Source organism: Cebidichthys violaceus, unplaced genomic scaffold, assembly GCF_023349555.1.
Source record: "Cebidichthys violaceus isolate CVI_PGR_0920_01 unplaced genomic scaffold, fCebVio1.0.p SCAF_20, whole genome shotgun sequence".
NCBI lineage: Eukaryota > Metazoa > Chordata > Actinopteri > Perciformes > Stichaeidae > Cebidichthys > Cebidichthys violaceus.
In genome coordinates this window covers 9,200,514-9,272,602 of record NW_027176373.1, presented here as the reverse complement: position 1 = coordinate 9,272,602, position 72,089 = coordinate 9,200,514, and the positions used below count along the sequence as shown (strand labels likewise).

Genomic DNA, 72,089 nt, shown 5'->3' with positions numbered 1-72,089 from the left:
GTTAACCTCATGAATTAAAACTAAAAAAACTATTTAGTTTAGGCAGCAAAACCACTCAGGAAAACATCTTGTTAAAATAAGTACTTGAACTAAGTAAAACGTAAAAAATGTAACATAACTTACACGTAACACGTAACTTGCAAATAACACAAAACTTCGAACACCAGGCTTCTGGTAGAATGTGGGGTTGTTTTGGTCTTTATACTATGTCATCACATTTTCCCTGGGCATCTAATAATGATGCGGAAGGGTTTATGTTGCGCTAAAGAGTGTCTGATGCCTGATCGGTATCAGATACATAACAACGCATAACAAAGAGTCAGATTTGTAGCCCTGAAAATGACAATGGGCTGGTAAAAACGGTGCAATACTGCTGTGTTCTGTCGCGTTAAGGCAACAGTTGGTCAACACTTCAACAAACAGGCTTTTGTTAAGTCACTTGGACAGCTCACATTTAGACTGTTTGTCTCAGACAGACAGTAAGCCTGCACACTCTGCAGTCCAAGACCTAAGCAGCACTTTGTTTCACCACAAACAGGCTCAATTTTGTAAACTATCAACTTTGGTATGCAAGTGAGCTGAGAGCAAAAGGATGAAAGCACCACAAGCTACTGAGGGAGTTAAATGATATAAAGAGAGAAAAAAAAGACAGACACATTATAGAGATAAAAGGTTTGAATGTGGCATAAAGGTAGCAGTGAGGGAGTTACAGATCAAGGTGTGAGGATCACAAGGGAGAGGCAGGGATGGTTTGACAGTTAAGGCTGGAGGCAGGGTGTGAGTCAAAACTACTAATCAGAGGAGAAACAGGAATTAATTATATTCAGGGCACTGATGTGAAAACACCACAGGCCTGATGTTTTCATGATGGAGACATGAACATGCACATCACACAAACCCAAGAGGGTTACCTGGTGCTGGAGAACTGTGATGGTGTGACAGCTCAGTCCCAAAGTTTGTGTTTGAAGAAAAGAGTTGAAAAATGCATGAGGTTTACTCTGTGCATAGAAGTCGAGGAAACTGTATTTTGTTTTTAATCTTTGTTGGCAACAGTGTGGGCAGGGTTTCCAACTGTCTCTGTCAATTCGTGAATGTAGCAATACTGCAGTACAAAATATAGCATCACAGTAGTATTCTAATTAAAAGTGCATATTAGCAGGAAAATACAGTTTCAAAAGTGAAAGTACACAGGACCAATGGCACCATTCAGAGTGTTATTTGTATGATATATAAATTAATGATGTATCATAACTGAAGCCCTAACTTGTGAACTGCATTTTGACATTGTTAATGAGCTAATTTATTTGAATAATATGTAATCTATAACAGTGAATTATATTTTTACGTGTTTACCTAAATGAATCTGCAAAGTAACCAGTAATTATAGCTGTAAATTAATGCAGTGGAGTAAAGTAGTTCCCTCTCAGTTATAGCGGAGTATAAAGTAAAGTGAAAACACTCAAGGAAAGTATAATTACCTCAAAACTACACGTAAGTACAGTACCAGTACTAACTTACATTCTGCCACTGCACTGTAGTTCCTACATGTGATTCGTCGCTTGCAGCAACATTTAGACAGAAAATGAATTCCTGATACAGTTATATTCACAGCTGCTACAGGTCAAACAGAGGAATATGTGTTGCTATATTTAGGGCATGCAAGCCAAAGGAAATGTAACAACTGGGGAACATTTTTTATTTTGTTTCTTTTACTGAAAAATATGAATAGTTGATTTTATAGTTGACATGTTGTGTTCATGGGTTCTCCCTGTGAATTCAAAAACCTATTCAGTACTCTTAACAATCCCAAAAATACCATTGCATTGCCCTGCTAATCAGGGTTAACTGGGTTCCATGCGCACTTTGCTAACAAGTTGCAATCGTGCAGGCAGTATCAAGACAAATTGCAGCTTAAAATGTATCTACGGAAGTAAAACATTTCTGCAAGACATCTGAATTTTAAAGAACTGTAAAAGGGTAAAAAAAAACATATAACATATCTACTTGTGCAACTGCAATGAAAATGTGCCACAACCAGTGCAACAATATAAACTGCAACCCTGTTTTTGAGAAATTACTTTCATATACTACTAATTTGTAGGGGGAAATCACCAGAGGCCCCACGATACAATATTATTACAATACTTATGTCACAATATTAATGCGATTTGAAACATTCTGTGATATCTAGTATATATAGATATATAGAATTGCGATATCAAACATTGTGATATGTTGCGATTTATTACCTTTCTTCTACTGCAAATTCTGCAGTGTGTCAACATCTGTTTATCTAAAAAGACAATATTTTTCACTCGTTTCATCTCACTTCATTTTTATTGTAGCAAAATGGTTTTGTCAGTCAAGCTGACAGACTGACCAACAAGTCAGAAAAACTTGTTGTAATTGTTGTATCATGCACTTGACAAACTTAGCTGTTTGTGTTACAGTCCACAGACTCCAATGCTGCTGACTTTATCCGAGACTGTACCAGGAAAAACTTTACATCCTCTAGTGGACTGAAAAAGCAATTTTTATCAAAAGGTTTACTTTGTATTTGCAATTAAAACCTTTTATAAACGAGGCCTATTTGCAGGCCTCAGCTCGAATAAAGATAAGAAATACCTAATTAAGTGTATAATTAAATTTAAAAAAAAAAAAAAAAAAAATGTATATATTTTTGAGATGTGAAAAATCATGGAACTATCAGTATACATGTTACAGGTTAACATAAGATAAGGATGGAACACAGCACAACTTGGAAAATTCAAAAGCTCGCTCTGGAAAAACAGCAATTTCAGGATATTGGTTTTTTGGAAAGTATGGAAATCGAAGATTTTAAATATTCCCAGCTCTTATAACAACTGATAAAGGCTCTCTATACACAGTTATACATAGATACAGTGAAACATTTATAAAATATAGAGCATATAAAATTAAAAAACTGATTAAATATTCCAATATTTGAATAAAAAAATATTTTTTAAATTCAAAAACACTCTATATCACTTCTATGTATCACTCCTGATGTTCAATGAATCAAAAGACAGAAGATTGGACCTTTTTTGAGTGTTTTAAGCTCTTTCTAAGCCCTTTTTAGTTGTTTAGTTTATGGTCACATACTGCCTCAGATTCAGCCCACCCTCTCTGCTTAGGGCTGTATCTCAGCCCCCCTTTCTCCGATTTTCACCATTGAGAGCTCCTTCGAACCGTAGGAGCCAATAGAATTGCCTAGAATTAAAAGCTAGATGATTGACAGCACTATTAGCCAATGGGAATGATAAACGTCCCATCTGATGGCAGATCTGAAATCTAATTTGCTGAGCTTCCAACCCTCCCAAGAAGCCGAGGAGTGTCGGAGAGACACGAATCGAACGGATTCACACGGAGCATATGCTGCTGGACATACCAAGCAGTGAAAGTACGGAGATATTTCATTTTTTCGCTGAGATTCGACCAAAAGTGAATACAATATTCGATGAAAGCTGTGACTTTTTGTGTTCGAAGCTGAATATCTCTGCGATGGTTTACCAGAGAGAGAAATGGAAGATATGTCCGTAATCTCCGTCAGGCGGACATGCTTTTTCATGCTGCATGTTCGTAGGTAGCCGTTGCTAACGGAGTGTAGCAGCTGTTTTCTCCGGTCTTTTCCAGTCATATCGAGTATGATTTATGATATTTTGTTATTTGTTTGCTTGGCTGATGGGAGATGTGTTTGTCTCATGTAGAAGTGACCGAGTTCATGTTGTTCCCAGGACGCTGAGGTTTCTGCAGAACTATAACATCATTATATTCGTTCTTCGTGGGTTCTCTGCCAGTTACTTTTAACACAAAACTTTTTTTTTTTTTCAAAAGTTTTTATGTACTCTGCGTCCAAATGGGGGACCCTCGGGTTTATAAGGTTGTTATAATATTTATAAAAATACATTTTTACATCACAATTATTTTCAGAGGAAATATCAATACAACTATTTTCTTATACTTTGTTTAAGTCATCTCTAGTGGTGATTTGCATAAAAACACACAATTCAAATGATTAGGAAATTAAATATTCTTTTATTATTGATAAAAAATATTTGTATTAGTAGCTTTAAATATGTATTATAAGCTATTTAGAGCTATTGTTAAGAAGTTAAACAGGTCATGATTCCTGATATCTATTTATGTTGCTGTAAAAATATCTCCTTCAAACAACTGTATATATTCAAGATTCTCACCAAATCTACATTTTACACATCATGATAACGTTATAATTTACTTTCGTACAATACTCATTTTTACTGAATGGAGCTTGAGCGCACCACAATGTAAGTAAATGGAACCTCCATACATCCGTACGGATCTGCTTCATACTTCATAACAACATCTGTTGCTGTCAACGTTACTAGCTCTCCTCCTGATGATTTCAACACAGATTTGTGATACACAGCGTATCAGACTAGTGACTAGAAAGCATCAAATGCTCTTCAGATTGCATATTTTTTACTGAATATATCACGATCAACGTGTAATCAATCACATCACATGACTCCCTGGTCACATTATATCCAAAATGCTCCCTCACTGCTCATTTAATGCAGGTTAAAGACTGGAGTTTTAGTTCCCTCTGAATTGTTTACAGCAACGCTTCAGGTGAGTGGCAGGACACTCTCAAACACATCAAACAACCCGGCGCACACACACGTGTTACGTGACTCGTACGAGAGGAGATTTCCCTGCACACAAAAACATGTCTCAATGCAGGAATCAGGACACCATAGATGCCATAGCTTCTTTAATTCTTAAGGTCATGGAAACGGGATTTATTTAACTGCAGTTATGGTCAAAACGGTTAGTCCTGACATCAATGTTAATAGTTTATATGATAAAAGATCAATACTTTTGTGTATCGTTACAACATTCCCAGGCAAAATATTGCGATACTATGCTCTATCGAATTTTTTACAACAGCAAATACATAATGTAGGAAAGGAAGTGCCGGCCAGATTATGTTTTTTTTCACAAGAGGAAGTGTTTTGAATCAGTGTTTCCCAAACTTTTTCTGGAGACCTACTTTTTAATAATGGCAAACCATCGTGACCCAATTCACAAAAGGCATTGTCTATAAATTGTGAGAAGAGCAATTTTGTGCGTATAAGGACATCCCTAACTTTTTTTAGTGCCATTTCCGCATTGCCTTATATTATCTTAAATAAGTAAACCAGCCATTTCAAAGAGATGTATGATTGATAAATCACAACTTTTATGCAATGTTATTTTGAAATCACATATGTTAAATACTTCAGAAATGAGACCAAATAAATAGATTTATGCAGAGGTAACAGGCTCTCATTTTTCTCCTCTCATCAGTTAAACAAACACAATATACACTAGCCTTCATATTAAATTCAATGTTATAAGGAGCTTCAGTTTATCCGAACAGTGCAAACATTCAGGCTGCTTCATGTGGCTCAAAGGTGTACCGCTGATGTGATTGTTAAATAAAAGACATGGTGGAAATTCAGCAAAATATGTTTGGCAACCCTAAAAAAATCTCCAGCAACCCACCAGTGGGTCCGTACCCAGTGTTTGGGAAATTTTAAACAGATATATATGGCAAATCGCAAAATGTTTAAACTGAACATATCTGCATATTCATTATTTGTTTTCATATAATATCTCATAGCGAATAAAGCATGATTGAACTTTTTTCTGGTTATATTTAAGCACTCACAGCACTCGGTTAAGGTTAGAGAAAGATTGTGGTCTTCCTAAAAAAATTGGAAGTCAAAAGTGTCTTGAAGCTCGAGACAGGATGTTTTATCATGGTAGTACATAAATGTAGCTCCCACAATGAAAAAACATTACCAATCAACATAATCCAGGCAGCAATTCTGTTTTACTGCAAAATGTTAGTAGTATAGAAATGTTAACACTTTAAACATCTACAGTTTAACAATGAAAATAGTAGTTTCTTAGTCACACCAGAGTGCAGAGATAAAATATGAAGGTTGAATATAACTCATGTTGTGAAGAAAGCTGATGTTGCAGTGTTTTGCGATAAGTGTTGGAAACTATGTGTGGAGCCCACTAATGATAGATATTGACTCTATTGTGACTGGTACATTGTTTATCCCACTTATTTATTTATGCACAATTGATGTGTGGGTTCAGCTGTGTTCCGACAAACACACACAGTGAACGAGTGAGGCAGAGAGATCAATATGCAACATTAACACTGGCTAGTCTTTAATGTTATTTTCATTTGCAAAACACAAACACAATGTTTATGTCCATTTCCACAAACCTCATTCTCTCATGATTGATACTTCTCGGTGTAGCTGTCTCACCCCCAACCCATTAACCCCCATCCAAACACACACACACACACACATCACACCCCCACCCGGCCCTCTCTTTTCTCCCTCTCTCCTGGCTGTGTCAGCAGCAGCACCAGCACTACTTGGGTCTTTGTGTCTCCTTCATATCATCTTGTTAAAAATTAAAGTGATTCTACTTCCCTCCATCTTTCTCTGTCTCTAATGCTAATCTGTTCCCTGTTGGACCAGTATGCAGATGAGACGCAAATACTGCGGAGCCTGATGAATAGTAATGAGGCTACACACACACACACACACACACACACACACACACGCACACACACACCTGAGCAGCCTTGGAATGCCCTGTGGTTTACCTGTCTGTCTGTCAATCAAAGCAGTGACCAAGTGAAGGAAGGTTTATGTGTCTGTGTGTGTCTGTCCCTAAAATCACTCCTCAAACCATGAAATTGGAGTTTATCTAAAAAGTCTGTAATTTTTTAAATATAATTTTATTAGAACAAGCAATGGTCTTTTGTCTGATAGTGTGTTTTATTTACAGATGTCTGTAACTGTGTCTGTGACCAACAGATGTAGATGTGAATACCTCAATTTTCTTTTAAAAGATGAAGTTCACATGGTGCCTGTGTTGCAGACAAATTAATTTGCTTTCTTTTTTGTTTTCTAACAGTTGACAGTACAGACAAACAAGTACAACTCTGACATGACTTGAGTGATGATTGGAGCACAAACATACAAGCTAGATGTTTAGATGCTTATTAGTCAGTTTAAATGAAGATATGTCAACTATGAACAATGCTGTGTTTTCCGTATAAACATTGCTTCTCTCTTTGAATATTTAACTGGGGAGGGGGAGGGGTTCCTTTATATCCCGCTGGTAGATGTATGGTTTCCTGCATGAGTGACCCGGATGTGAATCGGGTCTTTTCCAGACATAGACAGACAGGAAACAGAAGTAAGAGAAACCCCTCCAGGGTCAACATGTGGCACAATTTGAATCCATGTTGTGACATTTGATATTCTGAGAAAAAAAATAAAAAATTACAAACATACATGGGTGCATGATGGGTGTGTGATGTGGTGAACTGGTACTGACCTTGTACAAAGTACCGGCAGGATATACATTATGACAGTAAACTAAACATAAACATATTAAATGTATGCAATGAGAGACAAAATTATGTTCAAGTGCAGCAGCAAGAGGAGCTGGTGACAATATAAGGACATAGTGAATGACCTTATGTGCTCTGGGATGGATGAGGCTATGAGTTGTTGAAAATAGTCATGTCTGAAGGTGCTGGGAATAAAGTGACATGGATGCAACTTGTATGACCCTATAAGATGCACAGAAAGCAAATATGCAAAACAGAACAATGTTGAATGATAGCCGGAAGAGCTCTGGCAAAAACAAGTTAAATTAGACTAGAAGAACTTTTGCTTCAACACAACATGACGTCATCAGGCAAGGCGTTGCATTGGCTTATTAAATAAAAGCAAGAGTACATTCCTGGTAGATTACCTTGTGAGGTGAACTGCATATTTTTATTGCAACATTGCAATTATCTTGACAAAAGATAAAATAGTTGCAAGCAGTTTGGAATCATTAGAACGCGCCAAACTTCATAATGCGCCAAACGTCTCAACAGTCGTTGAGACGTTTCACCAAAAAACAAAAAGTCAACCTCATGGTGGCACTAAAGGAAAACCAGGAGGATCACCAAAGTCATTAGGAGCTATTGGGATTCATCGTTTGTGAACAATAAATGTCTGAGAAAATGTTGTGCTAATCCATTTAGTAGATGCTGAGATATTTCACAAGTACAAACTTTGAACTGCTAATGACGCTTCAGGAAAAGTCTACAAAACATTTCAAAGTAATCCATCCAATAGTTTTATTGTTGTATTTCAGTCTGGAGAAGCATAGTGGCATGACAAACTAACATTGCCATCCCTAAAGCCACATCTAGCATGTCTAAAAAAAGGGATTACCCACCTGATCATTCTGTCAAGCAGGGACATTTTGCTTGTGACTCTTTAATCCAAAAAACTCAATTAAACACCCGATTAAAAGGTAGGTCTTGATTTTGCTTTTGAAAATACTGTAATACTTAGTTTTCTGTAGTCAGTGATGAGAGACTCGGCTAGACTGTCAGATCACAGCACACAACTCTCCTCGAGTCTGACATAAATAAATCAGGTGAGGAAAGTGTGAAAGTGTCCCTTTTCACAGGCCCTTTCCCCCAACATTAACAGTGTTTATCTGCTTAATTATTTATTTCAGTCCAACGTTTCTGTTTACATTATAAATTATTAATCGAGCTATAGAAATAACTTGTTTAATTTGGTGGTTTCATGGTTGTTTCATAGGATTATGATCCATTAAAAGGGATTCACCCTGTTGTGTGTGTGATGATGTTGGGTTGTTAGGGTAGATCAGCTGCTCAATCAGGGATAATGCAAACAGGTTTGCCTCAATATGTCCTCAGCATGGAGGGGATGGGCACTGTTAAGATGTAGGAAGATAGGTAAAGTAGTTCTGCAGTAAATTACATTTGTTTACATTTGGTGTGCTCATTGCTGTGCATGGGTGTCCATAGATAAATTATGATGTCAGCAGCAACAAACAAACCTTACATTAAAGTTTTATGAATTATTTTTTTTATTATTTTGATGCTTGCTTTCTGTTTAGTTCACCCTGTACTGACCTATGCAGTGGTAGGTTTCCGTTAATTATGGCTGAGAATGTAAAATGCCATTCACTGGAGAAGAGGGAAGGAAGGAGGTGAAGCTTGCTGTGAGGCTGCAGCTTTCATTAGATTTGTATTGTTTTTACTTGAGTTTGTCTTAGTTTTGTACATTTCCATTTTTGCCTTTGTTTCAGTAAACTTTTTGTTACTAAATGCCACCTTTTATGCATTTGCTACTGCTTATTAACCTGGTCTTTCAACAATCCTTTTTAAGTTTTCCAGTGCCAAACAACACAATCTGCCCTTTATATTGAGTGTCAGCGCTACAAAGAGAATGAAAGAGACATGCCTGACATTTTCAGTTGTAGTGGTGTATCATGCCACCGTCAGTTCTGTTGACTATTACTGCATTCATCTATTGCCTCTTCTGAATATATAACATATAATAGCAAACTGCTGCTGCTAATCACAAGTACACATATAAATATACACATACACAGCTGCAGAGTAGGCTGTTTCCTGTACACTGTTCTCAGTGTCCCACATCTGCACAGGCATTTCCTGTCTGACCTTGAAATCAGGCCCTCAGACACGACCACCATCACTTCACACACATTCACAGTCTTCCCTCATTTCCCCACATATTCTGTGCTTTTTGAAGACAAGACATCCTTCTTGCATAACATCCACATATCCATTCACATACTCACCATCCAAACACACAACTCCCTCATGTGTTCACTTAAGCACTGACAAATGTCCAAATTAAAGAGTGACTTGGCAAAAACAATCACCAGTGGAATATAAATACATAAATACCTCAAACAAACCTGTAATTATCAGTTATGAAAAACTAAACTCCTATGGGAAAAACACTTGGCATTGTTATCATGACTAGAAGCTAAAATACAGCACAACCTCGAACTTTATGAGCACCCAGAGTTACTCTTATCTGCCACTTTCACACCAAGGAGCTATGATGTCATCAATCAGTAACCCAGTGCTCGAGCAGCGGCCAGCCTTCCCCAAATCAGCCACATGTGTTTTTATTCAGCAGGAACGTTATAGTAGAAAAGGTTAGGTCACAGATAGTTTACAATAATATTATTCATGAAAAGGAAAGTGGAAACGATCCCTGGATGTGACTTCACTCTATTTACACAAGAATGCCCTGAATACATTGATATCGCCAGACTGTAAAACACACCACGTACACACACACACACACACACACACACAGAGGACACATAACACATTAATTCCATGAACTGGATTTCATAAGGTGAAGGAAAGGAACCAAGCCAAAGTCTGACAATTAGCAAAGATTTAAAATAACAACTGTGGGCCTGAGGCGTAGTGTTAAAGCCGAGGAGACATAATGAGAGTCAGAGTTATGATTCCAACTCACAGGAGAAACAGAGACACTGTTGTAGTGTTCACATGTCCGATGCCAAGTTGTTACAGCTCCTGGATTGGTTCTCTGGTTGTTTTAAATACTGACTTGATGAGAATAATGTTGATTAAAATGAACACGTACAATTTGTGGAATAGGCATTTTGTAAATTATTGCTGTTGGCCATGTTGTTAACACCAATGACAAGAGAAATGGATGAATGAAAACTATGAATTTTACTATTTTTGCTTTACAAAACTGTCTTGTCCAAGTGAATGTGCAAATGTTTGCAGATTATTTACAGTATGTCTAGCTTGTATTAATCACATTGTGGAGACATAGTGTCTACACACAGTCACATTGCGGGGACTCACCTCCCATTTGGGGGCTGGTCCCCACAAGGTAAGGTAAACCATTAAACTTTAGGGTTAAGACTTGGTTTTAGGTTAGGGGATGTCTCCAGGGGATTCATATACAATGTCCTCCTAAGTGATAAAAATAAGTCTCTGTGTGTGTTAACTTACAGTCATAGTTTCCGTGTGAAAAGAGGACACATGATCAGACACACAGGATACAGCACCACACATCCCATGGGAGAAAGCAGAACATAGCAAAGGAGAGAGAGAGAGAGAGAGAGAGAGAGATGTGGTCAGGACTCTGAACATTCACACGGCTGTTGTGCTAAAATAAATGGAGACCATCCGCTAAAGGTTTTGCTCTCTTTATTCATTCTTTTTTTCCTTTTCTGCCTTCTTAGTTTCTTGAGATTGTTTGCATTTATTAATTCATATACAAAATATTGCAAAACGTTTTTTTAAACTTGGCTAACAAACTAACGCTAACTTGGCAAGCTTGTTTCTGCTGCCCCCAAGTGATCAAAACAAAATTCATCGCACGTTCAGAGGTCCAGTCACAGCTTGAGGTTCGTGATATTAATGTGCTACCTGGATGTAAAATCTGGAATGTAAGCATTTTTTTTTCATTCAAAATAAAATGATCTGCAGCTATGCATAACTAAACATGTTTCAAAACACTGAAAATAATAAAAGTACATTTTACTTGAATTAATTCAAATTGGTGACCTTTCCTCTACCAGGATTGTATTCTACAAGAACACAAGATGGAGAATGAAGAGACTAGGCTGCCTTGCTCAAGGATATCTTGGTAAACAATTACTGGTAAAGGTAGAGAAGTGTACCTTCATCTGGTCTTTCCCCCTGTTCAAGACTCAATCCACCTTGTGATGGCAGACCCACTTCTGTAATCATTAAGCTACTGCTGGCCTCTTCCGCTGGTCCAATTTTGTTTTAAAAATACAAGCTACAGTCTTTTTCACAAACCCACACACCAATAAAAACCCACCCATTTTCATAAAGATGGCCTTATGTCATTTTCCCAGTAGAATGGAGCATCTGCAGCAAATCAACCTTGCTTTTCCTCCTTCTTTTCTCTCTCGGTCTCCCACTCACTTGCTTCCTCTATTTATTTATTTATTTATTTATTTTTCAGTTATTGGAAACATGTGTATAACTGGCCAAAAATGTCCTTCCTCTACTGTATCTCTGAACTTAACACTCTAGATGTATGTTTACTGTCGAGCACAGGTGTTTGTCTTCATCCTGTCTCACCAGTTAAAAAGACTCCAAATGGAAAGTAGAATAGAAAGATTGATTGCTAGATACCTTTCCCATACTTTCTTAAGAACTCAACTATTCAATTGCATCATAAGGTGGAATCACTGTGATCCATGTCACCTGCTTTTTCATGACACACGCGAGTATTATTGTCTTGTCCTGTGTGTGTGCGTGCGTGCGTGCGTGCGTGCATGCGTGTGTGTGTGAAAGAGAGAGTAAAATTGGCTCGTGATCAGTCAGCGTCAGAATCACCATTTGTCCTAAGTACATGACTTTGTGGGCACCTCATTGCTCAAGTTCCTAGTTCACACACTGAGAAATCCCCCCCCCCCCCTTCATGCACGCTGTTAATGGAGCAGGACCTGTTGTCCATGCAGCTCATTGGATACATCTACTGGCTGGAATTTCCCATGGCTGATCGTCATCTTTGGTCATGGACGCCTTCCACCCCCGCCACTCTCCATCCACTCTCCAACGCAACAAAGAGGGAAACAAATCAAACAATTCACAGTTTCCCATTATTCTCTCTGTCTGTCAGCATATGGTTCCAATCAGCAGTGTGTGTGTGTGTGTGTGTGTGTGTGTGTGTGTGTGTGTGTGTGTGTGTGTGTGTGTGAGAGACACCATGTGAATGTTTTTATTTTCCATACATTTTCTCCACAGATACAAAGCTCTTTGTCCACACTCTTTCTCCATCTCTTCAGCTATCCTTCCTCTCACCCCCTCTCCGTCTTCCATCTCTCTCTTTCTCTCGCTTTCTCTCTTTCTCTTCTCTCTCTCTCTCTCTCTCTCTCTCTCTCTCTCTCGCTCTCTCTCTCGCTCTCTCTCTCTCACTATTTTAGTCTTGCTTTTCTTGGCTGCATGTCAGACCTCAGGCAGACCTAGAGGTCTTTTTCCCAAGCGATCTCCAGGGTGGACTCCAGGGAACAGAACACACACACAGACAGACGCACACACACACACACACACACACACACACACACACACACAGACCCCGCTTTCACATGCTCTGTCCATTTCCTCCTCCGTCTCTGCTCCTGCCCCATATCTTTCTCTGTCTGTGCCTTCTTGTTGACTCATATAATATTGTTGCATTACTGTCAAATTGTGTTGCAGTCACAGTTTATTGGAAAACAGAGAACATAGTGTTCAAGTACTGTTTTCAAGACCTGGTGGAACTCTCTGCACCAAGTTGATCGATCGCTATAGCTTCTTAGTAGATTTATTATTGAATAACACTGAAGGATATTATTGATTATAACAAGATCAGTGCTGTATCCTTTACTCCCCACTGCAAAAAAGGTATTTACAAAGAAACTATAAGAGTTACTGTATAATATATTTGCATTAAAATTGGCTCAAAATTGTTTGATATGGAAAAAACACTTAAGTAAAGGACAACTCCAACTGAGGTTATCCTTGAAGGTACTGAATCTACTTTGGTTAAATCTGATCTCCTTCCTCTCCAGTCAAGAGTCTGTTGAGGCACAAATCAACATGTCACTTGTTGATGTTACTCAGCCTGCATACTTTCATCTATGAAACAGAACCGCACCACCACTCTCAATCACACCCTGGTTACATATGTTATTTACTGTTGCAATTCTGAATTCAAAACTGGTTTTCCTCTTAATTAACTAACCACATAACCGTATTTCATGTAATTACTTATGCAGTGAACTAATGCCAAGACGTTTTTGGCTGTAAGACTATTAAACAGAGAACCACAATACATTTTGATCAACATGATGTAAGAATTGATAATGTAGGAACAATGCAGACAATTGTACATACTAATTTGCATGAATGTGCCAAAGGACATGAAATTTGTTCAAATTAACACAAATGAGCACAAGGGACTAGATGATTCAGAGGTTGAACAAGTAGTTTTGAAAATTTAAATTTTAAGCACATTAAATGTACATAGTTACTTTCCACTGCTTTCTGCAAGCAATATTTATTTTGAAACTGTGAAAATATTTGCAAGGTTTTCAAAACTTAAACTTTAAAAAGGCTGATATGGTGCCAATGTGACATAACTCTTGTATCCACTTTATAATAAAGCGAAGTTCACCAACCATCAGAGGCAACAGCAGGATCACAGTGCTCTCTAGTGGTGAGGCAGGGTGGAGTGTAGATGCTCCAAAGTTTGAGAATCATTAGCAGGGAGTTACAAAATGACTAAATCTTTTCAAAAGAAAATGTGAGTATACTACTGTCACATCTACTGGCATGAATACATATTCTGTGAGGTTAATGTTGAACTTGGACCCTCAAGTGAAATTTAATTTAGGGATGACACAGTGGTGGAAGAGGTATTCAGTCTTTTCTGTTTTCTGTCTGGATTACAGAATCGACAGAAAAAGAAAAGATCAATGTTGTAGAACAATGAAAACAACAAAAAAAACAAAGCAATAACTTTGTATAGGCACTGAAAAATTACATTCAATGACAGACCAAGGATAACATTGCTAAGAGGTGAGAGGGGTTAGAAAAGGAGAATGTTACTCCTCTCTCCTCCATTTTCTCCTTTTTTATTTCTTCAGTCTCTTCTTCTCCTTCCTCTCATTTTCTTCTCTTTCTTTCTGCTCTCTCTCCTCCTTTTCTTTTATGTCCTTCTTCGGCCTTTTTTACATCTCCTCCTTTGCCTTCTTTTCCTCACTTTTTATCATCGCCTTCTCTTTGTCAGTTTTAAAAGCAAGTTCCTGAAATGACAGAGACAGCATATAATTCCGTATTTTCTCTTTGAAAGATTAAATCTCTGATCTATTAGAATAATCAGTTAGTCGTGTACCTGAAGCTTATTTTTTTCTTGCTCCCATCTGAGTTCTTTGTTGGCTGTCTGCTCCCTCAGAGCAGCATTTTCTGCAGCCAGCTCCTTGTTTTCTGCTTTGTAGTCTAGAAGGACTTGTTGCAGGCCGTGAAGGATTGTGCTGAAATCACACTGGGAATACTGAAAGTTATAAATATACATGCTAAAGACAAGTGAATGAAGTGTTTCTATTTGTATTTGTGGTAAAAAAAAAAAAAATCATGCATTGCTTCAGCCAAAAGTAAAAAAAAAAAATGTACTACGTTATAATGTAAGGTAATGATGGTATTCAAAGGTACCATATTGTAAAAAGTGAAATTTTTATGTCTCTTTTAATAGAAATCAGGCTTAATATATTAACTGAGAAAGTATCAAAATGCTACAATCCACGGAAAACTTGTCATGTAAACTAAAGTACAGTGACACGAAAAGTCTGCTACTGCAATCAAAACTTGATAGATTGATTGATCATGTTGTAAAACTTCATCCACGACAGGTCAAATGTCTGATAAACTTTAGAGACAATTGTGGTCATGAAAAAACAAACATATAACACTAACTCTTTCATCTTACTGTCCACATCTCTTTAATATAATTAATAGCCTATAAATAATATGGAGGAAAATCAGTGGCCATTCTATCTTAATATCAGGCTACCCTTCTCTTAAAAACTACTCAAAATAATTGTATTTGTTGAAGCTTCAGACAAAAGATGAAAAAAAAGAAGAAAAACTAGGCTGTAAGTAAGTGTAGCACTAAAATAATGTCTGTATGTGTCCCCTGCTCAGAAAATCTTACCATGTCGCCTTTCTCCACATCTATTGAACACAGATACTGTAGCGCTATTGAAGTTGTAGTATTTACTTGTAGTTCTGGTGTACTTTCCATAGTTGTAGTTTTCCACAGACGTTTCTCTGTTGGAGGTCGGGTTGTAACTCACTGGAAGTTTGTCACAAGGTTTAAATCAAACACAATCTGTAGCTTGTGTCATTACAGTTTTCAGAATGAGATGATGTCACGAGACTTCAAAATGTTACAAATCCAAACAACTTTATTAAACACATCGATGCTCATATTTACAAGACAGCATCCAAAGGGATTGTGTGTTTGTAATAAGTCTTATAGCACATGACCCTGGTTACTATCTCAGAGATCCAGATACTGGACACCAAAAGGGAAAAGCGCAATTATCTATTTTTGTTTGCATTTATGTAGTGGATGCACTACCTATCTAGTGAACATTTAAGTATGTTGGTTCTTGTTTTGAAGTCCCTTTTGCATTAAATAATGTATGTCTCACATTGGAACCCGAGTAGCCAGCACGCTGTCTATACCATCTATGAAAATCACAAAGAAAGTTGCTGTTTTAAGCACACATGCAACTACTGTGAAAATGAAAAAGCATTGTTATATTTGTGCTCAGTGTTGAAACTTAAACTTATTTTGAAGTTTGATGTTATGATTTTTGGACTTTTTTTTTTTCTTTTTTTTTTTTTTTTACATATGTACTTTCTACAAAGTTTGGGCGATATGACGATCTATACCATGTAACAATATAAATTTGTGTACTTAATGATTTAACCCGAAGTAAGTGTCCCTTTGATATCTGTTCAGTGTAAGTTGTCTTTTGTAATTTATCAATATTTCAGGGTTATCAACACAAAACTGCAAACAAACTGGCACACTGAAATTCAGGGAAATCTGTGCTGTGCTTGTCAAGTGCAGGTCTAATTACAGTGTAAACCAAAATAGTGAAAATAGGGTAGACAAAATCATAATTTTATTTTTCTACATTACAAAACAGCTCAAACCTCCTCCTCCTCACCTGCTCAGAACGGGTGTTTACCACAGTTCACAATCTAGCAGGACTGTCCTGATTGTTTGCCATGGGGACCAAAGATGTGCATAGAAGTATCTAGGCTTTCTCGTCATCACTTCCTTCCAGGCTGCTATCTGTAGAGTCTGCTTCCTCTTCCTTTTCCTTTTTCTGTGGTTCTGTTTCGGGATGCTGTTCGGGCTCCGTGGTGCTGGATGGTTCTGTGGGTTCTGTTTTGGTGGTGCTGCCCTCTGCTGGCTTGGCAGTGTTGTTCTGCAGGCCCTTCTCGCCTCCCTCCAGGAAAGTGGACCAACCCTTAAGTCGCTCCTCCCGCTCACGTGTTGTCTCTTCCACCTGCACAAACAGTATCAGCATTAAGGCCGCAAATTCTTTCCAGATGCAGAGTTTAAGTTAATCAAGTTTATATCACAATAACGCAAATATCACATGACTTGTTGGTAAGAGTGATGACTAGCTTCAAAAGCTTTAAATATTTTCATCATCCTTCTCACTTGCTAAATTCCCATTTGTATTTTGCATTCCGTTTACCTGATAGTCTGTTGTTCCATCCCAAAGCAGAGCAGTCAGCTGCCTTCCACCAAACCAGCGACCATTGAACGACTCTATGCACGCATCGGCTTGTTCAGGCTCCTTAAATGCGACTGACGCCACGCCGTCCGGGTGTCTCTGCAGCACAAACACAACCACATACCAGCTCCTTATTGATGTCACTAACATACAATTCAAACCATTCTACTATGAATGAGCATGAAGGACATTAAACTCACATCAAAGAGGATGACCTTCTTGACTTCCCCAAACTTCGCACACTCCGTCCGCAGATCCTCACGGTACTCATTCAACTCCAGTGGGTCTTCCTACGAAGGCCAGCGCAGAGACCACAGAGATTAATACCCTCAACAGACAGTGTGCGTGTGTGTGCGTGCGTGTGTGTGCGTGCGTGTGTGCGTGTGTGTTAGTCTCTCCGCACCTCAAAGTCACTGGGGTGGAACATGTTCCTAATGATGACAACTTTTTCATGTCTTTTCCTCAATTCTCCTTGCTTCTCTGGCCTCCAGTCCAACTGTCTGCATGGACAAAGACACAGACAAGGAAATACTCAATTACTTGTCTTCTCTTAATCCACTTGAGCATTTTGGCTGTTTATCCCTACATGCAGAGAGGGACTAGTAGGAGGTTAACTAAAAAGGAACATGGAAGTAGAATGTACTTCTGTTGCTGCTGCAGTCTTTTCCTATAATCTTTGTTCTTCTTCTTCTTCTTGCTGGCGTCGTACTGGCCCTTTAGCTCAAACCGTGCTGCTTCCACGTGGAGTCTGTAACCTCGGACCTCGGACTCGTCAATCAGACGCAGAGCCAATTCCACCGACTCCTTCTGCAGAGAATCACAAACACACACTGTCACTTCACTGTAGTGCAATGCAATACTACTGCAACTAATACTTCTTCTCTATACTGTGCCATTCCAGCCAAAAGCCGTGCAGAACCTTGTGGTCTCGCAGCTGTGGTAACTATTTAGACAAGGACAGACGGACCTTGAGATAGCAGCAGAGACCATCTCCCTTCAGATTTCCCTCTTTATCCTTGTAGAGTTTGACCTTGTACTCTTCAGTTATGGGGTCCCGCATCACAATGCCGCACTTGGTCATCAACTCAGCAAACTCGTCATTGCTGATGTCCGGAGGCAGGCCTGAGGAGGAAGAAGACCAGGAGAGAGGAGAGAGTGAAATAGGATGAACAGAGTCAGCTATTCACTGGACAGCTGTCTCCTTGACAATGAGAAAAGAAATGTTAGTAATACCAACCTGATACGTAGACGTTCGTGTTTTTATTGTCCTCTATATCAAACCATCCTACAAGAACGAGAAAGGGACAAAAAGCATTTATCAAAAAATACATTTGTACAAACTCAAACTCATGTTGTACAATTGTACATAAAAAAAACACTATTGTAGACAGGGGTAAAGGTGGAAACATACATCAATACAATAAAAAAAAACATTGTTTACCATTTGTGTGTTAGTTAATCCACTAGTTTTGTCTCTTCTCTATGGTTGTGGATGTCACTTTACCTGGGTCTGCTTTTCTCTTCTCCCCTTTCTGTTTGGCTTCTTTAGCTGCGGTCTCATGCTGGTCTGGGTCCTGGTTCTTGTAGGAATCTCCTGGTTTCTCCTTTTCTGAGGGCTTGCTGTGTGGTTCTGGGGCTGCTGGGTTGGAGCTACTCACTGCAGCTTTGTTGGCATCTGGATCTCCATCCTGAGTGAAGCCATAGTTGGCCTGGTAGGCAGCAATGAAGTCCTCCGTTATCTGGAGAAACGAAGCAAAACGTACTTAAAATGAACACTGAAACTGTTACGACTACATACCAAAAAGAGGTCTGCAATACAATTTAGGGTGAATAGACATCTCTATTTTGTGCTTCCAAAAATGCATTTTATTGCCAAGTGTGTTCTGGTATGATGGAGACCTTGTACTGTTGTGTTAACATTATTGTTGCTATGCCACAGTGCCCCCAGTCAGAACAGCATAGTATATTAATCATAATTAATCGAAATCGCAATATGGCCTATTACAATTTTTATATAGCAGGAGGTGCAATATTTGTTAATATATTTGTGTGGTGTCAACATACTATTTTAAATTAAATACTGGCATGCTGCAGAGATGTCCTGGCCAACCCATCATATTCTACAGGCTTAAGAAAACCATCTTTGTTTGGTACAGATTCTCGCAAAAATTGCACCATTATCATTTGAATATGTTATTCAATGAAAATTAGGATAATGATGTAAAAATAATAATTTCCTCTAATGTCGCAAATCATATATCATTTTTTTCAAAATCATTAGCCTACTGTGCATTGCAAAGTCATCCAAACTTGCACACAGTAAGGCTAAACAGAACAAGTACAATCCATAATATAAAATGCAAAGACAAAAATAGGATAGAAGCTCAGAGACTGAGATCCTTCAAAGAACAAACATATGAAGTAGGAAAACAAGAGTTCATACTTTAGGGAACCAGGCCTTCTTTTCCGGGTCCCAGTCATACACGGTCCCATCCTCTGGGTCCGTGTAGGTGTTGGGGTCAGAGCCACCCTCATTTCTCCGATCATAGAGCTCCTGCATCCGCAGCTGCTCCATAAACTCTTTGTTGGCATTTGCTTGACCACTCATCTGCAACAAGCATGTGAAATGATCCAGGTCAACAAGCATTCCATTTCAACATGTATGTATAAAGCAGCTGTATTATACCCCAATGTGGCAAAGAATCTCAACGTGTGGCAGGATAGTAAACGCATATGACAAGCCAGTGCTGTAAAAGAAACAATAAACGACTCTGCTTAGCCTATAAAACATGTCAACATCTTGCTCCATAATAAGGCCCTTTTACAGCCACGCAATTAAAGAACCAATCACATGTTGCTACTGGCACTGTCACCGCCCCGTAAGTCCTGAAAAGGGTGTCAGTCAGTTGCTTTAAATCATCACACTATGGCGCGTTTGATGAACCGACAACATGAATCAGTGTCAGCAAGATAGTTTAGACTAATCTGTGTTTACAAGGCTGTCGATGTTCAGTTCACATGAGGATAATTGACTGATTAACATTTGGTAACATCTAAAGGTGTGTGCTTGTGAGTATTAAGATAGTTAGACGATACATGATTTGATGTTAGCCAACACAGCTAACATTGGTTAACGCTAGCCATCGTTACCTTTAACAACAATAACGTTAGTCCAATCTAAAATCTGGTAGGTTCAAAGCTTAACGAAATATATTCCCTCCGTCTAAATACCCAACCACAGAAACGATCTGTGTTTTGAGAATTCAGCTAGTGTGTTAAATAAATATTACCTTTAGATTTACGCGCAAACGTTTTACCCTTCCAGCCGACACTTTAATGAAGTACTTCCGATGTCAGGTTTCGAATGCGCATGCCTGTCAACTGGAAATTAAGCGCTCGATTTGTTATACAGCGTCTACCTTTTTTTTTTTACCGTAGCATCTACCACGGTCACTCCGCCCGCAGTCTGCTGAGGACAGCACTGATGTAGAAAACAAGCGCCCACGGCTCAGCTAGCTAGCAGGTACGTTAGCAGACCTTTACTTGGGTTTGTCATGGCGGAAGGCAGCGGTAACGTTAACGTCAGTCCGGGCAACCTTCCACCGGGAGACCCGCAGCTCATCGGTATGATCGTGGAGCATCTGAAGAACCGTGGGCTTTTTGACGAGTTCCGTCGAGACTGTATCGCCGACGTTGATACGAAGGTAAGCCAGTCGGCTAACGACAACACCGCCTTGGCTAACGTTACAGTTACTGCTGTGGTTAGAGAGCCAGACTCGAAGCTAAGCTCGTAACTTCAGTCGCTACTTGTAATTGGTAACTATATCATGCTTTCGTTAGGTGCTAATTTGTTGCTAGCAGTGTGTTCTTCTCATTGTTACCATATACTTTCCATGTTACTGTATTCTGTGCTGCATCACTGCACAATAACTGGGTTTACATCGCTGTCACTGTTATTGCTGCCAGCCTGCCTATCAGAACCTGCGACAGAAAGTTGACAACTACGTCACGTCGCACCTGAGCACACAGGACTGGAACCCGTCCATCAACAAGAACCAGATGAGGAACGGACTGAGACAAAGTGTTGTCCAGTAAGTGTTACTTTCAACTGTCTTTGACTTATTTATCGTCCTCCTGTACAATTCAAAGGAACGACAATGTAAAGTGACCAGCTACTTTATGAGTGTAGGATATTTCTGTTGAAGAATTGTTTTCAATTTCTTCAAGATGAGCAACATTTTAGCCTGCAGCTAATGATTTTATGGCAGTTCCGCCCAGTCAGCGATACTGTACATGAGGTCATCGTGCAAGAATATGTTGTGCATTCCATGAAGATTAACCACATCTTCCTGTGTAAAGTCAGCAGAGTTCCTCTCTAATGGTGAACCTACCTAATTGTTTTTTCTAGATCGGGTATGCTGGAGTCCGGTGTGGACAGAATCATCACTCAGGTCGTCGACCCCAAGATGAACCACACTTTTCGGCCACACATAGAAACTGCTATCCATGATTTCTTGTCAGGGGAGAGGAGGGAGGAGAACGTCTTGAGTTGTAACTCTGCACCGTCTGAGCAGACAGAACTACAGGAGGCCCCACCTGCTTCTGGCCCCAAAACCCCTTGAGGTCTGTTTTTAAAAACTGAAGTACAGTGTGAGGTCGAGGACAATTTAGAAATACAGTTAAGGCATCTATATTTTCCATCCTGCTGCAGGTACACATGGTGGTCTGCACATAATGTTGTACGGCTTTGTTAGCCTTTTGAAAGGTGCAGTATCATACAAGAGGAGGATGACAAAGAAAAAGAAGACAACGAGCGTCTGGACTGTTTCGGCATTCAAAGTCTTCAGCATGAGATGTTGTTTGATGGCTCATCTGTGGAAGTTGGACAATGCGGAGTAGTGCACTTTCACTGCACAGCTCTTCCTATAAAAAAAAATGTGCGATATCGACATTTTCCACAAAAAACATGTTGACTAACAATATGTTATTGATTCATGAAGTCATTGGGCTCGTTTCAGCTGGGAGGATTACAGGAAGAAGATCCTACAGTTTCTGTTTAACTCAGATTGAATTATTGAAAGACATTTATGTAAATATATTTTTATCAGCATCTAGGTGTCTCAATTTGTTATCACACTGTCATATTTCATTTTTGTTGCATGTTTAGTATGCAGCATTGATTGTGCATCCTATGTGCTTTACTAAACACAGTTGACATCCTGTATCTCTACTTTTTTCTTATTGTACCCATTTGTAGTCCCTGTGCCTTTTATTATTAGCAAAGATACTCTGCGGTATGCAAAGCTATTGTGTTAGTTTTTGAAGCCACACAGTCAATTCTTACCTGATTGTTTCCTGTGTAATCATAAAACCGAACCACTAGGTGGGGTAGTTTTTCTCAGTTAGGCATTTTAAAGCCAAAATCCTCCCAAAAGTATTCCGAGGCTTACATTTTCGAGGCAAACCTGCTGATTCCACCACATATACAGGCCTATCTGCATGTTTGAGACAGGACATGAACTATTACTATATGAGGTGTACAACTTGGAGTCGCAGTGCATTGAGCGATGACTGGCTCAGCACACTTTGCATGAGCCTGTCCTATCAGCTATTTGTGTTCTTCCAGTATTGTAAGATATACCATCAACCCTGCAGAGGCATGCATAATGGTGGAAGGAAAAACGTTTTTATGTAATTATCTCGACGTAAGCCACGAGTAGCGTCCCTATCTGCTTTTGTTTTGAATATGCTCACAGGATAAAAGGGATTTCTCAGCAGTTTCACTCAAAGCCTCCTCAAATCCAGTCTTAAACTTCAGTCCATCAGTTTTTGGTATCTGCGCGTGTCATTGCAGCTTGTGTAACTTTATTGATTTAACTACTTGTTTTTGGCATTGATCCACACGTTAACACAAATGTGTGTCAGAGAGTGTGTCTACAAATCTCATGCCCTCTGTCTGCGTGTATACTATGTGTGTGAGCTGTGTAAAGTCAAATACGCTTTTACGTATTACACTGAACTATTTGAATAAATCAATGGATTAATCACTTCTTAACCACTTCACTTATTCATCATGTAAGTGATACTCATGGTCCTCATATTTGTTCAGCTAAATTACAAAATCATATCTTCTTATTTTTTTAAAGTGTGTTGTATTTTTATTTTTTGAACTTTCATGTAAAACCAGAAATTAATTATTAATTATTCGATTAAATGGTGAACTGAATACATAAGAGCAATACAAGCAACTGATCTGAGTTCAAACACCCAGACGTTATGGTAAAAGATTCCTCTTGAGTTCAGTAACCGCAAAGCAGATACTGAATGAATGCAGAAACGCATCCAGAGGCAGACATGTTATTCACAGTTCGAGCAGGAGAGGCTCCTGCATGTGTGCTGTTTGCACAGTGGTGTCTGTATGCATTAGTGTGTTCATTGTCGGGGTGAAGGGTCATTGCGTGGGTGGTCGTCAGGGGTTGTGTGAGGGAAGCTGTGGGATGATGTTTTGAAGCAGGATGAGACGGAGCGCGCTGAAAAGGTCAGGGTGAAAAAAAAGTACTCTTAACGAACGTCCGAACATTACCCCCCCAAAAGAGTATGTCTTCCCCAACTGGGCCCCTGCATGGACACACACATAAATACAGCCTTTCTCTGTACCTTGACCTCCCACTACAACACACTCACACACTCTCCTAAAACATCTTCACTGAAGGCCTCTAGGATGCAGGGTAGATAAGCCTGAGGAGGCATAGTAGCATGAATTGAGTTTTTTTTTTTTTTTTTTTAACTCGCTTGGCAATGCTGATACCACGGTGTCACATGACTGAGGCCTGTCTCTTTGTTGATGTCAAGGGTCAGCGGTCATGGCTGTTAAGAGACAAAACACGACCACAACAAGTGAGCTGTAGGAATGGAGCGTATGGGAAAGAAAACAAAAGTCAAAGCATAACCCACCTTGGACTCGCAAGCAAAAGCATGTTACTCTATGATGTGACCGCAATAGCTTACAAATTGTCAGAAACTTATTCTAACCAAATGAAGCCTAATTACCGATCTGAAAGTACAAGGTTGTCCGTTTTTTGTTGTTTCCTGTCCCATGTAGTTTTAAAGAATTTTAAAAAATCTCACTTACCTCTAGTGGTAACCATGATTATACATGGTTTAGTTGTATCTGCTGAGTTTGGGATTCCTGCCATGAACGAGGTCTCTGACCGAAAGCTTGCTTTTAAATTTAAATGATGAGAGTGTGTGGGTGTTTTTTTCATTATGATTTCACCCCAGTACAATGGAGGATGACCACACAATAAGTTAGTTATTATATTTGGTCACAGACATTTCAACCAGACTTACTATTTTTTTTAGGCAAGTTCAAGTGTCAGACACAACCTTCTTAATCACATACACCGCCTGGTGGCAACCTCAAAATTAAAGTCAGAAATAATTATTCAGCATTTAAAAAAAACAACATTTTGACGATAGCCTGAGCTAGTCGGAGCATGTTTATGTTTGTGTGTGTGCATTAACCAGTAAGCAAGCCATTAATAACAAATGTAGGGTTGCATTAGGTGGTTGGCAGGTGTTTATCCATTCTCATTGCTAATAATTCAGTTATAAATGTCAGTAATATATTAATAGATGCTCATGGGTTTCTCCCTTTCTATTATGTAATTGAGTCAGCAGTTATAAATGTTAATAGGTCATTAAAAAAGGGTTGACGTCTGCAGTAGTCTGCATGGCTATAGCATCTTAGTCTTCTTGAGATATATGTGGTGAAAGCTCTTTTTTTTCCCAACCTGGCAACCCCATGTTTCTTTGTATCAATAATTAAATGTACTTGAGCTATAAAGCATTAGCCCAAATGATGTATTAACTGTCAATAAAGCCATTAATTTCAACTCTTGACCCCATAAATTGTGCCTTTTTAGGGAGTGTTACTGGATATATTGTATAAGAATACTATAGGCTTATTCCTATAAGCATATCAGACAGATGTGATGAAAAAAGTGACAGTTTACAGGAATGTAGCACTGTAACACAGCATTTGTGACCCATCTCTCTCTCTCTCTCTCTCTCTCTCTCTCTCTCTCTCTCTCTCTCTCTCTCTCTCTCTCTGTCTCTCTCTCTATCTAACTCTTTCTCTCTCTCTCTCTCTCTCTTCCCTGCCAACAAAGCAGCTGCTAATCCTCAAACACACTCACACTCTGGCTGTTGGGTAATTGAGTGTGGATGTCTTGAGTTTTTGACCTTCCTGCAGACTCCAGGAACAGGAAGACCTTATATCAGACAGCTGTTATAAGAAAATATTTGGATATTATTATTTTATTGGACACTGGAGCACAACAAATGTGTCTTGTTGGATGCTCTTATAAAAACACATGATAAAGTGCCGTTGATCGTGTCCTTCCAGTGGAGAAAACATGATGAAGTGTCCTCTTGGAAGCTATAACATGAGGTAGAATATATGAAAGCTTCCTCTAGGATGCCCTTCCAGTGGAGAAACGAGATGCAGTGCACTAACGGGCGTCCTTAAATGAAGACATTATTTAGCCCTTGCCTCTCAGACAGTCTGAGTCCGCCACTGATATTGGATACGAAATAGGAAAACTAAATCAGATCGAAGCCCAATCAACGAGTTTATTTAATCGCAGCTACATTCTGTTACTGTCGGTCCTCTTTTTCTCTCATCAATGATAAACTTTTGGCTCCGTTGTAGTGTGTTCACAGGGCTGCGTTGTGATTGGTGGAGATACAATGTGAACGCGCAGTGCTCATGTGGCTTTATATATTTCAGGCGTCATGCCGCGGAAAATACTTTACAGCGGAAACTCTTCTGCAAGGCTGTGCCCGTGCTGCTCCAACCTATACAACGAACAATCTATACAAACCAAAATCTTGAATTCAAAGCTTTGGTCAGTCGACAGCATGCCGGCGAACGTGTCCGCTGTGGTTTTTCTGCTCCTGGCCTGTCAACAGGTGCTGACCACGGATCTGCATGATGCCCATGAGAAACAAGTGAGCCATGTCAAAAAACGCCTGTCCCTGCAGAGCACAGGTGAGTTAACAGCAGGTGTACTGCTGCCTTAACTCTCTACCTTTCATCAATTGCTGTGACTAAATCCGGCTGTAGACACTGACATGTTTGGGGAGAGGCTTGGTTTAGTGTTTAAATATGCGCTTTTTGCATTTAGTGCAATTGTATTGTTTTTGCAAGTATTGTGTATTTACTCTGCTGGGGAAACCTTATTTTAGGCTTCCTTTCTGTCCAGATTTAGCACCGATACAATTGGGCATGTTGTATGTGGTCTGTCTGCGGCATTGCAATGCTTCTCACCGGATGCCACTGTCCAATAGCCTTGGTGACGACACACTGCCATGTACATTTGTTATAATATTTATATGTATTACAAGTATATTATTACTGAGTCTCCTTTGATGTGTATGCAGTGAAGTGAGGTAGGTTAAACTGACGGTAAGGCGACTGATGGTTGCCTAATATTTTCATCTTCTATATGTTGGCCTTTCATTGCATCAGCAGAATAGTTTGCATGCCGTGCACCCCTAAAGCCTGTATCAGTTTAATGTATCCCTACCCGGCTGAGTTTGTCCCGGACCGAGCCGGTCCATCTGCTCTGATGGTGGCTGTAACTCAATGCGCCGCTCCGGCGGCTCGATCCCGTCAAAGCACATTCCCTCCGTACCAGCAGGGCGGCCTGACCTGCAGGCTGCACAACATCAACAGAAGCATAAACTAGTAGAGACCATGAGAACAACATACTAATCCTATATGTTCGTTAAAGGTTAACGTGAAACTAACAACAATAAGTGATCTGTTTCATGAGTCCCACTCGGGTGATATTGTCACCTCAGCAAAAGTGAACAAAAACTCTTCTCAAAGCTGAACTGAAATGAAATATTGCTTTCAAAGTGAAATAAATTCTTTCCATAGTGTTGTCCAGTTTGAGCTTGCTGTCTCTATCCTACTGTCCACTACAGTGTAGCTTGTGTTATATAAACTCTTAAACTTCCCAGAATCCAAACAAACTATACAAGAACATTGAACTCACAACAGCCTAAAATTACATGATAAGGGCATTAACTTTTCTTTCTGTAGAACTGAGGCAGTCCAATGGACATGACAGGTTGATCCCAAAGTATCACCTGATGTGTGATATCATTCTATTTGTAATGCTTATATTGTCCTCTCTAATTAGAATACAGCACACATATGATTTGAGAGACACGCTTGCTTCTGTATCCCTGTATGTTAATACTGATCTCTCTCTGTGTCCTTCTGTCTCTCTCAGCGGAGATTCAGAGTTGCCTGGTGAGTTCAGGGGATGTCGGCTGTGGGACGTTTCAATGTTTCAACAACAACTCCTGTGAAATCCAAGGGCTGCACCACATCTGTCTCACTTTGCTGCACAACGCCGGGCGCTATGACTCACAGGTGGGCTGCAGCACGACAATTCAAAAGAAAAAATTAAATGGAATCTAATGGAGTAATGGCTACAGCTAACCTATTGTTCATTTTTTGACGAAAGCATCAAATTTGATACATGCAGCTTTATATATTTACAAGAGATGTGGATATTGTGCCATAGCAGATTGGCATTCTGATGTGGCAGTTAGAACCACCCCAAAGCAGGTGTTTCCATATTTTCAATTTCTCAAATATTAAATTTTATTACAATGTAAGGCAAAAATAATTGAACTGCAGCCTCTCTCATAAGAGACACCCGCAGCACAGGCCAGACCAGATATATCATCCCTCCAGCGTGTTCTGGGTCTACCCCGGGGCCTCTTACCAGTCAGACGTGCCTGGAAAACCTCTAAAGAAAGGCGTCTAGGAGATATCCTGATCAGGTGTCCAAACCACCTCAGTTGCCCCTTTCGACTTGAAGGAGCAGGGGCTTTACTCCGAGCTCCCTCCTGATGTCTGAGCTTCTCACCCTACCTCAAAGGCTTAGCTCAGCCGCCCTATGAAGGAAGCTCATTTTGGCCGCCGTTCTCATTCTTTCGGTTGCTATCCAAAACTCATGACTATAGGTGATGGTCAGAACGTAGATGGACTAGTAAATTGAGAGATTTGCCTTCTGGCTCAGCTCTCTCTTGACCACAATGGCCTGGTACAACGCCTGCAGCACTGCCGACGCCGCACCGAACCACCTGACCATCTCACGCTCCATTTTACCTTTACTTGTGAACAAGACCCAAAGATACTTGAACTCCTGAAGCGAGTCACTGCTTTTGGCTGTTATTGCTGTTAGTCCGATGGGATAGGAAAGGTTGACCAACCACTGGTGGACATTTAAAAAAAATGTCTGCCACGGCCACTATGATGCAAGTTTTTGATGGTCCATTACCCACTTTAGTTCCCAATATATCTATCAACACATCGGCCAAATTTGGAGCTTTTGTCACAAAATGAACAATTGTTATGTTATGTTGAGCTATGCCTTCACACTTCTGTTTGCTTTGAAAATATTGATTCTTCTGTAGATAAACTATTTTGTGTATACTCCTATCCCTACTGAGCAAACAAATATGTAGGCATGATTTACCTTTTCATCCTCCTGTGCGTCTTTTGTTTGGGAAAAGTAACCCTTGCATCACCTACTAACGTCAATGTGACTTATATGTCATGTACTACTATACTATGACTTTTCATAGGTAATTTTTATGGGATACTACACTGTGACTTTTTCTTTTTTCAATTTGATGGCATACTGTACAATTACTGTTTCTGTCATACTTTACTTTGGCTTCTTTATCACATACTTTACTATGACTTTTCTGATTTTTATGGCATATTATTTTATGACCTTTTTATGATATACTATTATTTGACAATTTTGGTATATTATACTATAACTTTTTTGAATTCTTTATTGCAATGATGAGGTACTATATTAAGACTTTTCTTATGACATTTTCATGGCATAATAACCATGACTTTATTACACCATGCCATAACTATGATTTGTTTATGACATACTTTACAATGGCTTTTTTATGGCATACTATACTATTACATGTTCATGATATACTATAGTATGACTAGTATATGACATTTCTATGCTATGCTATTGTACGACTTTTATCATGACACTTTTACAGCATACCATACTATGACTTTTTTTATGGCTTACTATACTATGACTTTTTGTCACGTCATACTATGACTTTCTTAGGACCTTCTATATTATTGCCTTTTTATTAAATACTATACATACTATACTATGGTTTTTCAATGATATACTTGGTTTTGGCTTTTTATGCCATACTATGGCATGACTTTTTTATGCCGCAGTATACTATGACTTTTTGTATTACATTTATGCAAGTCTAATGTGTCTCCAGCATGAACAAGTGCAGTGGATGATGTTCATTATGTAATGCAGTTCTATACCATGACAAACAATATGATAAGAAACCAAAGAATATAAAATGTAAATGTATCACTTTAGGACCACAGGACAAGTTATTTACAGGGTAGATATGTATGCTATAGCAGACAAAATAAATGCAATTTAATTTCAGTTGAACGTAACGTTAGTGTGTTAATGCCTATGGTGTCTCAACAAAGGAAAATATTGCACTTGCCTATAACTCAACTATCTTCTGGTAAGTGGACACACATACACCTACTTTGACTCTGTAAAATGATAGATATGCCCCACTCTTTCACAACACATGCATGGTCGTTTTTATTCAGTTTGTCTCACTGATGCATGCCTAATGTTACACTGTTTCTTTATTCACTTAAGATAACGACCACACACAAGCATGTCAGATTCTGGTGGATCCAAATGTACACAGAAAATAAAGGACAGTCTGTAGGAATATCATTTCAAACAGGAAGTGACAGAAGCCGGGGAGACGGCATACGTCCCATGCCAGATTTCACATTGTAGTACATGCAGCTTTGCTGACCGAGCCATCAGAAATGAAACTGATTCCTCCTGTTGCCCTCCTCCTCCCAGGGAAAGTCATTTGTGAAGGAAGCATTGCGGTGCATGGCGCTGGGACTGCGGCAGCGCTTCAGCTGTGTGAGCCGCCGGTGCTCAGCGGTAAAAGAGATGGTGTTCTTGCTTCAGAGAGAGTGTTACTCCAAACACCAGCTCTGCCTGGCACCACGAGACCACATGGATACTATGGGCAACCTGGTCCAGTTCCACCTGATGTTTCCCCCGGGGTGAGAGACAGAGACACACAAACAGTAAACTTTCATTACCAACATCCGCTGTGGAATAATACAGTATTGACCCGTAGTTAAAAAAAAAAAAAAGTAGTAAAAAGTAATAGTATAGTATATTGAAAAAATCTTTAAAAAGTCATATCAAGTCGAAACAAGTTATGAAAATGTCATAGTGTAGTATGTCGAAAAATGTCATAAAAAAGTCAGTATATAGTGACTTTTTTATGACTTTTCGACATGCTATACTATGACATTTTTATGTCGTCGAAAAAAAGCCATAGTATATTTTGAAAAGTCATAAAAACGTCATAGTATAGCATATTGAAAAATGTCAAAAATAAGTCATATTGTAGTAGCTGAAAAAAGTCCTAAAGAAAAGTTCTAAAAAGTCATAGTATAGCATTTTTTAAAAAGTAATTAAAAGGTAATAGTATAGTACATCTAAAATGTCATTAAAAGTCATAGCATAGCATGACAAAAAAAATTAGATATTTTACCATGACTTTTTTTTAACATACCTGTCATATTAATAAATATTATATTATAAAGTCATATTAATGTATTGCATGGAAAATGTCATATTCAGTGTAGTATGTCAAAAAAAAAATTTAAAGTCTAAAAAGTAACAACTGTATGTCACAACAAAAAAAAATTAAAAAGTATATATTATAGTATGTCATAAAGATGTAATTGAAATCATAACAGCATTTTATCAAAATGTTTTTAAAAAGTAATATAGTCATGAAAAAAGTTATAGTATGGTAAGTCATGAAAAAAATCACAATAGTCAAACTTGCTTGTTTCCTTTTTGCTCACTACCTATTGCCTGTCACCTGTCTTACTGTCACCTGTCTGCCAGACCTACTGCTTAATTTGAATCCTGTAAGCATATCTGTACGATAAATCACTGAATTGATCCTGCTGCCATCCTAATATCTGCTTTAGGGTCCAATCGCTGATCCAGTATTCGCTGCACTGTGAAAATAGTATGTCATAAAAGATTCATAGAATAGTATGTCACAATAAATGTATTTTAAAAAGTAATGGTAAAACTTCTTACTATAATATGTAAAAAGTCATAGTACAGCATGTCATAAAGATGGTCAAATGAAAATAAAATGTCACAAAAAGTAATGGTATAGGAAGTCATAAAATATCAGTGTCATAAAAAAATGTCATTTAAAAGTCAGTAGCCTCTTTTGCTCGAATACCAGTCTAATTGCTGTTCCAGTATTCACTACACTGTCACGAGTATAAAATGTCATAAAGTCACGATATAGTAGATCATGAAAAACGTTTTAAAAAGTTATAGTTAAGTATGTCATAAAAAATATGATATAGTAAGTCCTAAAACAAAGTCATGGTATATGTCATAAATCATAGAGTCAAAATGTCATTTTTATGTCATAAAAAGGTGATATTAAAAGTCAGGGTATATCATAACAATGTCATAGTTTAGTATGCAATACAAGTGTATGAGTCAAAATATCTGCTGTGAAAACGTTACAGTCTTACCTTAAGTGGTGTTTTCCTAAATATGCCATAAGTCTGTGTTGAAAGTTGGACAAACTCAAAAATAATTCTCATGTGTGTTTGGGCCATTAGACCTTATGTGGAGCTGATGAACTTCCTGTTGAAGTGTGGCGACACAGTCGGGTTGTGGGTCGGCCAGCGGCTGCGCAGGCAGTGCGAACAACACTGGGGAGCTCTGTGCAGCAGCTTCGGCAGCACCTGCTCCCTCAGCCAAGCAGACGCTCCGCAGCACACCACCGCTCCACCCCCCACTGTGTCCTGGCCCACCACCAATCAAGGACCCCTGCAGCAGCCGACCAAAGCGGCCGAACCAGAGGACAGGAACCGGCTGAGTCAGATCGACAACGCCACCCAATTTGGTCTTCTCATGTCTGAGAAAAACAATGTTACTGCTGTATAAACAGACAGGCGAATCAAGCAAAGGTGCAGACAGGGTACACAGAAGTCATGCACTTATTACTATTATAATAGTAGTAGTTTAGTAACCATAACTTATTAAATCTGTAATATTTACATTTTACAAGGATGAAAACCATTTATCTACCTCACTTCAACATCACAGTAAACCACAGTGGCTGCATCCTGCAGCAAAGGACAGTGAAAACACGAGTAAACACCACAGGGATTCATTCAAGTGCAGCTGATGGCTCAAAGTCAGTATTCTACCTATTTAAATCCGTTTTTTTGTATTTATGAGTATCGTTTTATTATGCACCGTGAAGTAGACATGCCATCAAACGTCATCTTGTAGACAGTCAGGGTTCAGTCTGCAGGAAGGAAAGCACTCTTCTGTTATGACGTTATAAATATGTATTTTTGATGCTCTACTTGACTCACATTTCATACAGACCACAGGTTTCAGCGCTGTTTTGTAACTTTTTATTGAAATTAATCTAAAAAATGCATGTGGAAACATTTTGATTGAAATTAAATAAACTACAATGATGTCATTGGACTTTGACAGAGAGACGCGTGTTAGTCAGTCAGTCCTGTAAAATAGTTCCTTCATATAAATTAATAAAAAGCATCTCCGATGGTGGTAAATGTTGGGTATCCTGCCATCTACTGGCACATCTGTGGCAACTCGTCACATCAACATTTCTCTCATTATATGGAAATAGAAGAATTCAACTTTATTCTAACAAACATAGTTCAACATTCACAACGTCTCTGACTTAATGTGGCAGACTACTTTTACGGGATAGGAAAGTAATCAGATTTCTAAATGAGTTGTCTAGACATCCGAAGGAAGAAAGGCACAAGGTAAATTGTCAATAACTATAACAATGGCGTATTTGGAATAGCCGTCCAGAGCAGATAAACAGACACTTTCTCTGTTGAACACACACACAGATTGTAATTTGACAAAAAGTAAACAAAGTGAGGTTTGATGTATACTATGGCTTTGACCCTTGTTAGTTCTGAATGCCAGATGAAGTACTAAGGCCTCAGAATGCTTCAAAGTGCTTTTCTAAATCAGTCACGTCTACTTCCTGATCAGGAGAGCAGAGGTGTAAAAGTAGACAGAATTTGAACTTCTCCCAATGCTCTGTTCCACTGCTGACAATTTTCATGCACCACTTGGAGAGACTGCCTGAAAGTGTGCACCCTTATCTTAATTTGTATAAATCGCCGCTTCAAGACGACACAGTCACTCAAAAGCCACAGCTCTTGGGATGTGACGTGGGAAAGAAAGAGGACGCTATGACAGCCGACTTTGAGTAGTAGTATAAAAGCTTTTACCTTAAAGACATGGTTGAACAGTACACGTTTGTTTGAAGCATGCTGAGGCTTTAACCCTATCACTGTTGTTGCATGAAACCTCATATTACCAATTTAAGTTTACCCTTTATAAACTCACAAATTGCATATTGTTAAGCTAAAAATGAGGAAGCAAAACAATATGAAAAGTGTTCACTTGACACTTTGTCTCTTTGTGCAAAAGTCCAGTCTTCCAACTCTGCATACCTGTCCATACCTGTTTAAAGTCCCTGTGGTAACTTTCTGGTGAGTGCAGCCTGGGTGAGTTCTTTAGCCAGGCAGCTAAATGAAAGGGAAGAGACGTTTCTTAAGGATGTAGAGGACGGTGGCGAAGAAGAGGGCCAGAGCCAGGAAGATGAGCAATTTGTCTGTCAGCTCCCGCCGGTTGTACTTGAGAATCAGTCTCCTCCCCAGGTGAATGGTTCCTGTCATGCTTTTAAACTCGTCGTTGGTTTCATGCACCGTACTTGAGGAAGTGGCTGTGTGAGGAGGAGGAAGAAGAATGTATAAAAGGCTTAAGAGGGAATATGTGTTGGTAAATACATAAAAAATATTTTCACAGGGAAAAACATTGTTGTAAATTGGATTTACACAAACTATAACCCTGACAAAGTAAAACACATTGATAAAATAGAGGTTTTCTCTTACCCAGTGTGCCAATAGTGTCCTCGCTCTGCTTCACCTGTTCAGCCATCATCCTGCTCATAGACATCAGACTCTCTGTGATGTTGTTACTGGTTTCTACTAGGCTTTCTTTGGTCACCTTCCTGATACAAAAACAGGCACAAAGCAGATCTGAGGTCTGTATGGAGTCAAATCATTGTTAATATCCGCAAGCACAAATTAAAACGACGCGCAAATTACAATGGCGAGCGCGGCACAGATCACTCTGCACAGAATATCTCTGTTGAATTGAAGCCTGCGAGAAGAAAACCATGCTTTGAGCACGAGGAGCGTTTCCTGGCGCACGACTTCTATCACTGCTCTCCTGCTCGCTAAGCTTTCACCTGCTGGGGGGTTTGCAGCATATGACCAATCACAAGTCTAGTAACTGTCAGCAGAGCAGCATATTTTACAAACAAAGGGCAAACTTGGCTTGACAAATACGATCAAGTTACGATCAAAGTCATCCAGACTAAAAGCAAAAATCAGAGACTGCGTGACTGCATACATTTTTAATCATTTGAGTTCTTAAATGTAAAAATGAATGACTCGTCACAAATTAAATCACTCCATTCGGACAGGATTAATATAACACTGAGGTGGTTAATGATTTAGCTGTAATTATATTATTAAAAAGACAGTCAGAAGCAACTTAAATGTCTGTTTCTAACGATTAGGTGTACATGTTAAATATATAATGGCATGAAGCTGATTGGCTCATCGTGTCAGCGCCACAGTGAAGCTTCTGGATTTACTGACCTTTGTCTGGTGCTCTGGTTTTCTACTCCATGCAGCAGCTCGTCCTTCTCCGTGTTGTCTATGGCTAGTTTACAAGCCAGGTTAGCTTTCCTCCACGCTGTCTGGTTACTGGAATCCACAGAGAGAAATGACACAAAAAACAACTGTCAGAACTTTAGTTTCTGTTATAGATTTCTTCATCTCAACTGGTCTGTGTGTCTGAATCTTTTTGTGTGCATGCTGTTTAAACTCATCAACACCAAATGTAATACTTGCATTTATCTGCCTCTCAAACTACTATTAGATCCAGGTATGAATGTATTGCAATTGTTTTCAAAGGGTCAACATCTAGAATGTTAACTACTCCCAAAAGCACCATGAACACAATACATTAGAGCTTCCACCAAACCTGATGCAAAGAGGTGTTCCAGCCAAGCAGTACAGCTCATTGTGATGTGTTGACTGAGAGCGAAACACAGATTGGTTCACTCACTTAAACACTTGACTGGACGCTGGCATTTAAGTGGGATTGATGATGTCAATAAAGTCAGTGATTCAGGGGGAAAATTCACACACACACCTCAACATTTGCCTTCGCTGGCTCTCCGTCTCTGCCTGGATGGCCAGTCTGTCCGTCTCTCTGTCCTGCTCTCTGGCCATCTGCTCCAGATCCTGACAACAGCACACCACGTCAAATAAAACAGTTATCTGTCAGATAATCTGTCAGATGCAACACAGCACAAACGCGATGTCAGGCCTGACCTGTATTCTGAGTCTGAGCTTGTTGAACTTCTCTTTGACCTGAGAGTTGAACTCCATGAGAGTTGACTGAGGTCCAGGGCAATCCCTGATATCCTGCAGGTAACACAAACACACAAACAAAATGACATGGTATGTATTTATGATTATATGATCATGATCTACTGCTCTAAGGTCTGGAAGAGCAAAACTAACACTGAAACATGACGCTAACGACTCATTTTTAATTTTGTTTTGGAAAATACAGCTCGACTTAAATCATTCTGTTCTTTAAATATAATGTATTTTACTACAAGTTAAAAAGTAGTCTGGTGGTGACCTATAATCACATACAGAGAGGTATTATCAACCTTTTCATATTTATTTGCTTTTAATTTTGTTTATAAAACTCAATAATAAAGGGAAACACTAATCACACACCCAAAGTAATGCTCTATTATCATATTTTCTATATAAACTGAAACATTTTTGGCATTAATCCTGTAAATAAAAAAACATAACAGTAAACCTTTCTTTTGAATTATTGATTATATTTATATTAGTTAAGTGGACAATTAATCGACACAATACTAAAGTATATTTATGACATGTAAATATGTTTCAAATAACATGGTATAATAAATATTATATTTATCTGCAGATGTAGCTACTTAATTAATCAATGAATCGTTTCGTCTAAAAAATTTAAATAAATAAATAAATACGCTCACAAAAACAGTCCAGGCTTTCTTAATAGTTTGTTTGTCTGACCAAAATCCAAGATACTCAGTCTAACGATATTATAAATGAAGACTAACTAAACCAGGAAACATTGACAATTGAAGAACTCTAGTAAATTTTTGATTGAGGAAATTATTTAAAACATAGGTGATTTACATAATCACTTATGTAAATGTCAATAATTAATTCACTGGCGATTACCTAAAAGAAGCGACCAATTGTTTCAGCTTTAATAGATTTAAATGTAAAAATATACATAAAATAGGGTTTACATCTAATGCTTGTGCGTACGTTTGGTAACACTATTGGAATTACAAGAGTTAACTTACAAGGTAACTTGTAACATTCATTGTTCGGTCAAAAGGTCCGGTGTGATGCCTAATAACAGATTTCAACACCCATTTCTCAACTAATAACTTATATTACTCCTCATTTATCCCTCTGACACATCGGCTAACGATAGCTAGTTTCACGATAACGTTAGACAATAAAAACGGAGGGATCACTGATTAGTGATGGGAATAAAGTTAAACACATGTACTATCATTACACTGAAAAACCGGCACTCAGTGTACCTCAATGCCTATTTTAACGGTCTTTGCATACTTAACTGTTAGCTAACATTAGCTTTTGTTAGCTAACGGTTAGAGCAACTTTTAAACTTAATGACATCTCTCCAGAAAAAATTCGATGCCAGCATGAGCAAAAAAAGATGAATCGACAGACAAACCACACGTTTGCAGTTCTTACCTGAACAAGTGCCTTAATTTCTAGGTCATATTTTATAATTTCTTGTCCACAAATTCGGACGTGTACATCAGCGGAAGACGCCATATTTATTTTTGTACGGCAAGCTGGAGGCCCTAAATATGACGCGCGCTGCTGAAGGCGAAGCAATAGTTTTTTCCTCTCACACTGCTAATATACCACTGTGTAATCATTAAATAACTTATTCTGTTAAAATATGATAGACTTATTAACGAATAATTGATGTAGATTATCAGAAGTCTAACTCTGAGTAACACATTTAGTTTTAACATGGCATACCAAATATGTACGGTTTTATAGTAAAAATTCAAACAAAATACTTTTTTCTCCTGGAATCCTTTTCCTGAAACGTGAGACACTTGTAACCTACTTTGTTAGTGTTATGATCTTGGACTCCTTATCTCTTTATGTTTTGTAGCTGTTTTGTATGGCTGCACCATTACATCACATACATTTATTTTACAACTAAAAATGTTGCCCTGGCATTTGGGACACAGGATCTACAGTGGAGTGTAAAATAAATCTCTTGAATGTTCTACTGCTTAACAACACAATGTGAGTTTGTAAAAACAGAACCCCCAATGGGCTTGCATGAGTTTATGAGGTTAACGACTTAAAAGTTGCAACTAATTTAAAGAAGGCAACAATTTCATAATGAAGCAATTAATCAGCTTCACTCCACACGTGTTTACTAAAAAACAGAGCAATGCAGGTGTGATCCCACAACATATGGATACTATGTCCAAAGCTGGAGGATTTCTGGACAGGAGTTTTTAAATAGACTGCATATATAGCTGGACAAATGTGAGAGAGAAATACTGCATTAGTAATAAGTACAAAGACGTATTGTTTAAGAGTTTGCATCAAATGTACCATGTAAAGGCATTTAACATTTTTAAGCTAAATATAGACTATGCTTGTGATTTTTGTTATTTATACATTTCAAAGAAATAAATATGGAAATATGGAATATGCAGAGCTTTATCAAGGGGAAAATAAGTAATAATATCCACATTGATGTATTTGAAGTGATGTTGTATCTTGTGGTCAGTGGGCTGGGAATTAATATCCAAAATTAAGCCAAAAAAGACCTTTTAAGAAGTTTGAAGCCAAAGATGTATTAAGAGAGACAACTTGCAGTGGGAAGGCTCTGGCTGCAGCCTCTGGTTGAGGTAGTTTTTAACACCTTTCCAAATATATGTGGCACAGTTATCCATCCTGGCAGCCATACCGTATTTGGTGTGGCAAGTCTGGTGATATTATGTAATGTCCCAGAGACCCAAACAAACAGTGAAATAAACCTACTAACAGGTATTGTCTAAAACTCTGAAATAGCTTATCCCTCTGTGCCACAGATCTTTACTCTGTGAGCCACAGCGTTACACTGGGTGACCAATTCTTTCACTATGATGAAGGTTGGCACTGAAGTTTATGGTAGGTCAATCCCACATACACTGTCCTAATGTCATAAATACTTAACACCCGCTAAAAAAGTTATTTTAAGAAATGAATGAGCCTTTTCTAGAAAGGAAACTATATATTTGTGACCCGTAAACATCTTCAGTAGAAATGAATAGACTTGGGCCTGAAATCTCCAAAAGGGTGTATCATACAATAATAGGTATAGTGTCCTACATAATGCATTTTGTCTCTTCCTTATACCTATATTATCTCGTTAGACATATACATACGTTAAAAGTTTATATAGAGGAATGAGAGAATCTGTGATGTTGTTGTTTTTTGCTAATACTATGAAAATTAAACACCAATTAAACACACAAGATTAAAGATGGGGTGCTAATGGTTTTATTATTTTGATATTAAAATCAATAAACATAATCAGACTATTGTGGTTACAAGCAGAGCTGTGGTACCAACTCCCGGCTGATACAACAAAGAAAGAATGGTTTACAAAATAAGAAAGAAAAAGAGAGAGGCACAATAACACAACAGAGATTCCGGGCAGGTGTCATCAGGATGTCAAGCAGCCAGAGACAAAACTGTCAGAAGTTCTGAAACTGAATTTGTTACAGTAGTACAAACCAAAAAAAAAAAACATCTTTTAGATTTCCATGCCTGTGCATAAAGCCACCCACTGTGCATCCAAGAAAAGAAAATGTTAAACAAAAGAAAAGTTAGATAAAACAAAATTAAAAACCCAGCACAACATTTATTACACAACATAAATATAACAACTGTCAAGATATTGTATTCGAACAGGCATATATGTGAACTACAAATATAGACGTCATTGCTAAAGAGAGGATCAAGTTAGTTTCAGCAGGATACACTTTCTGCAGGTTTTGCTTCTTAAAGAAATTATAATCACCAAGAGATCTATTATAGAGCACTTAGCAACGAAGTACTGAGACTGGGGAGAGGAACACACACAGGACTAACTACAGAAAGATCCCATGCTGTTGATCTAGTCAAATTAGTTACCATACAAGACCAGAAGCATCATAACAATGGCATGTAGCTGTGGAGCTCAGAATGACCGATACCTCCCACATCCTCTACATGGATTTTACTATAAAATCATTTCACGGTCTGTCTTGATTATCAAAATTGAAGAAAAAAAAATAAAGAAACAGAACATATGCTTTAGGATAAACATTTCCTGTTCGTTAAATGTCTCTCTCTCCATGCATTTTGGCAAATCTGGAAGGAGATGTAAATCACTGCAGTGTTGTATGATGACGTGTGTAGATATGGAAAGAGGGGGTGTTTGTATTATCAAGGGTGGGTTGTTGCCGTTTGCTTCAATAAGATCAGTCTGCAGAAGAGGAAATGACTCTCCTCCCCCAACTATTCATTGCAGGGGAGGATGAGGGGTCTCTGCCCACCAGCCTTTAGTGGCCCCTGGCTAATATCAGGAGCTCCCTGACAGGACAACTGCGAACCAAAGCCCTTCTGAAAAAAAAAGCACCCAGAAGGGGGCGAAACATCTCTGGTGCAGTGGTAAAGTTTTCCCAGAAAACTGATCAAATGCTTAAATTTTTCCCACCAAAGACAGAGAGAGCAGGCGAGCCGACTCCTAACCTGAGCTTCAAGGCTGTGGAGCATCCGAACCTCGGTCCAGGGTCATGACAAAAGAAGAGGTGTGTCAAGGAGAGGTTCTCTTTGCCGACTCGGTGAGTCTGGTTTAGGGCTCTACCGTCCCCGTCTGACTTCCTCAAACCTTCAATGACAGAACACTTCATGGGCTTCACAGACAATGCTTGATCAAAGTCACAATGAAACTGCAGCTCTGACAGCATCTTGCTTCCTTTCACTGGCTTTAGGACAGAACATAACGCGAGAGTGTATAAAGTCATAGGATTCTGACGGCAAGGAAGGCAATAACTGAATATGAGTGGTATTTTTATGTATTTATACAAATTATTTTTATGATGTATTGTAAGTTTTGTGGCCAAATCTGGTGAAAGTCGGTGCAGTCTGTAAATAGGGAAACAATTAGCAAATGTAAATGCTTTTGGGTATTTATTTTTGATTACCTGTTGATTTATTTAGTTATTTTTAAATACATTTTTAAGATGATTTATTGGATTTATATAATTTGTTATATCTCTGTTGTCCAACCTAAATTACAATCTGATGTTTATATTGATGCACTCTTTACTATCTAATTAAACATTAATTAATGACTTTATAACCATTTATATGTCATATTATACCCATAAAAAAATATCTAAATGATGAGGTATATTTATACTATGAGTAAATCTAATAACATTTCTATGTAAAAGTACAAGAAAATGAATTAAGTAATTATTATGTAGTTATACAGTTGTATAAAATGAGATAACGAAGCAAGTTAAGTAAAAAAAAAGAAAGAAAACTGGTTCATTGTGACTTTGATTCATGTCTATGAACCTCATGTGAAGTCTGGGACTCCTGGTAAAGCCTGCTTCAGTGGAAAAGCTATTAAGTCTAGTTTCAACAAATTGTCTCCTTACATGTTAATTTACAGGACAAAACAAATAAATATCAAAGAAATGGTATGAACACTGGGATCGGGAAAAATACGCACCAAAATATAATTTAGGGAAAAAAATTCTAACATGCAACTTTTGACAAAATCAGAGCATAAATATCAAACCATAATATGAATACAAATTTAAAAAAAAGGTTTAAACATACAAGCAGGACAGCGCCATATAAAGATACAACATTCATTATCTTTCTGGGTCCTGATGACAAGAGTCTCCCTCTGTATCCAAACAAAAGTCTAACAGGAAGTAGCACAACAGGAAAAGCTCAACCAGACACTCACGTCTGTCTTTATGATCCTGCTGAGGAAGACTAGTCTACATTCATCAGCAAAGCAGCAGCAACAGAGTTATACCTCGCTATATCAGCATACAGCAGTGCAGCAGTCAGAAACACAAGACTGACTAGAGTCATCGACAGAAGGAATAATATGGCTAAAACAGCTTTTTAACACAGCCATGTTAGCACCCAGCCACTGACAGATTAGCACCACAGTTTACCTCCATGCTCAGTTTGTCGCTTTATTCGCAACCTGTGACTCAGTGCCAACACTGACTTCAAGGAGGGTCTGGCACTTTATAATAGCAAAGTTAAGAAACGGAAAGTTCTGTTTTATGCTTTTTTTGTTGTTTTGTTTTTCTCAAAAAAGGTCTCAAGAGGCGGCAACACAGTGCTCCATGTCAAAACCACAGAATGCAATTGAATCGACTAGGTAAAAAGCAGGCCCGAGTCTCCCTCTGCCTCAGACACAGTGGAAGTTTGCTCTTCTCTACACGGACACACCAGCGGTGATAGCAGCAGCAGCCAATACAGAAAACACAATAACGTGGCGTAGTGGGCAGAGAAAGAGTTCAAAACGGAACCAGGTTTCCCAAAACAACATCAATTTAGAGTTTACATTGATGTTCTTCTTCAGTTATACGTTGAAAGTTTAATCCTATGCAGACACGACAATCAGCATATCTGCCGTTTAAGGCCGACTATTATACAAAATCAATTGATTTAGGATTAAAATTAGGTTTTGATTTAATTTTTGTACTTGAAGTTTAGGCTTTGGGAAACCCAGCCCCTTGTTTCTGTAGGGAATCCCCTCCAAACTGACAGAAGGTGCAGATTTGTGTTCTCATATATTTGATTAAGGCACCTGGTTCAGCAGGCATCATATTCAAAAACCAAGTGCAAGGTGAGTAACACTCTTGGTCTTTTGACTGTCGTAGGAAAAAGGTGTGAAAAAAACAAAAAAAAAACAGGGTGTGTGGAAATGAAATACTCAAATTTTGTCATGGACACGCTAAACCAAAAATGTAAGTCTCTTTGTGCTCATTCAATAGCAGCAGGTATGAAATAATTTGACTCAGAGTGCAGTAACAATGGAGACGCGTTCCATTGATTGGCCAAATTATTTCTTGATCTGCAAAGAATTCCAGAGGTGACTTGATTCTCTCAGTGCTATGCAGGAAATCGTCATGCAGCAACATTATTCCTGCTACGTTTTTCTTTTCTTTTTTTGTCACAGAGTACATTTCTGTATGTATCTAATTCACACTAGGAAAAATGTGCAGGTTAGTGAGTATACAGCCTCTGAAGATGAGGTGTTTTGACAAACACAAAGGGTAGCCCACAAGGGTCCGAACAAGACAGGAAACATTTGAAATGCCCCGAAAGAAACTCAAAACCAGACTCTGAGATCTGACATCACAGCCAGCAGGAGGTGAAGTCATTTTAGTATTATGGTTTTGTTTTTATAAACCCAATTTATTGAGACAATAATATTTGGTAATGCTCATCTTACAGATTTGGAATTTCTTGATTCTTTTTGACTTTGTTGTTGTGGTTAACATGTTATCAAACAGTAATAATGTAGTCATGTTTCTGGCAACCTGGTGAAAGAAAGTAAGTCCAATATGCTAAAACTAGAATTGATTAATTGTTAGTGTATAAATTAATTATTATTTTTCCATTACTGAACTGCATAGCACTTTCAAAGACACTTCTTTGAAGTTATTCTAAAATTACAGAAACAATGATGAAATAAAGCATTACCAAATATTTCCTCTCTCACCGCCAACATATTAACATTAGAAGAAAATTCCACTTGCTATTTAAATCCACAAAAGCAATGTCCTAATACACCAAAATATATGCATTTATTTTGCAGTTCTGGTGAATGTTTTGTGCCTCTCAGATGGAAGATCCTCTTGACTTTGGGCAATGGTATCAAATCAAGGAGTCTGACTTTTACAAAAGAAATAATGGTAAACCTAACAATAGCAATCATACAGCTCAATAATACAGAAATCACCATTCTGCTGTTGTTCAGAGTAACAATGTTCCTCTGATTGGTCCAACAGGTACAGTTCAATGCAAATGATTAGGAGGGGAAGTCTGGTCTGATGACAGTTATTGAGAAGAATAATCACATGTTATCTGTGTGAGTGGATCTAATACAGATGCCATTTTAATTATTGGATGATTTCTTGGGAAAGTAATCAGCACCATGTGACAAACCTCAGTTGGATCACGGCGGGAAATCAGAGTCAAATCCTTTGTGAGAGGAAATTGTTTCAGGTTGTGTATGTTTGAATACCGGTGTGGGAGAAAGCGTAGAAACTGTGAATTATATTGTGACAAGTCTGTTGGCCTTTTTTAAGTTTGTGTAGCGAGCATTGCACTATATTGATTGACATTGACAATTTATAACACACACACACGCACAAAATATTTTGTACAGAGTAAAGAATGGCGACAATAATTGGAATACATAAATATATTTTCTTTTGATTATATATTTCCTCACATATGTCAGATAGAAGAAAAATATTACCCTGATTTGCTGAAGAAGAGCTTTATGGATCCACTTAGCTTTTATTGGACAAGAGGAGCACACACTCTATTAGCTTAATAGTTGACTGTATAGGATCATCAGAAATAAAAAGAATAAGGAATAGTTTACTGGCGAGGATTTTCACTCATTTCCTTGACTGTTAAAATGCCACAGAGTCTTCTGGTCTGAATGTAAAGTTGCACAGCTTGCGCCTGTCATGTTAAATGTAAAAACCTGTGAGGATTCTATCTTGAATCAGCTTCGTGATCGTCTACAAAACACACGCACACACACGCACACGCACACGCACACACACACACACACACACACACACACACACACACACACACACTCCGCTGAGCTGGTCTACTATTGGCCAACAAGCAGCACTTTAACCCCTGTTGACCCCCTACCAGACCTGGGTAAAATTGTAGTTGAAAAAAATGCTTCAAATGTAGTCCCAAAGGATACAACTGGGCACAAGGAGTTCAGATTTTTGAAAGCATTTTTCACACCGATTTCACCACGTCTGCTACTTCAGTCAAGGTTGTTTTGAGCCAATGAGGCTGAATAGTTTTGTTGTTGTTGACAATATTTTGGCAGAACAATGTCATAAACCTCAGGCACACCCCTTGGCAACTGACATGTCTGCCAAGTAAATATTTTTGTTTTGTGTGTAAGTGAAAAGTTCAAAAAGGCAATAAGTGTCCGGATTGAGTCTCCATTTGTAACTGGCTTGCCATACAGTACAGTGATATAGTAACCTCCCCCAAGGCGGCCCGGAACAGCATCTTTCAAACGGGCTCTTCCTGGCCGCTCTGGGCTAAAACCCCCTCCTCATTAAGTCACAAGTAGAAATCAGTTTACAAATGATAACAATATAGCTCTCTGGAGAAATGTGTCTTCACTGTACATCACCCTGAAGAGGAAGCCAAAGCAGAATCAATTTTTCCATAGGAAACCTCTACTGAAGGCAAAAGAATCATGATGCCAAAGGGGTTGGCATCAGGATCAACGTAGGGGCCCTGGAATCAAAACCCTCGTTTGTTTTTTTAGTTTTTTGTTTTTTAAGACCACAAACACACCATCCTCATGGTTCCTGACCAGGAAATACATCTATCCTGTCTGGGCTTCCCAAAGCCAAGCAATGATACATGCTCATACAGCACCTCTTATCATTACATGGCTACAGAAACATTTAGACCGCACACCTATTCCCTGGTAGTTTATAGACCTAGCCAAGTCAGGTAATAGACCTATCCTAGCAAGTAGTCATCAAGTACACTTGCAGCATTCACACCAGGCCTTTTAGCAGCAAATGGAAGAAAAAAATGCTCTCTTTTTGTTGTTGTTTTTTCTCCTTTTTTGGACAAAGTGCTTTTGTTTTCAAACATATAAGATAAGAGTATTCTATACATATGTCTAACATTTAGAAGGTACATATCAACTTATAGTCTATTTACAAAAATGAATCACTACTAAGAAAATAGCTATGGACGGTAGGAGGAGCAAGTCATTAGGCTACAACTAGCACTAAGAATTCAAATAAGAATCATGGATACTCATCATTCTAGTTTCAGAAAAAAGCACCATTTCTCCCTTTTTAGACGGAACAGAAATTTGTAAAAAATATATATATGCAGCACTAGCTGTTATTCAATCACACAATACAGAGAGACCACAGCTCTGCATCGCCATCACCAGACATCAGAGTTCATTCTGTGAAGGAGTACATTCTTCACTTCAAACTGACCTGAATTCAGCCTTGACAAACATGAATTTTTTGTTTGTATTCGCCTGCTACCAGAGAAAACTCTGTTTGAATTTTAAAATTCCTGGGAACAGCGGCATTTCCGCTGAGTAGGCAGCAGGAAGGCAAGCATGCAGGCATCATGCATTTCTAAAGGTCGGACATGCTGCCAATCTGTGGCCTGGATATTGTAACTCTGCATGTTTTTGGTGAAGAATGTTTTTTCTTTGCAGCTGTGACTGGTCAGGAAGGATGTGAGCTGAGGACCGAAGGTAAAGCCAGGCAAAAAAAAAAAAAAAATCCAAAATGCAACCTTAAGGCAACAATGCCAATCCCAGGATATGCAAAATTCTACCGAATTCATTGAATATGTGTAAAAATCGGGATCACAATGCTGAATCCAGATCAATCTGGGAAACACTCAAATGGCTTTGGCTTTCATATAGCAACTGGCCTCACGTCTCCACGCTGCTCTGAGTTTCTTGCTTATCTGGACAATCCTCCTCATTCTCTTTAGAGACCACTCAAACTAGTCTGTGGCTTTGTTGCATTGTGTTTCAAATAAATCCAGTCCCGATTCTCTGTAAATCCCTCAGCCAGTAAATGATAGCGAAAGGGTCTGGTGTCGGTTCATATATGAAAGTCTCAAATCAACTGGCTGCTCTTTAAGACCGTTCTCCTCTTTTCGTCCTCATCTCCTTCTCTCCACTCAACAAATATTTCCAAACCAACAAGAAAGATAGCAGGCAGCTAAAGTACAAAAATATAACAATTTTTTTTGGGGGGGTTTTGTGTTTTTTTTTTTCTCTAACTTACTTGATGCAAGGATAGGATGTAGAAATTTGTCATGCTTAAAAATTAATCAATTGTCATGAAAAGTGGCATTTCACCATTGATAGATATAGCATTAATGTTTCTATATACAGTACTTTAAAACACAATTCAGTTAATATTTTGTTGATCTACATACAGAAATCAAACAAGTGACACCAGGAACAAAACGTTTTGGTTATTGTTGGTGACATTTTGACAAACAAAAATGTAACATAGCTTATCTACTAGCGCTCTTGGTTTTTGTCCTAGATAGCGCCATAAAAACAATTAGCACGTGGAGGGAGGAACCAGTTCAGGAATGAAGTGCTTGCTAAGCAACACATCTACTGGAGAAGCCCACAGATGGAGTCAATTTTCAGATTATTAAAAAAATGACTGAATGTTCCTTTTCTGTACAGAATTGGACCCAAGCTAATTTCACAGTTCTATGAAGTTCCCTGACCCTCCCACATTTCTTACATTCAATACGGCGTCAGTTAAGCTGTGCAAAACCTTACTTTAACTGGCTGGTCGCCATTTCGTTGCATGTGTCTTTGGTACAAAAAACAATCAAAATATAGTGTGCAAATATTTTTTTGTAACTCTAAACGAAAATATCTGTTAACCCTCCCCCGATCCCTAAAGACAGAGTACCAAAAACCAAAAGTAATCAATTGCAGAGCCCTCCTATATACACAGACTCTGTGGCATGACGCAACGAGAGCTTCCACTTATTTTTGTACATTCAGAAGATCTTTAGACAACTGAAATACACAACACAAACCCACAGTTGTCCCCCTCCTCGCATTCACCAACAATCTCCCTCAGTGTAAAGCTGTCCTCTCCTTGGCTGGACCTCGGAGAGTTCTGACCAATCACCTCTTCTCGTTCAGTCCCTCTCATGCACTCACTCAGACTTACAGAAACACACACATACATATACAAGGCACAATGAATAGAACTCTGATCAAACACTAGTATGAACACACCTGGTCATCTCTACTGTACAAAAAGGGGAGCCAGTGCCGTTTTTCACTGGGAGATACTTTTATGTACAATTTTCCTAGAGGAGATGGATCACTGTTTGTCATCTTCATCACCACCATCATCATCATCTTCCTCACAGTCTGCTCCTGTTCTGGCAAAATGCCCGTTTCACCCAGTCCAGTTATAACCAGCACAAGGCCAAAAGCACCAAACTACACGCACTTCCTCTCCACATGGTCAACCACCTCCTGCGGTTTAAGTTAACGTAGTCAAAATGAGCCATTAACCTTCCTCCCAGCAGGATGTCTGTTGCTTAGTCGTTTACGTCTAATTTTGACTTTAAGCTTCTATCGCTTTGTTGTTTCAAGCTATATTTTGCTAAAAGTGAACTCCTACATTTTAACAACAGCAGACCTGATTGGCAAACAGGGGATGGCATGAACATATTTAGGCCTTCAATACAAAATACTTCCTTGCCACCCCAAAATGCCTTGGAGCAGCTTTCTTTTCTTTTGTTTTTTTTCTCCGCAGCTGTCTTGGCAACCAAAGATGTTTTCGTCAAAGTACTTTTTCTGAGCGGGTCAATTTAACATCCTGGAGTTAATTTTTGTTGCCACGTAAGGTGAGCCTTTTCAAAGAAATGATAACTGGAACTTTTTTACAACCTTTGACGGTGTCTGACGAGTGACAATTCTTCCTCTATCATTACAACCTCAAATAAACTGTGTGAAAGTATTCCAGTGGTTACACTCGTGTGACTGTCTCTGTGTCAGCCCTGGAAGCAGACCTCCGACAGAATCGACCCTACACAACACTATGTTAAACACATCTAATAGTCACCAGTGGATTTAGGACGTGCTATTAGCTATACACCTAACCATCCCTTGCTTTAAGAGGCGCTTTCCCAACAGACGCTGGCGATGGGTTGGGAGACAGTGACACACTGACTCTGCTCACAGTGTTCAGAGACAGTAAGCTAAGGTGTATGCCATACAGGTGCATGGCTAAAACAAGCACACATACATACACACAGGGAGTGGTATGTGTGTTTGTGTGACTAACAATGGTTATGTACTCTGGGTTGGAGGGGGCATGCAGCAGGGAGCATAGTTACAATGGGACAGCACGGTGGTAATATTTAGTCCACTGCTCTCAGTGGACCGCAGTTTGTCTAGATCTTGGAGGTCGGGACTCGCAGGCCGACCAGTCCACCGGTGGGATCGCCGCGTCCTGTGTTCTCCAAGATCTTGTTGACAAAATCCGAAGTCTGCCCAGCAACAGGTGATGCCACTGCAGTAAGCCACATGAAGACACATTCAGAGATGTTAAACACTTTGGTTTATGGAACTTACTTGTCTCAAACTCATACGATGATTTTTGTACAGCAGCTACAGAAAAGATACTTTATTATTGTCATTAACCTTTCTGTTCAGATTGAGCTGAACTGTTATAGACAGTATATATCCATCCGTAACATTTTCTACAGAGGATTTTTCTTTGATATTCTTGTAAAATGCATTCATTTCCTCTGTATTATCTTCTGGATGTCTTCATAATATGATGATAAGAATCAATAGTGATTAAGTTAAAGGCTGTCTTACTACTAGCGATTTTATTTCTCACCAATTGATTTTTCAATCATGTAGAATACTTCCCCGTTGAGCCTTCCGGATGGGGATTATGCAGTGAGCAGGCAGGAGGGACGTGGACTGCCACTGCTGTGTTGTTTATGTTACCAATTTATTTGTATTCATGGTTTTGTTTTACTTAGTTTTGCATGATTTTGTGTTGCTTTATTAAGTCACCCTTTTATTATAACCTGTATATTTGAGATATACTCTTTTTACTGTTGCAACCATTGGATCTAATGGATTGCCTGTGTTTTTAATACCTTGTTTAAAGTATTCGATCCAATAAACTTTGTAACCTTGGGGGAATCTTGTTTCAGTCCGTCGTTCACCACCACCTGTACCAATAGAGGATCTGTGGGCTTTGAGTTGGTTTGAGCCAAAGGTTGTTAAAGGTGCAGTGCACTATAAATTGTAAACCAAATCCGGGCCTTTCCGTGGCCCGTGGTCACACTAGCTTTTCTTTTTACCACTTTCATAAAAGTTTAATTTAACTTTAGAATATGTGTAATCTAATTCTCAATATCATTACATCATAGTTTAACCCATATTTTATTAGCAAATGTATTTGACAGGGAGTTTTTTAATTATTTGTTTTCTGAACTATTTTGCTGTACACAACATATTTTAATTAGGTTTTCAACAAAAAAATGGCTTCCATTGAGGTATGCATATTTTATTATATGTTCCTTAATCTTTGAATCTTCAAATAAAGAGCTTTTAACCTCCCAGTGTTTGAACTTCATAATGATACTAGTCATTTAAATTGACTGTAATGTGTGTGTAATTAATCTTTCACAAGTTACTGCCAGTTATGTATGTCAGCTGCCTTCCCCCTCTTCAATTCTCACCGAGTGTCTCCTGGATGAGATGCTCCAGAGTGTCGGCCATGTTGGTCGGACGCTGAGATGAGTCCTCCACTCGGGCAACTATCTCCTCCTTGATGGCATTGATCACAAAGAGCAGCCGATCTACAGAAGGGCACATGGTGGAGCACACAACTAAGCACCAATAAAACGTTAACACACTCAGGAACGGTTGGTGATAGCACCCTTCCTTTTTTGGTCATTTTCAACGATTTGATGGTAAATTTTGAATGTGACAAAGCTTAAAAGTAGATGCAGGTAGATTTAGTGAAATACATTTGACAAAGAACTTTATCAAGGCATGAATAAAATCGAAGCAGAGGTTGATTTGCTTGGTGTAAAAACTGTGTCGTAAGCAACGTACCGTATTCTGTGCTGAGTCCCCAGAGCTTCACCTTGTTCGCTTCGTACTGGGCCTTCTTTTTTAAACGACACGCTCTACAATAAACAACAGATGACTGGAGTTTACCAACGCATAACAGGAGAGCTCTTTTTAGCAAACAGCAGGCACTGGGAAACATGACAGGATGCTCCCAAATAAACATCTCGGGTACAACTAAACTCTACACTCATGGGCTAAGCAATAAAACCTTTTGAAACTAATATACTGTGGCGGTCAGTGTGATTGTAAAAGAAGGTCCGTGCTACTCTGGTGTGTACATACAGTACATGCGTGCAGGTGTTACCTGGATGCCAGCTTGTTCTTCTCCTTGCGCGACCGTGGTCGTGCGGTCAGCGGCAGTTCACTGACGGGCGTCAAGTCGCTGATCACCTTGTTCAGTTTACGGAGCTCGGTGCCGATCTGCATCAGCTTGCGTGGGTTGGGGGTCAGGTCTTCCACGTCTGTGCGGCGAGACTTCTTCAGCATATACTTTCCTTCATGACAACCAATGAGAGGAGGCATTAGAGATGACTCTCACATCCATTTTTTTTTTTTAAATTGGTTTCGTATTGTTTACCAAGTTAATATTATTTGTTGTATGTTACATAATCTGTGACTGAATAATAAATTAATCATGAAACTTTTTTTTGCGCCTCTATAAGCTATAACTCATGTAAAACAATTGGGCTGTTTGCACAGGGCCGGCTTGCGATCTCAAGCAATAGTTTCAGTGATGTATTTTCTCTGTGTGCCGCGACAGAATCAAGCAAGAAAGCGCACTGATAATCTACTATAAACAATATAAATGATATATCTTATATGATATAAATGATCTCATTCTGATAAATGATAAAATATGATTATTATGCTTTCAACTCCTCTCTCTCTCTCTCCATGCTGTTCTCCCGGAGTTTCAATTCACCACCCAAATTTTTAAATCCATTAACTTTATTTATTAGAATAGCCTAGTGTCACTGCTGGTTGTGAATGCATTTTTTATATTATGTACTTATACCATATATTTGATAGTTGTACCTAAACAGAGAGCGAGTGCGACGAGCAGACACACACACACACACACACACACATACGCAGGCAGGCAGGCAGACAGACAGACAGACATGCAGACAGACAGGCAGACAGGCAGACAGACAGACAGACAGAATTAGCTCTATATAGCTAATCAGAGGAGCAGAATTGCTTGATGACTGGCGCAGAGAAATTAGCTTTTTGTGTGAGGAGCCAGGCTACTGCTTACGCAATAATTGACGTCCACATTCAGTGTGAATCCGGCAGGTTCAGTAAGAAAGAAAACGGTCATTGAGCGTGTGTTGGACCGCCACCCATTAGTAATGATTTCATTTTCTGCGCTTTCTCTTTCTGAAACCACTGCTAAATTATCTAAATTCAAGTCATCCTCTAAATATGCAAAGACAAAATTTAAACAAAAGGATAAACGGGCTTGAATGCAAGAAAAATGCTTTGCAGTCTTGTGCAGAGCAATTAAAAAGGCCACATGTGATCACTTAAACTATAGTATCACTGCAACATGCTGCGCACAGCTGCTGTTGTGGAAGTCCAAACCGCCACAGTCCCACTGAGAGACTCAGTACTTGCACTGCAGTCTCCACTAAAAGGCGCATTAGATACGTTTTATGCAGTGGTGTGTGATCGAGGTGGTGAAATGAAATGTCAAAAATAGAATAACTTAAGTCTTTCCTTTGAAGATTTTCATAAAGCTTTTGACTAAACATCATAATCAAGTGTTCAAGCAAGGCCTACATCCTACAGTGCCAGCATGTGTTTTATATATATCTATATATATATATATAGATATATATCTATATATATCTATATCTATATCTATATATATATATATATATATATATATATATATATATATACACATACTGTATGTGCGTGTGTATATATGTATACCATGGAGAGGCCCGTTCTTCTGGTACAGGTTGCTAGGCAGCGTGTGTCTGTCCCACTCAGACGGCTTAAGCATACGTTCCTGTTTGGAGGGGGTGAGCTGCTCGCTGTACTCCCAGAAGTAGCGACGCTTGCCTCTCTTCCGGCTGGAGACTCCTGCTGTCAGGCCTTTTATGTCCTCCATTAGCTCCATGTCACAGCCTGGAGACAACAAGACAGGCGAATGGGGAGGAAATCAGAGCAAATGAAAGACAGAAAATGAATATTAAGGGGAAACAAAGACAGAAAGGTAATCATTTAAGAAATAAATCAAATAATGACAAGCACAAATTGGTCACACACAACCAGAAGTGTGAAGATGACAGGCTGCTACCTGGCTCTGAAAAGGCATCACTCATGTCCTCGTCCTTGTCAGCTTCATAGTCTTCATCCTCCTCTTCCTCATCCTCCTCATTCTCAGACAGCTCGTGCTCGCTGCCGAAACCCTCATCGTGGTCTTCGTCATCCAGCTCAAGCCCATCGCCTTCCTCCTCCTCCGCATCTTCCGCATCTTCCTCATCTTCTTCCTCCTCCTCCTCCTCCTCCTCTTCCTCCTCTTCCTCCTCCAGCTGGGAGTGGGCTCTACTGGCCAGCCTGCTGCGGGTCAAGAACAGAGAGTAGTTGTGCTCCTCCTCCTTGCTCTTCTCCGCGCCTTCGACAGTCGGACCGCTGCCAGCGCCGCTAGCCCCTGCCACACTATCGCCGCTGCTGACCAGCCCAGAGGTGCTGCCCTCCAGGGCCTGGCTCGCCTCAAACAGTTGAGGCACGGCGGCAGACCAGCCTACAGGCATCTCCCTCCTCCCTGCACCCTCTGCCCTCCTCTCAAAGCTCATCAGGCTGGCAGAGCCACTGGCTGCAGAAACAGGAATTACCACCAAGGTGGCGCTCGCTGAAGTGCAGGCCTTCTCATCTTGTGGCTGGGAGAGAGGTAGAGGTGGACCCGACTTCTCAAAATCCATCTGGGAGGGCGTGTCAGGCTGAGTTTTAGCACTCACACGGACTTTAGCCTTCCGCACAAAGTCAGTGCCGTGAGAAGTTGGGGCTGCCATCTTGTTTCCTCGCCCCTGGGGCTTGGTTTCAGCTTGGCCGTGGTCCTGCGTGAGACTAAGGAGGTTCTGGTTCTTGGCCATAGTTTCAGTGCTGGAGGGGACAGGTCTGGTGGCTTTTTGGGAGCTTTCAGGAAAGTCTGGGAGAAAGCTGCGGGAAGGACGGAGAGAAGATATGGAGCTTGGGGAGGGCCGTGCAGAGCCGGGGCCCGATCCCTGGCCAGGGACCAGGGGTCTCCTACTGTGACACGGCTGAGGGCCAGTCAGCATCAAGTCAGCAGGTGGGTAGAGCACCTCACATACAGGCTGCGAATCCTCGCTGTTGAGCTGAGCCAGCGTCGGGGTTCTACCAATCACGTCCTCGTCCTGGTAGGGACTAGAGAAGTCATCTAGTCCAAGGAAATCTACCTCTTTGGTACCCCAGATGTCACAGCTGGCCAGCCGTGTGTATCTGCCAAGCACAAAGACATGCAGTAGTGTCAACAGTCAAAGCTTTCATTGTATATAACCTTTAATGTGTAACTATTGGCTGTGTTTCATTTAAATACATCACGAAAAAGAGAAGATATATATTTGGACCAAACAAAACATGAAAAGATGTCACACTAGACTTTGGAAAACCGTTGTTTTTTTTGTTTTGTTTTTTTAAGTGATCGATTCATGGATAAAGTATTTGAGAGATTAATTAATAATAAAACAAACTGTTTGTTGCAGGACTATTTAGAACTGCAAAGGCTCCGTTTTTGGGATAAGTGCAGATTTTGAAGTTGAAAAGCTTGAATGATGCATCTGGGCCTAAATCCATACCGCCTGGAGCGACAAATCTGTCTGCATTTGTTATTTCACCTGCAATTTTCACCTGCAATTTTCACTTTGCCTTTAGTATATGGTTTTGTGTGGAGTGTGGAACCTGGAGGTAGTCAAACTTGTTCCTTCCAGCACCACAACATACAAACAATACCACAGTGCCTCAGAGCTCACAGAGAGAATATGACTTATGACTGACCCAGAAACACGCTCCATCAGACATCAGACCTACCAAACAGCAGCGTGGGCCTAATCTGGACAGTCGAGGTTGCAATGATGACTCACTCATTAGTCAAAAAGATACAGCACTTTCCTCTGTTCCACTTAAACATGACCTCAATCAACCCTGTTCGCAGCACTATTCCTCCTCAGTTTTAATCGCCTTTAGTCTTGAGAAAATGTTGTCTGCCCTCAGCTGACACTCTCCATCAGAGGAGAAGGTACACAAACTATTTAAGCAGGATAGGCGCAGGACAGACAGAGCAGCACCTGAGACCTCAGGAGACTGCGTCAGCCAGGTGCTTTGTTGTTTAATGGCCTCTTAAACCACCGTCTCCCTTCGAGCAAAACCAGTACCTGCCTCCAATCATCTTCTGTCTGTGTCACACCAAGATGACCTGCCTGACCGATTACCGGTCAGTGATGGTGAACTCTGCTGCTATACAAACCTTTAGGCACCTGTCCTAACGCATAACATTCACAGATTCACATCTGTGAATGTTATTTTAACAATAATGCTTTCATGTATTTTCAGCTGCACATTAATACACATTTGGGTCTATAGTGAGTATTTACAGCAGCACGACGGTGTGGCTCAAAATAATCTACAGTAACCATGACCATCGCAATTAAGGATAATGTCACCCAGTGCAGCATCAATAGTTTTTAGACAATAACAGAGCTCTATGGCCAAGAGGAATACGTATATAAGGCTTACACAAGACAGAACTTCTTAATAGGATTAATTGATTGTTAGTTTTGGTCTTTTCATGGGATTTGTTGAAACTATCGCAACAAAAACAAAGAGGTTACTTTCAATAGCTTCACAGCCGGTTACAACCAGTCAATTTTAAGTGGCTCATGTGAGCAGCTGATTCTTTCTCAGAGACAAGAATTTGCTTCCACATCTTGTGGTCACTCAATGCGACCTCCTGTACCGTTAATATTTAATACCACGCTAGTTATTGCACAATAGGTAGGTAATATAAGCCATCTTTAACTTCAGAAGGTTGTCAGAATGCCATTTAAGTTCCATTAGATTCATCAGTATGTTTTTATGTATTATTTACTTGCTGTTGTTTTTAAACTCAATCTAAAATAAGCCACAGCACATAAATAAATGATCCAGTACCTGGTGACATCTTCCCAGTAGGAGTCCCACTGTTCGAACGCGGAGCTGCAGACTGTCTCACACTCGCCCAGACTCATGAGCTGATCCCCACAGCCCTCCACCTCCTTGCCTCCGTCTCCGACCCCCACGATGCTGTCCCGACAGGGGCTCTGCCGGTGGGTTATGTCTCTGTCCTGCAGTGGGGATGAAAACATGGAGGTGAGTCAAGCAGGTTAGAAGACGGTCTATTTCTAATTCTGTAGTGTGACGACAATTCTAATTTGTTTTTCAGTCAGAAGCGTCTGGATTTAACCAGGATGAGGCTAAACACAGAGGTGTGTGTTGTCAATATCAGATCCTCTAATGTCTTTGGAGGGAGGGAGGGAGAGGGAGAGGGAGATAAAACCATATCTGTCCACACACAGATACACACAGTGAAAACTAACTGGAGGGTTGAAGAAGATGACAGGTCATCCTCCACTCATTCACCATATTAATGTGTAACTATGGTGCAAGAAATTGAGCGCGTAGCAGCTAATCACTATTGTTTAGTCTACAGTGGACAGTAAATTCAGGTAGACACCTGTGGCTGACAATGTGAGTGGCGACAGGTGAGCTGTCTCACATCACCCACCTGTGAGCCTGTCGAATGTCACACTGCTGTTAAACAATTAGGCGCCGGCCTCTCTGTTTTTGAATGCTACTCTGGCAGCCGAGCTGACTGCATGCACGCATTTATGTCCAGTTTTTCCAGTGGAATTTGAATTTACACAATTTTCACTTCTACTATGACTATGACTAAAACACAGTGTAAACGGTTAGGGAGTCTGTGACATAGTTTTGTCAAACAAATGATTTCTTCTGTTAACATGTCTGAAACTCTACTTACATATACAAAGGAATTACCAAAAACAAAACATCCCTGTACCACTAACTGTCCTGGGAATTAAGATCCACTCTGCTGTTTGTTGGTAGCTTGTGTGCTGTGTGACATGTAACCTAATATTGTTTTTTGATACGGGTGGGGATACTCATGCCAAGCTGTGAGCAACTGTGACCACTCAAGCCGCGCTGACACGGTGCAAGGGTTTTTCCACTACACTACATGGCAAGGTAGAAAATAACCGTTTACCTTGATGACACTTTTCCATGTTTGTTTCACAATTAATTAAAGCCTAATGCTAGTTTGCCAGTGCAGAGCTTTTAATGTAAAGTAGCACCAGCAGTTAACATAAAAAAATAAGGCTGATATCTGACAGTACGAACAGGAACGTAGAAGTGAAACTAAACTCCAAACTACAGAGATCCCAGTTAGCAGTATCATTCGTTCTGTTAAGAAGGTGATTGGCTGCAATCTGCCATCCCTACTTGAATGTTACGCCTCCAGGATCCTGGGGCGAGCAATAAAAGTTGTAGCCAATCCCTCTCACCCTGGACACAAACTGTTTTGAGTCCCTTCCCTCCATCAGGAACCATTACCTCATGCCACAAAAACTGTTTCTTCCCATCCACACAGCCCGGGACCCCCACTGACCCAGACTTTTAAATCCGCAGATCAATGAAATACATTAACACATCCCTGCTCAATTCTTAAATATCCACATGACACTTTAATAACAGACTTGTTTTAACATTCTCTTAGTTTGTTTATCATTTTTTTGCATAAATTTGCAAAAAACTTTAAAGTCTTATACTATTGCACTGTGTTTATTGTCACGCACAAATCACAGAGACAAGTTTCTTGTATGTGCAAACGTACTTTGAATAAACCATCTCTGATTCTGAAGTTACAATTGTGCTTTTCTTTTTTACTATATTATACTAGAGCTATCAACTATGCCTACGCTTTAATATTAGTTTAATAATTCTTTATGTTTTCTGATTGCGTGGGTGTGTGCGTTTGTGAGTGTGTGGGTGTGTGCGTTTGTGAGTGTGTGTGTGTGTGTGTGTGTGTGTGTGTGTGTGTGTGTGTGTGTGTGTGTGTAACCACTCACCAGTTCGTACATGAAATCTGGGTCAGAGCTGGTGGCGAGCAGCTCAGTGCTGGTGAGGGCCTGGTCAGCAAAGGAGTAGTTCTGAAAGGCGTCAGCAAAGGAAGGCTCCATACTGACACTGGGCTGCAACACAACAGAAATAAAGATGATGTGAACAAACAATAGTAGACCTCATCGTCACCAACATTGAAATATAATATACAAAGTTCTTCCTTCTTACACTTCACTTTGTTTTGTGCAGGACGAAACCCGTCTACCTGTGTGACCACCCTCTGTCGGCACTCTTACCTGAGGCATTGCAGAGCACAGTTTAGAGTTCCAGCTAGGGGATACTCTGGGCCTCCTGTTTAGTCCCAGAGGTCTGAGGTTGTCCGATTAGCAGCAATTAATTACTGCTAAAAGGAGACGATCTGGTGGATGCAGCCTGCAAGGCTGAGGGGGAGGGGAAAGAGAGGGTGTCGATATTTGGGCTCAACCTGGTCTGGTTGGATCTGTTGGATCTTCAGGTCTGTGGAAAAAACAGAGAGAGTGCACAAAGCAGAATTAGAGGAATCAATAGAGACTAAACCAAGAAATAAGCCACCATTTCAACCACAGCTGCTGAGTTTGTTTGTTTATTTCCCACCAAAACGCGAGATGCATACTGAATTCAATCAGTATCAATATATCCATACCGCCCTCATTTACAATGTTATTTATATGGAGAGTTATTTTGCCTCTTCTGAAATGTACTGTGCGAGCTAATGATACCAGAACTAAAGTAAATGGCAGCAGTAAAACAGAGAACCAGTTTGTCTCCTTTGTGGTTTGTAGATATGGAAATACACATTTAGTCTGCCTTCTGTGAAGTTATGATTGTGGAGGATATAATAACCCATTTTCAATTGTTAGAAAGGTCTTCTGGTGAGGTCAGACAAGAATTGGCAAGGTGATTTAGATGCAAAAAAGTAAGTGGTACAGGAAATGAAGATGGTGTGGCAGCAAATACAAGCTGTAGCAGCTAGCAGGCTGACAACAGCGTTTTGTTGTTGTAAATTGAGAATCATAAACCTTTTCATCAAAGAGTTTATTGCCACTATTTATCATCAACGTCCTTTCATTCACTGCCCGCCATGTAGCACCCTGCCCTCTCTGGTGCTTGTGTTATCTTACCATGCAGCTGCATCAATAAGTGTATAAACGAGTAATATTTCATAGTGTTAAAGTCCGACACTGACGGTCCAAAAAGCAAATTCCTCGCCGCCCTCCTCTTCACTGAAATCAGGAGTGGATTTCGGTTGCAACAGGTCATTTTAGTACAGTGCGAATGAAACTGTAACTACCGAAGATTTTTAAAAATACCCATACCAACAAGTAAACGCCCTACTGAACAATAACAATAGCCTGGCTTTTGTTTGTCACAAAAGCTTCTGTGTCTTTAAAAGGAACACATCATGGGAAACATTGTCCCAGAGCTTCTGAAAGTGAACTGTTCCTCCATGATCCCCTCTGTTTACTGATAACTGCTGGATGGGAGGCTGGGCCTTCTGTCTAGATTTGTAGAGCTGGACCTAAAGTCAACAAGGCACTGGGCCACTCTAGTCTATCGTAATCTTTCCTCCTCTATTCCTCTTGTCCACTTCTGCTTTCACAGATGTATGACCTACATTTACTCTGAAGTTCTGGGGCCTGTTTGATGAAGCCACATTCGTGGATAGCCAGCTATCTTTGGGCTCACTTTTAAACAGTGTAGATTATCACGGTAACCAATGCCACACAGCTAACAGTCAGGGCAGGTTAAAGCTGCCAGTAGACTCCATCAGAACTGCTTGTCGGTTGGTCAAATAGTTTCGAGAACTCCCTCCCCTCGCACCTTTTCAACATTAGGGTGAGCTGTGTCCAACCATTTCTGTAACTTTCCAAAACAAGCAATCAGACATTTACACCCACATCACAATGTGATTGGTCAGCTGTGTGGAGGAGAGAAAGGAGCCAGAGTTTGAACTTCTGTAGATTTGTATCTAAAGACTTTCCCTTTTTATGGGAACTGAGAGCAACACTATAAATGCCTTCCAGGAGAGACCATCTGAAAATGTGCACCATTATCAAAACAGCACTGCCTCTATGGCAACCAGCTTTTTACTTATACTTTGAATGTGGCCATTCTTAACAACTATAAACACTTTTGCCTTCCAACATGGTCGGACAACACTTCATACAAACTAGTTCTGATCGAGCATTAACGAGGCGGCAACCTCCAGGTCTGAAAAGAGAAGGCAATGCGGAAGTGCCTTGAACGATTTTTATTTCAAATGGTCATGAGGGGCGACTCCTCTGGTTGCAAAAAGAAGTCTGATTGTATAGAAGTCTATGAGAAAATGACTCTCCTTCTCACTTAAACTATTCCCTCAGTAAACATTGTGAACATGAGTTTATGGTCTCAATTTCTACTTTCAAGTCTTCTTCAACACAGCATGATTTAATTTAGTAAATTATGGTTCTAATTATAGTAAACGGTGGCCAAAATGCCAAACTCTGGGCCTCAAAACTGAAGCCCACAAACACATGGGTGCGTCCACTTGTTGATTTATAGTGTATGAGCATAACCCGACCACAACTTTCAAGAATAAAATCGAAAGAAAAGGTCAAGAGCCCAAAAACTGACCAATAAAATCACTTCACACAAACTGAGCTATCATTGTAAACGATACAGCCCTGCAGCTTAGCCTTGCTGCCAATTTGTCCCAGAGCAACAGACATTTCATAAGTCTGTAAAATCACTTTTAACTGCCATGATAATGAAGTCAAAGATAGAAGAAACGTTTTTTGTGTTCAATTTGGGTTTAAAACTTCTAACAAACAGAGAGTGCAGTAAAGGCTCTGGCAGTGCACTCCAGTTAATAAGTCAATTAATCACTATGTGAAAGCCAGACCAGGCAGGCTCCAGAAATCCTCTTTGCCATGTGGCGGACAGTCAGTCACTGTGAATGGACTTTATCAAAGTAGTCACCTGTTGTGTGCGTAGATGCGAAGAATGTAAGTGGACCGTTCAGTTAAGTGTTACATGAGTTACTGAGTAATCTAATGACTGCTCTATCAATTAATTCCTTGTTTTCCCAAGCAACAGTCCAAAACCCAAAGATTTTCAGTTTAAAGTGATATAAAACAGCAACAAATATTCCCAGTTATGATGGTATAATTAGATAATCACTTTTATGATCATCAAAATAGATGCTGGTTATTGTTCTGTTGATGAACTAAGTGATTAATCGACTAATGGTTTCAACTCTGATATAAAGTAAGACAACTGAGTGTTGTTATTAAGGGTTCTTGCTACATCCGAATCAGAATATTGAAAGAATCTGTAAATATTTGTCAGCATTTCAAAGACTTGCAGGATACTCTTTATTCATTGTGCTCATCATTCAATCAACCTACTGAACCAGCAAGTCCATTAGCAAAGTGCACAGCAGCTCTCTGCCGACCCAGTAGCAGCTGGAAGCTGCTGAGAGAATAAACTTCTTAGAAGAATAAGAAATTTGGTGTGCAGTCCAAACCCCGCCCTCATTATTTGTTCGGAAAGAACCCAACCGCCTCCCCATAGTCATTCAGGGAGCATCTGATTTGCTTTGTGTTCATCGAGCTTAACCATAACTTCATTTTCAATAATCAAATTCCACCCTCCCCTCATTCTCTGCTTGCTTGACGTTCTCTCACTTTCCGGCAACACCTACTGAGTCATCTTTGGGCCCTTTGCTGCTTTTGCATCGCAAATAACTTAAAAATCTGCATGGAGACATGACCCCCTGCAGTGAACAGCTGACACACAATCTACACCAATCCCACTCCTCTGAGGCCAGGGGGACAACATCGCTTCCTCTCACAGGGTGCTGACCGACTAAAATGAACTTCTCACCTCAGACCTCTGTCGCCATGTGTTCACAGTACTTTGCATAGAGACAGGAAGTGACAAGAAAACACATCAATACAACCCTACAAGTACAACAGCGTTTGTAAAAGCAACACATTTGCAAAACAACATGCAAGCACACAAGTCTATATGCACAAATATCCACGTAGACCCTCTTAATGACCAACAGTATATTTGGAAGCTCAGCCTCTTGAATACGAATTGTGATCATTATCATATCTCAATATGTGCTTCCTTCCAGGGCACCTGTGTCTGGTGTCACTTGTCATAGAGGCAGAATGAGGAAGCATATGGCCTGAGCACAACAGTACCTCCAACAGCATTGATCCAGGCTCTTTGCTATCACAGAAGAAAACAGAAAGCCTTTGTGTGTACAAACATGCAGAAAACAAGTCACAACGCTCCTCACCTCTCCAGGCAAAGCTGCACTGAATATTTTCCAGTAGCAGAATTAAATTTAATCCAACCCACTGCTTAGTAGCTGACACAGGCTGTGATGTAGAGCCGGATATTTATGACAGAGCCTGACAGGCCCCAAAAGACTCAAGCTGAATGCCTCTCTCAGGATTTGGTCAGACTTAGTTCTGAGATGAAAACTGCCAGCATTAGATACTTTCTTTTAGCTTTTATACTTAGCTTGCCTTGGTTTAAGGTCACAACAGTCTCAACTGTGGGCTTAGGTCAGGGTTTAAAATTTCAGATTTTCTACCGGCCTACTTTACAAGATTTTAAAAGATTTCCTTTTTTCCCCTTTCTATGGCAAATGTGAAAATCGATTTTATACATAGAAACCGAAATGTTCACTAAAGAGAGACGTATAAACTGAAGAAGACAGACATTGCTCAACAGGACAGACGTTTTGCAGCATCATGCTTACATCTCAAAAGTGCATAGGGATAGGCAATTTCAGTTGAGTCTGAAACAAGGGCCGGCTTTCACCCACCCAGTCAAGGTAACACAACCCTCAATCTCAGTATTTTTATTGACTTTTGATTATACTGTTACAATGCACTGTGACTGCATCCTTCTCAACTGCTGCAGCTCACATGTTGGATACATCAAATGTCTTCTTACACAATTTAGAAAATGTGCTTTTGTTCTTTATAGCATCCCTTGACAACTAACTTTGACATGTGGTGTCACGATGCAGTCTCTCTACAAACGCACAGTTTCCTGTATCGATGTCAGGTTCACACTTGCTGCTGTTTACGACGAGCTCAAAATGGACCCGGACAACAGCTCTGTCTTCTTTGCAGCATCAGCTGGAGTTGCAGTATTATGTGGTAGTTGAAAAAAAAAAATGTGTCTCGCCATGACAAATAAGTGGATTTATGTATTAATCAAGTGGCAGAAAGAAAGCTTCATGCAAAAGTGATATTTACACATTTTACAATTAATTTGTTGTCATTTATCAAGTAAAAATAACAATAAATATTCATATTTTCAACAACCAACTACCCGGTGTTTCCTCCCCTCTCTGTTAGTTCAAGTCAGGACAAAAAGAGGAGGATAGTGGTGACTCACTATCATGCAAACAGCTCACATTCTTCGCCTCACAACATTGGACGTGATCCAAGTAGGCCAATCAGCAGTGTCGTATCTGGAATGAGTTACCTACTGATACCAGTTGGTCCCTGATTCCTTAACAGATACAAAGCAGGAGATGCCAGACTATTTAAGATAAGATAAGATAAGATAATCCTTTATTAGTCTTGCAGCGAGGAAATTTACAAACAAGAAACATAGTAAAAAACAAGATCAAAACAAGTATTATGAATAAGTAAATAAGTTAAAAAAAACAGTAAAGAATATTAACTGAGTAAAAAAAGTTTCAAAAATCAACAACAATTCCAATATAACTAAAAATATGATATATAAAATATTATATTTACTAAATGTAAGAGCATCATAAAAGGCTATTAACGACACATGCTAAACTAAATTTGATGGGTTAATTAATAGTGTTGTCTTACTTCCATCGCTCATCGATTACCTCAATTTTACTACATTCTACAGCTCAGATCAATGACAATGGGTTCAGTATTTGAGAAACAATCATCAAGTAGATGAAATGAATGAAAACGAAATGTATTTATTGTCATATACATTTTTTACACATATACAAAATTTAGCCTCTGCTTTTAACCCATCACAAACTTATCGGGAGCAGTGGGCTGCTGAGAGGCAACAGCTCTGTAACACAACTACACACCTACAGGAGGATTACTGTAAACCAGTGAGTGGGTGGGTGGGTGGGTGTCGTCCCCCCCCCCCCCTTGGAGTGTCACAGAACCATTGCAATGGGAACACACATGACCAGAGTGTGCTAAACTAAAGTTGAACAGAACTTTCTTACAGCAGACACAAACACTAACTAATGCCATTGTTAATTAATTTCTGAATCTGAGCCATGGTTATGTTTTTAGCCCCACCTGTGCTTTTCCTGCTAGTACAGGTCAAAATGTCTGAGGTCAATTCATCTGATTAATTTGGGGACGATACAGAGTTAAGTACATGTAAAGGGTAATTTCGGTATCTTCTAACTTGGATCCTATTTCACCATGTTTTGTTTATAAATGACTAATGGTGACAACATTTTTTTTAATTGGTCCAGTTTTGAGCAAGAATGCTGCAGATGACAGACACTAAGCAGTCGATGTAAACGCTCGGGGGCTCACCATCAATGTAAGTCCACTAAAAGGGCTTGATTTTGCCACTGACAGGCTCAGATGGTTGTTTAGCTAACAACATTGTGGAAAGGACCATACAGAAAATAAAACGTTTTTCTTTACCTTTCGCTCGATCTGGTTTATTTGTCATTGTGTTTCTGACTTGGAGAAGTCTAAAATCGCATCCACACTGTCAAAAATGAGCTTAATATTCCAGCATTGACATTGAACATGTTGCATGCAACAAGTTACATGACACAAGAATATTGAAGTTGTAAGTACAAGAAAACGCTTTTCTGGTGATGCTCATCAAGCAACCACATCAGTCGAATCTAAATGACAAAGTCTATGAGGAAGTCTATCTTGATCTCAAGTTCACCATCAATAAAGCAGGAGAGCCTTGTGTGTAAAAAACATGTGGGCATTTAACTTTTCATGAGAACTATTTGCAAACAGGAACACCCAGATCATATTCTTGGTCATGTTATTTCAATAAAATTCAACATGAACATGGATCCTCTGCTATATACACACACAAGCATATGGTCGCAACTCAATAACGATGAGAAGTTAATAACAAAAGAACAATTAAACACTAAAAAGGGACTTCTCAAAAATACCCTGAATTTGATGCATGTGATGGTCATGATATAGCCTGCAAATGCTTGTATTTAACCAGCACTGTTACAAAAGCAATAGCAATAGATCTAGTAAAGACACTGATGATGAAAGCACACAGAGCTTTGCAGTTTCCTAAAACCGTGTATTAACAACCACAATTTTAGTAGAAAAACACTAGAGAAATAGTATTAAATAGAAATAAAAAATGTAACTCAATATTTTTAAAACCAAAAATGACATCTCTACATCTCTTTGTGATGGATTCACTTGTTTTGAAGAAGCATAGTCAGAGTGCACAAACATCTACATCTCAACATCATCATTATCACCAGCTAACAGGCGGGTATGAATTACAAATTACCTTTCATCAACACCAACGGTTCCATAGATGTCACCAGTATCTCCCCAGTCTCTGCACTCATCACAGATCTTCAGCAAAGCAAAACAAACCTCAACCTAACCCGTGGTGCCAACACCCACCTAATCCTTCAACCCTATTGGTCGAGCGGAAATAATGTCCCGCCTACAGATGTGCCTAAATGGCCGCCGCGACTCTCACTCCCAGCAACTGCTGCGTACTAAACAACCCGTTTCAATCTAGGTTGAGGCAGAAGATAAACACGTTGGCGGCCTACATGCTCGTGGCCTAGATAAGATATATTTAAACGATATTTAATGTCAAATCTACCACGTACCACAAAACCTGAACACACCATAACATTATAACTCAATCCGTGGCATTTGTTAGTATTTATACTTAAGAGGAGACGCGAAATCAAACGTTTATCTGCCGAAATCGGTTTGATAAAACTATACATCGTGTTGTTGAGGTGGAAATCCATAATAATCTATCATGACAAAGAAATCGATATCTAGATAGCTCCTCTGTGTAAACATTAGTCTGATTCGGGTGTATTTAACTTGCAGCACATGGAAATTTCTAGCAGTGTCGAGCTTTTATTTTTTCCAGCAGCACCGTATGTCTCGCGTTGGGGGGCGTGTTCCTCCAGAGAGCACGAGCTGCCTTAAAAAGTCAGCATCGGACATTTCACTGGCGCAAGTCTTTTATTACCATAAACACAGTTAAATACGGTTATATTATGTTCTTCTTCACATATCAAATATGTTATTAAATAATAAATAGTAAGTATGTTGTAAAAGTGCAGCATGATTTGGACACTTTAAAAGTAGAGTAACGTTACAAGACAATTCTTCTTAAATAAGTGCAGGTTTTAACCATTCTCACCCCGACAACGACATATAACCCCACATCTGAAGAAACCTACCAATAGATTATAATAGGACATAATCAACAAAAACAACGGAAAAAAATATTTGGGCATATATAGCGCGAACTGACATTTGACAGTGACGGACACGTCTCTCAGATCACCACGCAGCGTTAGCTACATTTCTCCACCGTAACACGTCCCGCAGGAGCTAGATGAACTGCAATGCACAATAAGAAACACGTTGAGCGGATTACTTTAGCCAAACTGTGTGGTTTTTGTATGCGGAACCGACGAATCCTGTTTCCCTTTCACCCGCAGCTCAGTCAGTATGGCCTCCGTCCGCCCCCTTCCTCGTCCCACTTGAAGCCCGATACACAACAACAACCTACAGTTAGCTTCACAGCTAATCCTCTACCGCGGAGGACACACAAATCCTCTGCTCAGCAAAGTTCCCCTGAAACAGATATATAACGGTGCTACTCACTTTTAGGACGCCCGTGCATACATCTCGCTTCGTTTCGGACCTCGTGTATGTTCCCCTGTTGGAAATAATAGGATCCTATTTTCAATGGAGTCCACACGCCTCTGTCTCGGGTTTGTTTTGTTTTTCTCCTTCCTGACGGGTTGTTTGAAAGCGCGTGACTGCCCGACCACGTGGTGCGCCGCTGGGCGAATAGGAGCAGAGCCCCAAAGCTGGGCGAAAACATTTCACCATTCTCATGTAATATTGTAATAAAGAGAAATACGGAGGTTAGTCCACGTCCCAATATCTACTTTGTATCGTTAATACCAAACACCAGTAAGAAATTATCAAAAATATACTTAATTTTCTATTAAGTTATTCAGTTAGGGTTTTCTGTAAAATATGAATTCCCACATTAGGTTATGAATGCTGTTTCATAGGGATTTCCAGTATGCCATGAATATAATTCTGGTGTAGACATATACAATAATTATTGACTTAACATCATTGGATTTTAAATGCATTAAGGTACCCTGTGGAGCTTTGACAAGTAGCACTCTAGAGCACATGTTTTTGTGAGTTGATCTCCTTTTTGTTTGATCTCATGCACAAGGGCACACATGCACGTGTCACCCACAAGTGGTTTCACACTTTGCCGTTGATTTACTGGTGGCAATTGAGCAAAGAAACAAAGCATGGCACCAGCAGGGAAGAAGAGCAATAACTAGCAAGTAATCAAGATTGTAACAGAGTGCAGGGTTCCCCATAAAAACAAAAAAGTACTGCTTTGTGAAGGTTTTGTCAGGAGGGCCTCAAGAATACACAACGTGCATTTTGGTGAGTGACACTGAATGTAAACAGGAACTTAGTTTACAGGAAAACTCCACAGGACATCATTACGTTCATTCATTACATTCATTCTTTTGATTACGTTCACAACAATTTTTGTGAACATTAAACATTTATTGATTGCAATTCTCCATAACATATAGTTGTTAGCCCCCACCTGTAGAAAACTGTTTAAAAAGCAATCAACTGCCTGATTCCCATTAACTCACAAACAGTCTCCATTGAGTTCAGTCCAAAATAAATTATCTATAAGCAGCTGTTCCAGGAAGCCGCCTCCCCACTTTTACTGGAAATAGAAACTTTGACTTTGATTAAAGTGTGGAAACTTAGGGAAAAGAGCGATAATAAAAGCAATTGGTCTGAGTTGAAGCTTTTACAGAAAAAAACGTATTATTCTTTCACTTTCAGTATTACTCAGGAGAAATAAACGAACGTCAACACAGTACTGGGTCTGAAAGCTGCCTTCTTTCAGGTCAAACAGCCATAGCAGAGCCAGGGAACAAAATAACATCACAAGATGCAGGGAAACTCTCAGAGTAACCTATGACCTCCATCCTGCAGCTGACAGAATGAGTGGCTGGATCTTTCTCTTAAGGAAGGCATCCGGGCCCCAGACGGTGTGTTCACCTCCTACCTGAAAGTCTGTACTGACCAGCTAGCCCCCATCTTCATGCAGATCTTCAACCGATCACTGGAGCTGTGTGAAGTCCCCTCCTGCCTCAAACGCTCCACAATCATCCCTGTCCCCAAGAAATCCTTCGTCACAGAATTTAAATGACTACAGGCCCGTCGCCCTGACGTCTGTGGTCATGAAAACCTTTGAGAGACTGGTGTTGACCCACCTGAAGAACATCACAGGGCCCCTGCTGGACCCCCTGAAGTTTGCCAACTGGGCAAACAGGTCGGTGGATGATGCAGTCAACATGGGACTGCACCACAAGCTGCAATACCTCGACTCCCCGGGGACATACGCAAAGTTTCTGTTTGTGGACTTCAGCTCAGCGTTCAACACCATCATCCCGGAAATACTTGAACCCAAACTCTCCCAGCTCACTGTGCCAGCCTCCACCTGTCAGTGGATCACAAACTTCCCGACAGACAGGACGCAGCAGGTGAGGCTGGGAAAAATCACATCCAGCACCCAGACTATCAGCACTGGCGCCCCCCAGGGATGTGTGCTCTCCCCACTGCTCTTCAGCTGGTCCTCTGGTGCGGTCAGAACAACTTGGAGCTGAACAAGCTCAAAACTGTGGAGATGACAGTGGACTTCAGGAGGAGCCCCCTCACTATACTCAACAGCACTGTGTCTGTGGTGGATACCTTCAGGTTTCTGGGATCCACAATCTGCGAGGATCTAAAGTGGGCCTCCAACATCGACACCATCAGGAAAAAGGCCCAGCAGAGGTTGTACTTCCTGCGCCAGCTCAGGAAGTTCAACCTGCCTCAGGAGCTGCTGATTCTGTTTTACTCAGCCATCATCCAGTCTGTTCTCTGCTCCTCTATCACTGTGTGGTTTGGATCGGCCACTAATCAGGACAGAAACAGACTACAACGGATTGTCAGGTCTGCAGAGAGAATTATTGGTTCCAGCCTGCCCTCCATCCTGGACTTGTACACCTCCAGAGTCAGGAAACAAGCAGAAAAGATCACTGCAGATCCTTCACACCCTGGACACAAGCTGTTCCAACTCCTCCCCTCTGGTAGGCGCTACAGAGCACTGTACGCCAAAACCACCAGACACAGGAACAGCTTCTGTCCGCTGGTCGTCACTCTGATGAACAATTAATCATACAGTCATTCTGCACTATTACTTCTGTTTGCACTATCACCTCAATTTCATTGTCATTGTTGTTGTATAGGTTTATGTTCATATATATATATATATATATATATATATACAGTTGTGGTCAAAAGTTTACATACACTTGTAAAGAACATAATGTCATGGCTCTCTTGAGTTTCCAGTTATTTCTACAACTCTGATTTTTCTCTGATAGAGTGATTGGAACAGATACTTCTTTGTCACAAAAAACATTCATGAAGTTTGGTTCTTTCATGACTTTATTATGGGTTAACAGAAAAAGTGACAAAATCTGCTGGGTCAAAAATATACATACAGCAACATGAATTAGCAATTTTGGTGACTTAGAAAGTTGTGTCAATGAAATGAGCTTCATAGCATGGCCTCTTAACTTCTTGTGAGTGATTATGAGTGACTACAGCTGGTGACTTCTCTGAGGCCATTTAAATAGGGCTCATTGGATACAAACGCCCACAAACGCTACAATGGGAAAGTCAAAGGAGCTCAGCATGGATCTGAAAAAGCGAATCATTGACTTGAACAAGTCAGGAAAGTCACTTGGAGCCATTTCAAAGCAGCTGCAGGTCCCAAGAGCAACAGTGCAAACAATTGTTTGTAAGTATAAAGTGCATGGCACTGTTTTGTCACTGCCACAATCAGGAAGAAAACGCAAGCTATCACCTGCTGCTGAGAGAAAATTGGTCAGGAGGGTGAAGAGTCAACCGAGAACCACCAAAAAGCAGATCTGCCAAGAATTAGAAGCTGCTGGAACACAGGTGTCAGTGTCCACAGTCAAGCGTGTTTTGCATCTCCATGGACTGAGAGGCTGCCGTGCAAGAAGGAAGCCCTTGCTCCAAAAGCGGCACCTTAAGGCTCGACTGAAGTTTGCTGCTGATCACATGGACAAAGATAAGACCTTCTGGAGGAAAGTTTTGTGGTCAGACGAAACAAAAATCGAGCTGTTTGGCCACAATGCCCAGCAATATGTTTGGAGGAGAAAAGGTGAGGCCTTTAACCCCAAGAACACCATGCCTACCGTCAAGCACGGTGGTGGTAGTATTATGCTGTGGGGCTGTTTTGCTGCCAATGGAACTGGTGCTTTACAGAGAGTAAATGGGATAATGAAGAAGGAGGATTACCTTCAAATTCTTCAAGATAACCTAAAATCATCAGCCCGAAGGTTGGGTCTTGGGCGCAGTTGGGTGTTCCAACAGGACAATGACCCCAAACACACATCAAAAGTGGTAATGGAATGGCTAAATCAGGCTAGAATTAGGGTTTTAGAATGGCCTTCCCAAAGTCCTGACTTAAATCCCATTGAGAACATGTGGACAATGCTGAAGAAACAAGTCCATGTCAGAAAGCCATCAAATTTAATTGAACTGCACCAATTCTGTCAAAGATTCAATGAGAAACTTGCCAGAAGCTTGTGGATGGCTACCAAAAGCGCCTAATTGAAGTGAAAATGGCCAAGGGACATGTAACCAAATATTAGCACTGCTGTATGTATATTTTTGACCCAGCAGATTTGATCACTTTTTCTGTTAACCCATAATAAAGTCATGAAAGAACCAAACTTCATGAATGTTTTTTGTGACAAAGAAGTATCTGTTCCAATCACTCTATCAGAGAAAAATCAGAGTTGTAGAAATAACGGGGAAACTCAAGAGAGCCATGACATTATGTTCTTTACAAGTGTATGTAAACTTTTGACCACAACTGTATATACATATATTTATATGTATATTGTACATAGTTGTTAAATGTTTATACTTACATCTGTTCTACTTTTTTTTGTCCTTGTTTTATTTTCTATGTTCTTCTTGTTTATTTGTAATCTTGTGTATGTACCTTGAGACCAAAGTGAAAACCGGAGTCAAATTCCTTGTATCCGAAATCATACATGGCCAATAAAGCTGATTCTGATTCTGATTAAACCCACCATTGGATCTATGTATCTGTGCAGGTCAGTTAAAGCTGGCAGGAGCATGAACACAGCAGCTCTACATGCTTCCACTGCATTGATGTAACAGTCTCTGAGTACACATATCACACACGCATCAAACAGCCTGCAGAGAGCTCTGCCAAGTTGAGGATGGGATGAAATATGAAGTGTGTGTTAGTGGGTGCGCATTGTGGTTAATTTGTGAGCTTCTATTGAAATGTGACTTGTTTTTCCATTCAACAGTGTTATTAAAACTAATGTTTAGTGACTTCCATGCAGGGCACACAACATGATTTATTATTAACATGATGTATTATGTGTTATGTGAGACAGCTCAGTGCATTTACCAATGTAAAGACAGATTGCAGATATTGTTTGGTTTTCAAACTCAATACTTGCAGCAAGGGTTGAAGATACTACAGATCTTAAAGGAGTATTGAGGTGATTTTTCCCACAATGCAACCAATTATAATTTTTTATCCATTCTCTACCTGGTAAATGCCAATAATATCACTAGAGCATGGAAACTAATTTCAGATCTCTGTCAACAACATAAGAAACAAAACAGATGTAACAAGTCAATCTAAGTTAAGCACAATTCACAGTCTTCACTCAGAAGATGGAGCTGGCTTGGGTGTCATCGTGTGACCTAATTTCTCTACTATTGGTCATGTGATAACGGGCAAACCTGTTTCAAGGATTTTCTTTGCCGTCGGATGTGAATCACCTGTTTGATATTGAGCTATAGCTCTATTCACTGAATGAAGACCGTGAGCTGTGGTTAAAAGCTCTGAAAGCTAGTAAGTGTGCCTTTG

The 72,089-nt window shown here is 39.7% G+C and overlaps 4 protein-coding genes across 5 annotated transcripts; 1 reads left to right on the top strand and 3 right to left on the bottom strand.

The window, feature by feature from the left end:
* Nucleotides 1-15,874: 15,874 nt before the first annotated feature.
* htatsf1 (HIV-1 Tat specific factor 1) lies at nt 15,875-20,596 on the bottom strand. The gene is made up of 10 exons (XM_068716138.1): nt 20,541-20,596; nt 19,694-19,858; nt 18,755-18,989; nt 18,488-18,535; nt 18,218-18,372; nt 17,894-18,057; nt 17,654-17,750; nt 17,451-17,540; nt 17,212-17,349; nt 15,875-17,016 (listed from the first exon to the last, which is right to left on the bottom strand). The coding sequence occupies exons 2-10, from the start codon at nt 19,856-19,858 to the stop codon at nt 16,762-16,764; spliced, it is 1,347 nt and encodes a 448-aa protein (XP_068572239.1). The 5' UTR covers nt 20,541-20,596; the 3' UTR covers nt 15,875-16,761.
* Nucleotides 20,597-20,720: 124 nt separating this feature from the next.
* LOC137876811 (uncharacterized) lies at nt 20,721-32,948 on the top strand. Its single transcript, XM_068716611.1, has 7 exons — nt 20,721-20,954; nt 21,217-21,341; nt 21,659-21,870; nt 26,042-26,302; nt 27,555-27,697; nt 30,234-30,445; nt 32,054-32,948. The coding sequence occupies exons 1-7, from the start codon at nt 20,805-20,807 to the stop codon at nt 32,379-32,381; spliced, it is 1,431 nt and encodes a 476-aa protein (XP_068572712.1). The 5' UTR covers nt 20,721-20,804; the 3' UTR covers nt 32,382-32,948.
* On the bottom strand, nt 32,847-37,480 carry bnip1b (BCL2 interacting protein 1b). The gene is made up of 6 exons (XM_068716139.1): nt 37,373-37,480; nt 35,906-35,998; nt 35,724-35,815; nt 35,165-35,272; nt 34,391-34,509; nt 32,847-34,221 (listed from the first exon to the last, which is right to left on the bottom strand). The coding sequence occupies exons 1-6, from the start codon at nt 37,454-37,456 to the stop codon at nt 34,025-34,027; spliced, it is 693 nt and encodes a 230-aa protein (XP_068572240.1). The 5' UTR covers nt 37,457-37,480; the 3' UTR covers nt 32,847-34,024.
* A 1,693-nt stretch (nt 37,481-39,173) lies between these two features.
* Nucleotides 39,174-66,798, bottom strand: crebrf (creb3 regulatory factor). 2 transcript variants are annotated; one of them, XM_068716135.1, is made up of 10 exons: nt 66,701-66,798; nt 58,073-58,292; nt 57,785-57,907; nt 55,812-55,984; nt 52,942-54,104; nt 52,572-52,769; nt 50,938-51,127; nt 50,616-50,689; nt 50,237-50,356; nt 39,174-49,047 (listed from the first exon to the last, which is right to left on the bottom strand). In XM_068716135.1, the coding sequence occupies exons 2-10, from the start codon at nt 58,079-58,081 to the stop codon at nt 48,929-48,931; spliced, it is 2,169 nt and encodes a 722-aa protein (XP_068572236.1). In that variant the 5' UTR covers nt 58,082-58,292; nt 66,701-66,798; the 3' UTR covers nt 39,174-48,928. The 2 variants fall into 2 exon arrangements, with proteins under 2 accessions (XP_068572236.1, XP_068572238.1); XM_068716137.1 differs by lacking the exon at nt 66,701-66,798 and adding an exon at nt 65,346-65,428.
* Between the last annotated feature and the right edge of the window lie 5,291 nt (nt 66,799-72,089).

Excerpts from the sequence above, each read along its gene's own strand:
- LOC137876811 (XM_068716611.1), top strand. The coding sequence starts at position 20,805 with ATGGCGGAAGGCAGCGGTAACGTTAACGTCAGTCCGGGCAACCTTCCA. Across the intron at positions 21,342-21,658 it reads CTGAGACAAAGTGTTGTCCA|ATCGGGTATGCTGGAGTCCG; the intron begins GTAAGTGTTACT and ends TGTTTTTTCTAG. Across the intron at positions 21,871-26,041 it reads TTCTGGCCCCAAAACCCCTT|GCGTCATGCCGCGGAAAATA; the intron begins GAGGTCTGTTTT and ends TATATATTTCAG.
- htatsf1 (XM_068716138.1), bottom strand. The coding sequence starts at position 19,858 with ATGAGTGGTCAAGCAAATGCCAACAAAGAGTTTATGGAGCAGCTGCGG. Across the intron at positions 18,373-18,487 it reads CACGAACGTCTACGTATCAG|GCCTGCCTCCGGACATCAGC; the intron begins GTTGGTATTACT and ends CTTCCTCCTCAG. Across the intron at positions 17,751-17,893 it reads AGACTGCAGCAGCAACAGAA|ACAGTTGGACTGGAGGCCAG; the intron begins GTACATTCTACT and ends TTGTCCATGCAG.
- bnip1b (XM_068716139.1), bottom strand. The coding sequence starts at position 37,456 with ATGGCGTCTTCCGCTGATGTACACGTCCGAATTTGTGGACAAGAAATT. Across the intron at positions 35,816-35,905 it reads AGCTCAGACTCAGAATACAG|GATCTGGAGCAGATGGCCAG; the intron begins GTCAGGCCTGAC and ends TGCTGTTGTCAG. Across the intron at positions 34,510-35,164 it reads AACCAGAGCACCAGACAAAG|GAAGGTGACCAAAGAAAGCC; the intron begins GTCAGTAAATCC and ends TTTTTGTATCAG.
- crebrf (XM_068716135.1), bottom strand. Across the intron at positions 50,690-50,937 it reads AAGAACAAGCTGGCATCCAG|AGCGTGTCGTTTAAAAAAGA; the intron begins GTAACACCTGCA and ends TGTTTATTGTAG. Across the intron at positions 50,357-50,615 it reads GGGACTCAGCACAGAATACG|ATCGGCTGCTCTTTGTGATC; the intron begins GTACGTTGCTTA and ends GCCCTTCTGTAG.